At 45.1% G+C, this 60948-nt stretch overlaps 3 long non-coding RNA genes across 5 annotated transcripts; all 3 read right to left on the reverse strand.

Moving 5' to 3' along the window:
- Positions 1-16476: 16476 nt before the first annotated feature.
- LOC132071420 (uncharacterized) lies at positions 16477-17641 on the reverse strand. Its single transcript, XR_009418109.1, has 2 exons — positions 17033-17641; positions 16477-16898 (listed from the first exon to the last, which is right to left on the reverse strand). It is a non-coding gene; the product is annotated as an uncharacterized LOC132071420 (long non-coding RNA).
- Positions 17642-35726: 18085 nt separating this feature from the next.
- Positions 35727-49593, reverse strand: LOC132071416 (uncharacterized). 3 transcript variants are annotated; one of them, XR_009418105.1, is made up of 7 exons: positions 49411-49593; positions 48818-48882; positions 39221-39284; positions 38453-38528; positions 38027-38335; positions 37569-37686; positions 35727-36974 (listed from the first exon to the last, which is right to left on the reverse strand). It is a non-coding gene; the product is annotated as an uncharacterized LOC132071416 (long non-coding RNA). The 3 variants fall into 3 exon arrangements; XR_009418104.1 differs by lacking the exons at positions 48818-48882; positions 49411-49593 and adding exons at positions 39903-39967; positions 40771-41001; XR_009418103.1 differs by lacking the exons at positions 48818-48882; positions 49411-49593 and adding an exon at positions 39903-40142.
- Positions 47009-48172, reverse strand: LOC132071419 (uncharacterized). Its single transcript, XR_009418108.1, has 3 exons — positions 48133-48172; positions 47365-47440; positions 47009-47247 (listed from the first exon to the last, which is right to left on the reverse strand). It is a non-coding gene; the product is annotated as an uncharacterized LOC132071419 (long non-coding RNA).
- Positions 49594-60948: the final 11355 nt, after the last annotated feature.

Consider the following 60948-nt stretch of genomic DNA (forward strand, 5'->3'; position numbering starts at 1 on the left):
CCCGGCGGCGCCCCGGCCCCGCGCCCGGAGCGGACGGAGCGGCCGGCACCGCCCGGGCCGGCGCAGCAGCGCCCGCGCCGCCTCCGCCGCCCTCGGCCGGCCCGGCCCGGCTCCCCTCGGCTCGCACCGGCGCGGCTCCGCCACCGCCGCCCTCGGCCGGCCCGGCCGCGCCGAATCCCCCGTGCGCCCCGGCAGCCGCCCGGGCCGTGCCGGCAGCGCTCCCGAGCGGGAACGTTCCGGGCCGGGCCGCGGGCACGACGAGCGCCCTCCGATGCAGCGGCACAGCCCCATTGCAGCCCTGCAAACGCTGCCGGAGCTGCGGCTCCCCGCAACGCAACCCCGAAACCGACGCCGCAGGCGGGGCGCACCTCACTCCAACAAGGGCAAAGAAATGTGTTCTCCCCTCCAATTTCACCCCCTACGACAGCAGAAAAGAAGGGGCGCTCCTCAAATGAAAGCCTTCGACTGATGGCAAAGGGCGATTTCGACCTCCATTCAAACCCTTCAAAAGGAGGGACACAAGGGCTGGCCCCTCCATTTAAACCCGAGGGTGATGAAAATGTGGTGGCTGCCTTCAAATCAAACCCAGAATACCACAAGAATACTTTCCCCATTCCCCTTAGAATAGAACGCAGGGATTCCCTGTCACCCCAGGGATACCCCTAACAGCCTGGAAAAGGCAGCTTTTCCCGCAATCAACACCCTTAAAACCACAAGTCAAGAGGGATCACCTCAGTTCAAACGCAGACAAAAAGAGAAGAGGAGCTGCTTCCTTCTCCTTAATCCCTTTTGTCTTCATAAGCTCCATTTTTGTTCCTGGGGATCCGGGGAGGGACCGGCAAGATGAAATTGCAAAGGGGAAGGAGAAAATTCCCCGCTCCAAACCCACACGGGCTCACCTGTTCGGCTGCTGCTCCCCGGCACAAAGATTCGTCCCTCGGCGCCTCCTTTAAGCGATGCTCCGCGGATCCAGGCGCGGATCCAGGTGTCCCCCCGACCCTGTGAGAAGCTCCCGCAGCCCTTCCACGAGACAGCGCCGGCAGCGCCCCATAAACCCCTCCACTGAGCAGCTCCGTGCAAAAGGGAGCCGAGGCAAAGCCTCCCCCTAAAGCAGCCTGGCCCCGGCAGGAGCCGGCCCCTCCTCATCCTCGCACTCACACCTGGGCTGCTCCGAGCCCCCATCATCCTCGCACTCACACCTGGGCTGCTCCGAGCCCCCATCATATATTTTTCATATTTATATTCGCATTTATATTTAGAATTTATATTACTGTATAATAAGCATTGTATTATATATTGCATCTCTTCATGTTACTTACATAGATTTCTATTTCTATTCATAGTTTGGCATTATATCTTTTTATCTCTATATATTTATTATATATTTCTGTATGTCGATTTACATTTCTATAGTACTTATATTATTTAAAATAAAACGAAATAAAAAGCAAAGACACCCCTTTATTTAAAACACATTTAAAATTTTAAAAATAATTTTGTCATAATTCTATTCACATCTAGATTTGTAATTTTCATTTGTTATATTTGTAGATATTATATATATTGGAGAGAATACCTTTTTATAGAATAACAGATATATTCTTTTGACACAATATATTTCTTTTACTTATATTTATATATATTAAATATTTATTGATATCGACATATATACGATATATTTGGATTTCTATTTCTATATTTTTTATTAAATCTCCAGCCTATACCCCAATAAAAGCCAAACAATCCCCAATGTATTTAAAGTATATTTAAACATAAATCCTGTCACAGCTGCATTGCACAGCAGTGCCCCAAGCTAATCTGACACTTGTTCATCTCCTGGACCTGAATCTGAACCCGCTCACCTTGATCGCACCTGGCAGAACCATTTTCGTACCTTTTTCTGGCATTTCTTGTTTTTGTTTTTGTTTTTTTTTTCTTGAGTTTTTGTGGCCTTTATTGCCTCTCTTTCTTGCCTTGTTTCTTGGGGCTTTTACTCCCTTTTTCCTTGATTTTTTTCTGGCATTTGTTGGGGTTTTTTCTTCATTTCTTCTTGCCCATCTTGGTGTTTTTTCTGGTTTTATCTTGCCCCCTTGGGTTTTTTTTCTGTTTTTCTGGATTTTTCTTTGCCATTTTCTTTTGTTTCTTTTTTTTTTTTTTTCTTGGATTTTTTCTTCCCCATCTTGGTTTTTTGTTCTGATTTTATTTCTTGCCCATCTTGGGGTTTTTCCCTGGTCTGTTTTCAGGGATTTTTCTTGCCCATTTTGGGTTCTTTTCTGTTGTTTTTTTTTCTGGGTTTTTCTTAGGGTTTTTTTCCGTTTTTTTTTCTGGGATTTTTCTCGCCCATCTTGGGGTTCTATTCTGGGCTTTTTCTTGCCCATCTTGGGGTTTTCTTCTGCGTTTTTTTCTTGCCCATCTTGTTGTTGTTGTTGTTTGGGGTTTTTTGTTTGTTTTTGGTTTTGGTTTTTTTTTTCCTATTTTTTTTTTCCTGTGGTATTTCTGGGATTTTTCTTGCCCATCTTGGGGTTTTTTTTTGGGGGGGGGGGCGGTTTTCTCGCCCATCTCAAGTTTTTTTTCTGTGGGTTTGTTTTTTGTTGTTTTTTTTTTTTTTTTTTTATGTCTTCCTTCCTTCCTCCCTGCCTGTCCTTCCTTCTTTCTTCCTTTCAGTTCCTTTCCTTATTATCTTTTTTTCTTTTTCTTCCTTTCTTTCCCTGTATTTCTAATCTTGGTTTTCCTTTCTAGCTTTAGAATAAAAAAGCAGCAGTAGTAACTTTCAGGCTACCTGGGAGTAAAAAAACTCCAAAACGAAAATGATTGAAAGAAAACTATTTATTCCCTGGGAGCCTGAAATTTTCTACTGCTGCACGTGACACAGAGCTTTTTATTCCTTCTTATAGATAGTTGATATTTGATACTCACTTTATACAGCGCCCCCTGCCGTCTGCACCGGCGCACTGCGGGCAGAGCGCTGCGGCGTCGTTCGGTTCTGTTTAAATAAACTCGGCTAAATTAGGCTTGGTTCGGCTTAGGTCTAAAATCGTTTCGGTTCGGCTTTTCGTCTAAATTCGGCTTTTCCGGCTCTTCGGCTGAACTCGGCCCGGTTGGGCTAAAGTCGGTCATATTCGGCTCTTTGTCTAAATGCGGCCAATGTCGGCTACACTCGGCTATCATCGGCTCTTCGTCTCAAGTCGGCTGCGTTCGGCTACACTCGGCTCTTCGTCTCAAGTCGGCTGCGTTCGCCTACACTCGGCTCTTCGGCTCTTCGGAACTATTCGCCCCGGCTCGGCTCCCTCAGGGCGGGAAGGCGGACGTGACAGGACCCCGGCACAGCGAGGCGTTTAACCCACATGCCTGTCACAAACCCGCCGAAATACGCCCGCCCGCGGCGCCGCTGAGACCACAGCATGTGTCGGGTACACTTGAAACGCCACAGAAAATACCACCGGGGCCGCGCCGGGGTCGGTATTCCATGCAGGCAGTCCACTGACACCCACCCCGGTCCTCCACTTCCCCGCCCTTTTCGCCGCCCTGTTGAGAAGGTCAATTGAAAGTCCGCGACATCCGCGACGCGCCACTCCCAAGGTGGCGGCCTCTCGGCGCAGGGCTGCAGTACCGCGCTCTGCCCACAAGGCGGCAGCACTGCCGCCCGCCCCAGCCGGGGCCGCAGCGCGCCTCGGGGCTGCGGGCAGCGAAGGCGGCAAAAAACAACAGGGGCGACCCCCGCCGAAAACTGCTCTGAAATAAATGCCCCAAAACAACCGGGAAGAGGGAAAAAAAACTTCTGCCTCTAATCTAATAGGATAATACAAAACAAAACCCCAACAATTTCTTTAAAAAAAAAAAAAATTAAATATTAAAAAAAAAAAATTTTCATATTAATATTCACATTTCTATTTAATAATGTATATTGATGTACACTGTCCATTTATACATTTGTTTTTATGAATACATTTCTATTCCATATTGCATATATCCCTAAAACTTAAATTTATTTTTATATGTTTATACATATTTTTACATAGTAAGTATATATTTCTGTTAGGATTTTTACTTCTGTAACACTCACAGTACTCAAAATAAAACCCCTGCCTCTACCCCATACATGGCAAATAAAACCCCCTTTCATCTCAACTGTATTTAATTTTTTTAAAAAAACATTTTTCAAATTTATATTTAAAATGTTTACTGATGTATGATCGATTTTGCATTTATATTTAGCGATTTATTTATAAATTTATATTCTATGTTACATGTGTTCCTATTACTTATATTTTTATATACTTTTATTCATATCTTTATATATTTATTATATCTTTCTGTGTTAGGATTTTTACATCTGTAACACTTACATTATTTAAAATAAAACCCCTGCCTCTACCCACATTAAAGCCAAAAAGAACCTCAGTCTTCTCAACTGTATTTAAATATTTTTTAAAATTCTGTTTTTCAGGTTCATATTCACTTTTACATTTAAAATGTACACTAATGTATACTCTTATTTGTATTCTCCATTACATCTCTTCCTATTATTTATATTTACTTAAATTTTGTGTTTATATATATATATTTATATCTTGATTTTATATCTCAATATTTAGAAATATATAACAATAATATCTACATTCATATTATTTAAAATAAAAACCCTGCCTCTAACCCAATAATAAAAAAGACCCCAACCCTTTCTTTTTAAAAATATTTAAATATGTTTTATCCTTATGTCTGATTTTTATATTCATATTTGTATTTATAATGTATATTAATGTCTATTGCTTACTTATACATTTATCTTTACCAATGTCAAGTTATAAATAAATTTATATTCTATATTACATCTGATGCGAGTAGATATTTATATATTTTTATACATATTTTTATGCATTGATTAAATATTTCTGCGTCAAGATTTTTACTTCTCTAACACTTATAATATTCAAAATAAAACCCCTGCCTCTACTTAAATAAAAGCCAAAACATTCCCTTTCTTTTAAACTATATTTACATATTTTTATATTTATATTCCCATATAATGTTATTTATATTCTATACTACAACTCTTCCTATTACTTACATATATTTATATATAAATTTATATTCATACTTTAGCAATTTCTCTTTATATATTTATTATATATTTCTATCTTAAGATCCACATTTCTATATTACTTATATTATTTAAAATAAAACTCCTGCCTCTAACCAAATAAAAACCAAGGACACCCCTTTATTTGAACCAGATTTAAAATTTAGAAAGTAAATTTATTTTTCAAAATTTAATGATATTTATATGGATATTTTTATTTATTTTATTCATAGATATTATATATATTAGAGAGAATACCTTCTAATATAATAATAGATATATATTTTCTGTATCATATTTTTTTACTTATATTTATTTAAATTAAATAAATATATACAAATATATATATACAAAAAAAACCTGATAAGAGACTAAGAACTTTTTCAACAGATAACCACAGTACTAATTTCAGACTTAGAACAATATTTAGGCATAATCACTACCACAAAATTAACCCAAATTAGAAAAATTACCAGAAAACCAACAAAACAAGCTAAACTCATTTCTGAGCACCATAGTCCTTCCTCACTCACAATATGCAATTAATTCTCTCCTGCCATTTACATCCCCAGCATCATCCCATACTGAGCATTCCTGGCACCAGAAGTCACTTGGAGCCAATTAACATCCAACTTTCCCTTCCTCAGGACTGTGTGCTTTCTGTGTCTTTATGCACACAAGGAGCAGCTGTCAGACCCACCTCTCAGCAGCCTAACAAGCACTCAGATGTTCTCTCCAGGTTCAGGGGTTGCTCACTGTGAGGCAGCTTTCAATCCAGTGAGGATTGCCTCGCTTCTTCCCTGGCAGTAGCCTTGCACAATTACCTCAGCTGGAAGTCAGACCCCACTCCCTGAATTCTCATCTCTGCCTTTAAGTAATGCGTTGTGTGGAAGACTGTGCAGCAGTTTCTGAAAGAAAGTGATTTCAGGAGAAATGGGAAATTCATGGTCTCCAGTTTCTCAGTTAGTTGGTGAGTGTCAGGGGTCATCTAATAACAGCACCATCAACAGTTTCAGCACTACCTCTGTGCAACCAACACTTGTTAGAACATGAAGTGCAGTGCTGTCATGGCTAAAGTGAAGAGAAGTGCTGTCATGGCTAAACGCTTTCAGGGATCAGGGAAATGGGGAGGAAGCAGGAAGGCAGGAGATCAGGAGTTTCACAGTGCCTCTCACCATAGCTCTGTGCCAAGTACTTGACACTGGCAGGGGTCTGTGCACAAATCACAAACAGGGCAGGGCTGCTGGGAACTGCCTTGAGCCGTTTGATTTTCCAGCATCAGCCTCATTCCATGGTTACGGCAATGGGAAGATGCCACCAGCTCACATCCCAGGCAGCAGACCAAGAACTCAATGTCACAACTCACTTTATCAGTTTTTTGCCCAATCACACAAAGCAAAAGCACATTGACAGTAGCTCTATCCAACCACTGTAAGCACAGGTACCTTTGGTTAAACAATGCTTGCTTATTTCAAATACAATACCTGCTTGTGAGCCTTAAACACAATGCACAGAGCTCCAGTATTAAGCCTAGAACTTCCTAATATCTTGCTAGATAAACTTTCTGTAGCTTAGGGAGTCATTCTAGGCAAGTGTTAATACACAGACCATTGTTCTATTTGTCCTTGCTTTTCCACAGTTTAAATAGTTTTTCTGCTGACCAATCTCATGGCTGCTGCTCAGCTCTGATCACAGTTCTGCTGTCTCTGAGGCCTGCCTTTTGCAGCTTTCCCAAACCCCTCTGATTTTACACATTCCCACAGTACTCAGTGCTGGATGAACCCTAGTGCAGAAACAGAGGAAGCAGGATTTAGTGAGTCTACTCACCCAAAGTACTGGGAAAGAAACTCCCTATCAGATGAGTTCTGCAGATCACAGACAGGAGGAAATGTAGTTACAATGGGTTACGCATGAGAACTGTGCTCACATGCAGTTTCCCGGGGGGTTTTTGGCCCTGCTAGCAAACGTCACCCTTGGAAGCACATGAGCAGAAACAGATGGGTCCCCCAGTGAGCGCCTTGCTAAGATAACCCTCACAAAAAAACCATTCCATCCCCTGTGGTAAATTATAACTGCTGAACTGCCAGCTGATGGCATTGCTGCCCCAGGGCTCTGTGTTTGTAACTCTGCACACGTTGGGAGCGAGAGCAGCTGAGCTGACACCTTTCTATGGGGAAGAGCCTTCAGTTTGCACGTCCTTTTCAACCATTTCAAGCAAAGACACCGGCCCAGGGTTACAAGGAATAACAGCTGTGGAACTTCTCCTTGAAAATGCTACAGCTGAAATAAAGCTGCCAAGGTGTGCTGATATGGGCCATTCTTGTTTCTCACACAGAACCTGTCACAAAACTAAATGCTGCAACAGGAGCAGACAGCATGCCAAGCAGGCACTGCTGATCTGAAATGCATCCAAAATAACTAAACCTCCTGAGCCTGGAAATCCTGGCTTGAAATTCCATTACAATAAACTTTCCAGCACTGGCACTCTGGGATTTGGAAAGTAGAGTCTGTTCTCTCGGTCTTGTTAATTCCTTGATTTATCCTCACTTTTGTGTTCAGCCCCAAATAAGTCAGATTCTACTCAATTACAGTCTGAACTGGACAATATTTCCCTACTCAGCTGAGTGGTGTTCCATCACAGTGAAATAAAAAAAAGGCTACAAAGATGCAGCACAGGTCTTTTCTTTCTTTAGCTTGCTATGCCTACTTTTTTATTACTACTCCATTTTCCTAGAAACCTACTTAGACTGGGAGAATACTACCAGTTACCTGCCTATCTGTGAAAGTTATCACAAAAACCAGAAGAAATAATCCAGATTAGGACCAAAAACAGCCCCCCCAAAAATTGCCACATCTGCAGAAAAGAATTCCACCAATAAGCCTGTTCTGGTGCAGATATAGCAGGCAGAATTTTTTTCCAAGCAAAATACAGCTGGACCTTGACTAATCCTTCACATTGAAATGAAGTTGTATTTTTGTACCTGGGAAAATCACTGCCAGTCTCAGTCACAGGTGCATTGACAGAATCCTAAAAGATGCTGAGGACCAGTCCTAAATTCATTTATGAGTTCAGTTCTGTTATCAGAAGGATAGCATCAGTTTTCTTTGTCCCTATCTAGTTTTCTTCCTCGATTTTCAATTTCCCAGAAGGGAAGCCCCAGACTCCCGCATTTGTCCTTTCCTTACTGGAAGCCTCCTCAGGGAAGATGAGGCATTATCAGATGTCATTTCTTCCCTTGTCCTGGGGACCCTCAAACACCACCACAGTCTGATTACTTGTTTAGAGACAAAACCATTTGAATTAGTGCTAGGAACCTTGTCCCACCTCTATTGGACCTCTATTTCTGCTTCTCTTGTATTTTTATTTCACCAGACTGCAACTTGTTCAGATTTGTTTGTCAGCAAACCTGGCATGTCAAAAAATTGTTCAACTGAGAAGCTCCATCTCAAAGTGCTTAGGCTATCAGATAACCCAGGCAATGTTTTACTCACACCCTGATAGTTAAAACTATTAAACTTGCATCCCACCTAGCATGTTGACACAGCATTACCAGGAAACAAAGTTCATTTTGTCTACACATGCAAAAATCATGAGGTGGCAGAGCATTTTGACTGATACAGCAAAGTTCTTACAACATAAAGTAGTGTGTGTGGTTTTCCTGGTTGGGTTTTTTTTTTGTTTTTGTTGTTGCTGTATCTTTATTTTTTTTAATAATACACAAAGTTCAGTCATTTGAGAAAATCATCAAAGAGTAATTGCCACACCAGCGCTATTTAGCATGTTCCTTTTTCCTTTTTTCCCTGACTGAAACCCACATCAAGTAATTACATGCAATTAAACATATTCTTTCCAATGCTTTTGCCTGTTTTCTTTTTTCATTTCACTACAATTACTGTGAATTCTCTTTTACTCATCAACTTGCACTTTTCAAGCAAATTTTCATGCATTTTATGCATCAAAAGGGCCAATACCTCAAAGAGGAGGATCTTTGTAGCCTGCCCTGATGGAGGGCCATTTCATCCAAATCTCATCATTTTCATCCAAATCTGTTCTGCGCCTCATCAAGGCTCTGATAATGGGCTCTACACATCAGAAATAGTCAAATTGCAGTTTGAACCAGAGAAATTTTTTTTATTTGCTGCAAAGTAGCAATTACACGAATCTTCAGCTACACAAGGGAACCTCTCAAACAACAGTGCTGTAAATCAAGCAGTTTGTTCACTTGAGATAGGAACCGAATAAGAGAAAAATAGTCTCCAAAAGAATTCATCCCATCATTGAATTTTTAGGCTGTTTGAGATACAGACTGTGTCTGGATGCCTAAGGGGGTCTTAAGAGCTACACAGGCAGTGGTATGGTGCAAATAACAAACATGTGTGAGTCAGCACTGACAGACAGAAAGGGTAGGATCCCTGTCCTTTATCAAATCACTATGGACAGGATCTTCCTTGTCTCAAATATTTTAGGAGCACAAACACTCTTCAGCCTCCATTAAATAACATGGTATTGACTCCTCTCTATGCCAAGGATTGAAGAAACATGCTACAGCCTCACCTAGAGGAGTTATAACAACTCCCAGTCCTATGCACAGGTGACCTGTCCAATTACTAACTAAAACAGATTAATAACAGAAATATAGTCAGAGACCAACAGAACTAATAAACCTTCTTCTACAGAACATCATACTTGTTTCTCATCCTCTCCACGAACCAGTCGCCACCAAAAACATATTGGGAAACCAGAGAGCCTGAAGGAAACCATTCCTCCATGCACTCCATGTTCTTAGCACTCAAAGCTCCAGGGAATTTTCCTTGAGCAGGTAAGGATATGGTGACAATGCACTTTGAGACTATTACTGCATGATGCTCCCAGGCAATCCATTCAAACAGACTGATTCACCTCAGCCCAGCTGAGCACACCACAGGAGCAGAATAACTCTGCTAGAGCTGGTTTCTGTATGGAACAGGCTGATGAGCTCCAGCCACTGTGCTGTGCCCAGTGACTCCAGCTCACCTCTCTGAATTTCTGCTGAAATGGGAGGGCAGGTTGCCAACACAGGCTGGGATTAGACAGAAGGCAGCACTGGAATCAGCTGGGGGCTCAGGACTCTGGAGCTCCCCACCTGAGAGCTCACACGTGTTTTGTTCTGCTGAAAATCCAATTTTGTCACTGGTCTGGAAAGAGGAGTGTTCTTGAATCATTTTCATCTGAGAAGCAGTTGAAAATATGTATATAAATATATAGTATTCATAGAAATATATCTTATATAGAATATATACTTTATAGATAATATTATATCTATTGTTATATATAATTATATATTTTATATATTATATATTATTATTATATATTATATCTAATTCTATATATCTAGAGCTATATCTAGAGCTATATCTAGAGCTATGTGTTAAACCATCCATTTTTGCCTGAACATCAGTTCCCTGTCTGAAGTTAAAATTATGAACAGTGAACATGTTATGGACAGTGGAAGCTGAAAGCCAAACTAATTTACAGATGGATCCTGGAAACTCAGCAGAGTTAGACTACTGAAGTCAAAAGGCTCCAATATTTTATTTTCTATTTTAACCTAAAAAGGATAGTCTGGTGACATTTCAGGTTCAAATTGAGGTTGGGACAACAATTACAATTGAAGAAGTAAAATCCCACAAGTTCTGTACATGACTGGAATCAACTTAGTCCACACAGCTATGAAGGGGGTGATACCAGCAGTAATCAATTCCTAATGTTATTTCCTGTGAGTACAATGAATTGTATAAACATAAATGCTCAAGAGTTAAGTTTATGTTTGGATTCTTCTAAAGAACAAACTTTTAGGGATTATAAAAACGCCTGGCTTTTCCTTCTTCCTCAGAGAATTCTCACCTGGTATTTTGCTTTGACAATTTATGCTTCTATTCTGAATCTGAAAATAATCAACAGTAACTGAAACGGGCATAGGAAAATACATTATTTTTTCCCAGTCAACCCATGATACCACTGCACAATTTTGTGAGGGAAAGTTTCATTTGCCTTCCAGCCATCAGGCACTGGCCAGCATTCAAGCAAGCACATCCATTCAGATGAAGGACCAGCTTGTTGCATGACTGAGCAGCCAAATTCAATTCATACTTGGAGTGAAACCAATTAATATTTGTAAATAGAATATATACTTTATATATTGTATTATATAGATTATATAGAATTATATATTGTATGTATTATATATTATTAATATATATTATACATAATTCTATATAACATAGAGCCATACCTAGAATCATATCCGGAAGCATACTTAATACATATCTAGTACATATACAGAACATAACATTCTGGAACGTACCTAGAACTGTACCTAGAACGGAACCCAGAACATACCTAGAACACAATCTACAACGATTCGTAGAGTCTAGAACATGTCTAGAATGCACCTAGAACGCAAATCTAGAGGCCAATACAAAGCAATCTAGAACGCAATTTAGAGTCTAGAACGTGCCTAGAACGCAACCTAGCGCTCACCTAGAACGCAATCTAGAACACACCTAGACCGCAATCTAGAACATGCCTAGAACGCAATCTAGAACACACCTAGAACGCAATCTAGAACGTACCTAGAACACGCTCTAGGACAAACTTAGAGCGTAACCCAGAACATGCCTAGAACGCAGTCTAGAACGCAGTCTAGAACGCAGTCTAGAATGCACCTATAACGTAATCTAGACCACACCCAGACCATATTCAGTGTACGGAACTACATCTAGAACGTACCTAGAACGCACCTAGAACTAGACCTAGAACTGTATCTAGAACCTACCTAGGGCCTTTTACGACAGTCGCGCTTTACGACCGATTTTACGACAGTCGCGCTTTACGGCCGATTTTACGACAGTCGCGCTTTACGGCACCTTTTACGACAGTCGCGCTTTACGGCACCTTTTACGACAGTCGCGCTTTACGGCACCTTTTACGACAGTCGCGCTTTACGGCCGTCTTTACGACAGTCGCGCTTTACGGCCGATTTTACGACAGTCGCGCTTTACGACCGATTTTACGACAGTCGCGCTTTACGGCACCTTTTACGACAGTCGCGCTTTACGGCCGTCTTTACGACAGTCGCGCTTTACGGCACCTTTTACGACAGTCGCGCTTTACGGCACTTTTTACGACAGTCGCGCTTTACGGCCGATTTTACGACAGTCGCGCTTTACGGCCGTCTTTACGACAGTCGCGCTTTACGGCACCTTTTACGACAGTCGCGCTTTACGGCACCTTTTACGACAGTCGCGCTTTACGGCCGATTTTACGACAGTCGCGCTTTACGGCACCTTTTACGACAGTCGCGCTTTACGGCACCTTTTACGACAGTCGCGCTTTACGGCCGGTTTTACGACAGTCGCGCTTTACGGCACCTTTTACGACAGTCGCGCTTTACGGCACCTTTTACGACAGGCGCGCTTTACGGCACCTTTTACGACAGTCGCGCTTTACGGTACCTTTTACGACAGTCGCGCTTTACGGCACCTTTTACGACAGTCGCGCTTTACGGCCGGTTTTACGACAGTCGCGCTTTACGGCACCTTTTACGACAGTCGCGCTTTACGGCACCTTTTACGACAGTCGCGCTTTACGGCCGGTTTTACGACAGTCGCGCTTTACGGCCGTCTTTACGACAGTCGCGCTTTACGGCACCTTTTACGACAGTCGCGCTTTACGGCACCTTTTACGACAGTCGCGCTTTACGGCCGATTTTACGACAGTCGCGCTTTACGGCACCTTTTACGACAGTCGCGGTTTACGGCACCTTTTACGACAGTCGCGCTTTACGGCCGGTTTTACGACAGTCGCGCTTTACGGCACCTTTTACGACAGTCGCGCTTTACGGCACCTTTTACGACAGTCGCGCTTTACGGCACCTTTTACGACAGTCGCGCTTTACGGCCGGTTTTACGACAGTCGCGCTTTACGGCACCTTTTACGACAGTCGCGCTTTACGGCACCTTTTACGACAGTCGCGCTTTACGGCCGGTTTTACGACAGTCGCGCTTTACGGCACCTTTTACGACAGTCGCGCTTTACGGCCGTCTTTACGACAGTCGCGCTTTACGGCACCTTTTACGACAGTCGCGCTTTACGGCACCTTTTACGACAGTCGCGCTTTACGGCCGATTTTACGACAGTCGCGCTTTACGGCACCTTTTACGACAGTCGCGCTTTACGGCTGTCTTTACGACAGTCGCGCTTTACGGCCGGTTTTACGACAGTCGCGCTTTACGGCACCTTTTACGACAGTCGCGCTTTACGGCACCTTTTACGACAGTCGCGCTTTACGGCACCTTTTACGACAGTCGCGCTTTACGGCCGTCTTTACGACAGTCGCGCTTTACGGCCGTCTTTACGACAGTCGCGCTTTACGGCACCTTTTACGACAGTCGCGCTTTACGGCACCTTTTACGACAGTCGCGCTTTACGGCCGGTTTTACGACAGTCGCGCTTTACGGCACCTTTTACGACAGTCGCGCTTTACGGCTGTCTTTACGACAGTCGCGCTTTACGGCACCTTTTACGACAGTCGCGCTTTACGGCCGGTTTTACGACAGTCGCGCTTTACGGCACCTTTTACGGCAGTCGCGCTTTACGGCTGTCTTTACGACAGTCGCGCTTTACGGCACCTTTTACGACAGTCGCGCTTTACGGCCGATTTTACGACAGTCGCGCTTTACGGCACCTTTTACGACAGTCGCGCTTTACGGCACCTTTTACGACAGTCGCGCTTTACGGCACCTTTTACGACAGTCGCGCTTTACGGCCGATTTTACGACAGTCGCGCTTTACGGCACCTTTTACGACAGTCGCGCTTTACGGCACCTTTTACGACAGTCGCGCTTTACGGCAACTTTTACGACAGTCGCGCTTTACGGCACCTTTTACGACAGTCGCGCTTTACGGCCGGTTTTACGACAGTCGCGCTTTACGGCACCTTTTACGACAGTCGCGCTTTACGGCACCTTTTACGACAGTCGCGCTTTACGGCACCTTTTACGACAGTCGCGCTTTACGGCCGATTTTACGACAGTCGCGCTTTACGGCACCTTTTACGACAGTCGCGCTTTACGGCCGATTTTACGACAGTCGCGCTTTACGGCACCTTTTACGACAGTCGCGCTTTACGGCACCTTTTACGACAGTCGCGCTTTACGGCAACTTTTACGACAGTCGCGCTTTACGGCACCTTTTACGACAGTCGCGCTTTACGGCACCTTTTACGACAGTCGCGCTTTACGGCACCTTTTACGACAGTCGCGCTTTACGGCTGTCTTTACGACAGTCGCGCTTTACGGCACCTTTTACGACAGTCGCGCTTTACGGCACCTTTTACGACAGTCGCGCTTTACGGCACCTTTTACGACAGTCGCGCTTTACGGCACCTTTTACGACAGTCGCGCTTTACGGCACCTTTTACGACAGTCGCGCTTTACGACCGTCTTTACGACAGTCGCGCTTTACGGCCGGTTTTACGACAGTCGCGCTTTACGGCCGTCTTTACGACAGTCGCGCTTTACGGCACCTTTTACGACAGTCGCGCTTTACGGCACCTTTTACGACAGTCGCGCTTTACGGCTGTCTTTACGACAGTCGCGCTTTACGGCACCTTTTACGACAGTCGCGCTTTACGGCACCTTTTACGACAGTCGCGCTTTACGGCACCTTTTACGACAGTCGCGCTTTACGGCACCTTTTACGACAGTCGCGCTTTACGACCGTCTTTACGACAGTCGCGCTTTACGGCCGGTTTTACGACAGTCGCGCTTTACGGCCGTCTTTACGACAGTCGCGCTTTACGGCACCTTTTACGACAGTCGCGCTTTACGGCACCTTTTACGACAGTCGCGCTTTACGGCCGGTTTTACGACAGTCGCGCTTTACGGCCGATTTTACGACAGTCGCGCTTTACGGCCGGTTTTACGACAGTCGCGCTTTACGGCACCTTTTACGACAGTCGCGCTTTACGGCAACTTTTACGACAGTCGCGCTTTACGGCACCTTTTACGACAGTCGCGCTTTACGGCCGATTTTACGACAGTCGCGCTTTACGGCACCTTTTACGACAGTCGCGCTTTACGGCACCTTTTACGACAGTCGCGCTTTACGGCAACTTTTACGACAGTCGCGCTTTACGGCACCTTTTACGACAGTCGCGCTTTACGGCACCTTTTACGACAGTCGCGCTTTACGGCACCTTTTACGACAGTCGCGCTTTACGGCACCTTTTACGACAGTCGCGCTTTACGGCACCTTTTACGACAGTCGCGCTTTACGGCACCTTTTACGACAGTCGCGCTTTACGGCACCTTTTACGACAGTCGCGCTTTACGACCGTCTTTACGACAGTCGCGCTTTACGGCCGGTTTTACGACAGTCGCGCTTTACGGCCGTCTTTACGACAGTCGCGCTTTACGGCACCTTTTACGACAGTCGCGCTTTACGGCACCTTTTACGACAGTCGCGCTTTACGGCTGTCTTTACGACAGTCGCGCTTTACGACCGTCTTTACGACAGTCGCGCTTTACGGCCGGTTTTACGACAGTCGCGCTTTACGGCCGTCTTTACGACAGTCGCGCTTTACGGCACCTTTTACGACAGTCGCGCTTTACGGCAACTTTTACGACAGTCGCGCTTTACGGCACCTTTTACGACAGTCGCGCTTTACGGCACCTTTTACGACAGTCGCGCTTTACGGCACCTTTTACGACAGTCGCGCTTTACGGCTGTCTTTACGACAGTCGCGCTTTACGGCACCTTTTACGACAGTCGCGCTTTACGGCACCTTTTACGACAGTCGCGCTTTACGGCACCTTTTACGACAGTCGCGCTTTACGGCACCTTTTACGACAGTCGCGCTTTACGGCACCTTTTACGACAGTCGCGCTTTACGACCGTCTTTACGACAGTCGCGCTTTACGGCCGGTTTTACGACAGTCGCGCTTTACGGCCGTCTTTACGACAGTCGCGCTTTACGGCCGGTTTTACGACAGTCGCGCTTTGCGGCCGGTTTTACGTCAGTTTTTTCTTGCCCATCTTGGCGTTTTTTCTTGCCAGTCTTGGGGTGTTTGTTCCAGATTTCTTCTTGCCCATCTTGGGGGTTTTTTTTGTGTTTTTTTCTTGTTTTTTCTTGCCCAGCTTGCGGATTTTTTCTGAGGTTTTTTCTGGAGTATTCTTGCCTATCCTTGGGTTTTTTTCCGTTTTTTTTTTTTTTTCCTTGGTTTTTTAAGGGTTTTTTCTGGTCCATCTTGGTTTTTTTTCCTGGGAGTTTTCTCACCCATCTTGGGGTTTTTTCCTTGGTTGTCTGTGGGTGTTTTCTGGCTTTTTTCTTGCCCTTCTTGGGGGTTTTTCTGTGATTTTTCTGGGTTTTTTGTGGATCTTCTCCTTGCCCATCTTGTAGTTTTTTTTGGGGGGGTTTTTTTCCTTGCCCATCTTGGGATTTTTTTCCCTTTTTTTTCCGGATTTTTTTCCGGTTTTTCCTGGGTTTTTTCTGGTCCATGTAGCATTGTTTTTCTGGGATTCTTCTTGCCCATCCTGGGGTTTTTTTCTTGGTTTTCTGTGGGTGTTTTCTGCATTTTTTTCTTGCCCATCTTGGGGGTTTTTTTCTCGGTATTCTCACCCATATTGGGTTTTTTTCCTTGGTTTTTTGGTTCTTTTCTAGCCTATCTTGTGGTATTTTTCTGGGTTTTTACTTGGCCAGGACCAAAAAAAAAAATCAGCCAGGGTGGAAGGCAGCTGGGGATTTTTTATTCTAAATTTAACAAGGAGTTGCAAAACCTGGAAAGCAAAAGTCACACACACAAGGTTAAATCCAGTCAGCATGCGCTCACACACATAGAGACGAGCAGACAGACACAGCCACGTGCTCTCACACATACTCCTTCCACTTACATGCTCACTGTGGCCCTTACCTGAAATGATGAAGAAGGTGCTTTGACACATCTTCTGGCTGCCGCTCCTTGAGGTAAATGGCAGATCCTGGGGAAAACAGCAGCCATGAGGACCTGTGAGACAACAGGAAGGGTCAACAGGTGGCTGACAGCTAGGACTTGTCCCCACTCTGGACTGATAAATTTTCTACCCAAAATCCCAAAAAAGACAGATGAACAGTAAAGTTGTTATAACTGTTCTACCTAACTGTGACTACGTGCCAGGGCAGGGCAGCTGCGATCATTAGTGGTACAGTGTAAGTACACAAAATATAAGCTGATGCATACAGTGCAAGTCCACATAGAGTGTAAGTACACACAATATAAGGCGACATGCTTACATACATGCCAATTTTTAAATCTGTCCCAGGGATTCCCAACCTGCTACTCTCCCATCTCCAGGCCGTGGCCCCCGACTTATCTTTTGGATGATAGGTGATGGGAATCCATGTTGCACCAGCAATGAGTCTGCCTCGGAGGGCCCCATGATCACCTGTTAGCCTCTGGTCAGCTACAATAAAGAAAACCAAAACCAAAGTGTGAGTCCAGAGTTATGTGGGCCAAATCCCTGCAAGGCAGCTACTTGCCCTCTCCTGAGTGTGCCTGGCTCCTTCAGGCTCCAGCTTCATCCTGATTCCAAGGCTGTGGCCTTCCTTAGGAGTGGCACCTGGCTTAGAGAAAGGCAAAGTTAAATGGCATTGCTGTGAGTGCAGTGGATCACCTTGTGTGCTCTAAGACATGGCAATGCCTCTGCTAGGCTTCTGAACAGCCTTGGGGGGGGGCCCTCAAATAAACAAATAAACACCCTTACTCACCCTGCTGCCTGCAAACCCCCTCCCAAGAACTCCTAACTGGATACCTGATCACCCTCCCTCTCCCAGTCACAATCCTCAACTCACCTGAAGCCTCAATCTCAAACATCATCTTGGACAATGGGCAGATCCCTCTTGCGACATGATGAATCTGCTGAAAAATTGTTGTGCTTGAGGGCTGAGCAATAACAACCACTTCTCCCCGCTGCTCACCTTGACTGCTGACATCCAGATTGACTTTCTAAAAGAAAGACAAAGACCAGAGCTGTAACACCGTCACCATACACACTTCTGCTGCAGAGACAAATGGGGCCTCACCTGCTCGGGGGAATACCCTCACCCAGGATGGGGCCCTCTGGCACAGATTTAATCCATCTCAATCTGAAAAAAAAGTGAGGACAACAGTCACACTGTTGCAGGATAACTGAAGAGCTCCAGATATCTCGTGTCCATCTACAAATCCCATCTAGAGTCCAACTACACCCCACATTACAAATTCCAAGTCTCCAAGACTTCTCCTGACGCACCAGGCTGTGCAGCACGGCAGAGCAGCCCCGTCCCAAATGTGTGCAGACACCCGTGACACAGGACAGGACGTGACAAACAATGGGCACAAGACACAGACAGAAATCTCTTGGCAAGGAAAATGGCTGCAAGGACTGAGAGAATGCAAAAGGAGATGACCGAGCTGAGACCGATGGTGAGCTGATGAGGCTCAGAGAACCCTGGAAGAAGAAGATGATAACTGAATGATTAATTCCAAGGACAGCAAAGATGGATGCCTAGGAATCCTACGGTCAGAATGCTGCACCTAACCTCATATTATTGCAAGTCCTAATCCACCATAATGGATCCAGGTGGGGCACAGCTGTCCATACAGCTCACAAGAAGACCTGACAAGACACCTGACTGGATGCTTCCAAAGAGAGAAGAGAGTCTGATGCCTGTCTGAGCTCCCGAGTCAAAAATTCTGTGGCCCGTGTGCCAGACCAGGGAATGCAGAGATCACTGATGCTAACGATGATGCCAGGGGTACTGACAGGGCCCTCAAAGTCCTAAGGTAAAAGACAGGAGAAACACAAACAACACATAATGCACAACAGACAAGTGACACGAGACACACCGGGACTGCTCTGCCCTGCTGCACACCTCAGCACTGTGAGGAAAAGTGAGACTTGGCTTTTGTGGGGCCTAAGGGGCCACTTCATGAACACACCCCCACCTCCAAACTGGACTCAAAAACCCTTCCCAGTAATTCCCAAACCAGCACCATGCCTTCATCCCCTCTGTGGGTCACAGCCGTCTACTTATCTCGCAGACATCTGGGGATGCTGGTCCCTGTCAGGAGCAAAGAAAGGCCCCTCGTCAGCTGGGAAGGTCCTGCTGGCACCGGGCTGGTGTCTCTCAGACAGCTAGAGTAAAGAGAACCAAACATCAGTGCCTGATCTTGGCACCGCATCGGCCAAAACCCCACCACTCTGCTACTCACCGCGCTCCTAAGAAGGCCCGGCACCTCCTAACCCTGACCCTCTGCCACAAATGGAATGCATCTGCACCTGAAAGAAAGTTAGAACATATGCCAAACACCACCAGGGTAACTCACAAGCTGCAAACACCTGATGTCAATCTAGGAACAGCATCTAGAGCCCAAGTACAGCCCACATTACAAATTTCAACTCCCCAAGGCTTGTCCTATTGCAGCAGGCCATGCAGCAGGGCAGAACAGCTCCGGCAAAAAATGTGTGCACACACCCGTGACACAGAACGTGGCAAACAGGGGGACATGAAACACGACACAGCATGCTTGTGGTGAGGGTCTCGAGGGGAGAAGGCAAAAGGGACCCCAAAGACACACCAGGTAACATGGCACACGAGACAACACCAGACAGACCGGAGCTGTTCTGCACTGCCCGCCTCAAAGCTGCCATCAAAAGTAGAGCCTCTCCCTTTAGCTGTCCTAAGAGGCCCTTGCAGAAGATTGCTTTTCCCACTGCCAATTTTTACACCTGGCGCAAGAACGCCCAACCTGATACTCCACCATCTCCAGGCCAAGGGCCCCCGACTTATCTTTTGGATGATCGGTGAGAGGAATCCACATTGCACCTGAAATGAGTCTGCCTCAGAGGGCCTCGTGATGGCCTGGGAGCCTCTCGGTCAGCTGCAATAAAGAAAACCAAAACCAAAGTGTGAGTCCAGAGTTATGTGGGCCAAATTCCACCAAGGCAGCTACTTGCCCTCCCCTGAGTGTGCCTGGCTCCTTCAGGCTCCAGCTTCATCCTGATTCCAAGGCTGTGGCCTTCATTAGGAGTGGCACCTGGCTTAGAGAAAGGCAAAGTTAAATGGCATTCCTGTGAGTGCAGTGGATCACCTTGTGTGCTCTAAGACATGGCAATGCCTCTGCTAGGCTTCTGAACAGCCTTGGGGGGGGGGGCCCTCAAATAAACAAATAAACACCCTTACTCACCCTGCTGCCTGCAAACCCCCTCCTAAGAACTCCTAACTGGATACCTGCTCACCCTCCCTCTCCCAGTCACAATCCTCAACTCACCTGAAGCCTCAATCTCAAACATCATCCTTGACACTGGGCAGATCCCTCTTGTGACACGATAAATCTGCTGAAAAATTGTTGTGCTTGAGAGATGAGCAATAACAACCACTTCTCCCCGCTGCTCACCTTGACTGCTGACATCCAGATTTACTTTCTAAAAGAAAGACAAAGACCAGAGCTGTAACACCGTCACCATACACACTTCTGCTGCAGAGACAAATGGGGCCTCACCTGCTCGGGGGAATACCCTCACCCAGGATGGGGCCCTCTGGCACAGATTTAATCCATCTCAATCTGAAAAAAAAGTGAGGACAACAGTCACACTGTTGCAGGATAACTGAAGAGCTCCAGATATCCTGTGTCCATCTACAAATCCCATCTAGAGTCCATCTACACCCCACATTACAAATTCCAAGTCTCCAAGACTTCTCCTGACGCACCAGGCTGTGCAGCACGGCAGAGCAGCCCCGTCCCAAATGTGTGCAGACACCCGTGACACAGGACAGGACGTGACAAACAATGGGCACAAGACACAGACAGAAATCTCTTGGCAAGGAAAATGGCTGCAAGGACTGAGAGAATGCAAAAGGAGATGACCGAGCTGAGACCGATGGTGAGCTGATGAGGCTCAGAGAACCCTGGAAGAAGAAGATGATAACTGAATGATTAATTCCAAGGACAGCAAAGATGGATGCCTAGGAATCCTACGGTCAGAATGCTGCACCTAACCTCATATTATTGCAAGTCCTAATCCACCATAATGGATCCAGGTGGGGCACAGCTGTCCATACAGCTCACAAGAAGACCTGACAAGACACCTGACTGGATGCTTCCAAAGAGAGAAGAGAGTCTGATGCCTGTCTGAGCTCCCGAGTCAAAAATTCTGTGGCCCGTGTGCCAGACCAGGGAATGCAGAGATCACTGATGCTAACGATGATGCCAGGGGTACTGACAGGGCCCTCAAAGTCCTAAGGTAAAAGACAGGAGAAACACAAACAACACATAATGCACAACAGACAAGTGACACGAGACACACCGGGACTGCTCTGCCCTGCTGCACACCTCAGCACTGTGAGGAAAAGTGAGACTTGGCTTTTGTGGGGCCTAAGGGGCCACTTCATGAACACACCCCCACCTCCAAACTGGACTCAAAAACCCTTCCCAGTAATTCCCAAACCAGCACCATGCCTTCATCCCCTCTGTGGGTCACAGCCGTCTACTTATCTCGCAGACATCTGGGGATGCTGGTCCCTGTCAGGAGCAAAGAAAGGCCCCTCGTCAGCTGGGAAGGTCCTGCTGGCACCGGGCTGGTGTCTCTCAGACAGCTAGAGTAAAGAGAACCAAACATCAGTGCCTGATCTTGGCACCGCATCGGCCAAAACCCCACCACTCTGCTACTCACCGCGCTCCTAAGAAGGCCCGGCACCTCCTAACCCTGACCCTCTGCCACAAATGGAATGCATCTGCACCTGAAAGAAAGTTAGAACATATGTCAAACACCACCAGGATAACTCACAAGCTGCAAACACCTGATGTCAATCTAGGAACAGCATCTAGAGCCCAAGTACAGCCCACATTACAAATTTCAACTCCCCAAGGCTTGTCCTATTGCAGCAGGCCATGCAGCAGGGCAGAACAGCTCCGGCAAAAAATGTGTGCACACACCCGTGACACAGAACGTGGCAAACAGGGGGACATGAAACACGACACAGCATGCTTGTGGTGAGGGTCTCGAGGGGAGAAGGCAAAAGGGACCCCAAAGACACACCAGGTAACATGGCACACGAGACAACACCAGACAGACCGGAGCTGTTCTGCACTGCCCGCCTCAAAGCTGCCATCAAAAGTAGAGCCTCTCCCTTTAGCTGTCCTAAGAGGCCCTTGCAGAAGATTGCTTTTCCCACTGCCAATTTTTACACCTGGCGCAAGAACGCCCAACCTGATACTCCACCATCTCCAGGCCAAGGGCCCCCGACTTATCTTTTGGATGATCGGTGAGAGGAATCCACATTGCACCTGAAATGAGTCTGCCTCAGAGGGCCTCGTGATGGCCTGGGAGCCTCTCGGTCAGCTGCAATAAAGAAAACCAAAACCAAAGTGTGAGTCCAGAGTTATGTGGGCCAAATCCCTGCAAGGCAGCTACTTGCCCTCTCCTGAGTGTGCCTGGCTCCTTCAGGCTCCAGCTTCATCCTGATTCCAAGGCTGTGGCCTTCATTAGGAGTGGCACCTGGCTTAGAGAAAGGCAAAGTTAAATGGCATTCCTGTGAGTGCAGTGGATCACCTTGTGTGCTCTAAGACATGGCAATGCCTCTGCTAGGCTTCTGAACAGCCTTGGGGGGGGGCCCTCAAATAAACAAATAAACACCCTTACTCACCCTGCTGCCTGCAAACCCCCTCCTAAGAACTCCTAACTGGATACCTGCTCACCCTCCCTCTCCCAGTCACAATCCTCAACTCACCTGAAGCCTCAATCTCAAACATCATCCTTGACACTGGGCAGATCCCTCTTGTGACACGATAAATCTGCTGAAAAATTGTTGTGCTTGAGAGATGAGCAATAACAACCACTTCTCCCCGCTGCTCACCTTGACTGCTGACATCCAGATTTACTTTCTAAAAGAAAGACAAAGACCAGAGCTGTAACACCGTCACCATACACACTTCTGCTGCAGAGACAAATGGGGCCTCACCTGCTCGGGGGAATACCCTCACCCAGGATGGGGCCCTCTGGCACAGATTTAATCCATCTCAATCTGAAAAAAAAGTGAGGACAACAGTCACACTGTTGCAGGATAACTGAAGAGCTCCAGATATCCTGTGTCCATCTACAAATCCCATCTAGAGTCCATCTACACCCCACATTACAAATTCCAAGTCTCCAAGACTTCTCCTGACGCACCAGGCTGTGCAGCACGGCAGAGCAGCCCCGTCCCAAATGTGTGCAGACACCCGTGACACAGGACAGGACGTGACAAACAATGGGCACAAGACACAGACAGAAATCTCTTGGCAAGGAAAATGGCTGCAAGGACTGAGAGAATGCAAAAGGAGATGACCGAGCTGAGACCGATGGTGAGCTGATGAGGCTCAGAGAACCCTGGAAGAAGAAGAAGATAACTGAATGATTAATTCCAAGGACAGCAAAGATGGATGCCTAGGAATCCTACGGTCAGAATGCTGCACCTAACCTCATATTATTGCAAGTCCTAATCCACCATAATGGATCCAGGTGGGGCACAGCTGTCCATACAGCTCACAAGAAGACCTGACAAGACACCTGACTGGATGCTTCCAAAGAGAGAAGAGAGTCTGATGCCTGTCTGAGCTCCCGAGTCAAAAATTCTGTGGCCCGTGTGCCAGACCAGGGAATGCAGAGATCACTGATGCTAACGATGATGCCAGGGGTACTGACAGGGCCCTCAAAGTCCTAAGGTAAAAGACAGGAGAAACACAAACAACACATAATGCACAACAGACAAGTGACACGAGACACACCGGGACTGCTCTGCCCTGCTGCACACCTCAGCACTGTGAGGAAAAGTGAGACTTGGCTTTTGTGGGGCCTAAGGGGCCACTTCATGAACACACCCCCACCTCCAAACTGGACTCAAAAACCCTTCCCAGTAATTCCCAAACCAGCACCATGCCTTCATCCCCTCTGTGGGTCACAGCCGTCTACTTATCTCGCAGACATCTGGGGATGCTGGTCCCTGTCAGGAGCAAAGAAAGGCCCCTCGTCAGCTGGGAAGGTCCTGCTGGCACCGGGCTGGTGTCTCTCAGAGAGCTAGAGTAAAGAGAACCAAACATCAGTGCCTGATCTTGGCACCGCATCGGCCAAAACCCCACCACTCTGCTACTCACCGCGCTCCTAAGAAGGCCCGGCACCTCCTAACCCTGACCCTCTGCCACAAATGGAATGCATCTGCACCTGAAAGAAAGTTAGAACATATGCCAAACACCACCAGGGTAACTCACAAGCTGCAAACACCTGATGTCAATCTAGGAACAGCATCTAGAGCCCAAGTACAGCCCACATTACAAATTTCAACTCCCCAAGGCTTGTCCTATTGCAGCAGGCCATGCAGCAGGGCAGAACAGCTCCGGCAAAAAATGTGTGCACACACCCGTGACACAGAACGTGGCAAACAGGGGGACATGAAACACGACACAGCATGCTTGTGGTGAGGGTCTCGAGGGGAGAAGGGAAAAGGGACCCCAAAGACACACCAGGTAACATGGCACACGAGACAACACCAGACAGACCGGAGCTGTTCTGCACTGCCCGCCTCAAAGCTGCCATCAAAAGTAGAGCCTCTCCCTTTAGCTGTCCTAAGAGGCCCTTGCAGAAGATTGCTTTTCCCACTGCCAATTTTTACACCTGGCGCAAGAACGCCCAACCTGATACTCCACCATCTCCAGGCCAAGGGCCCCCGACTTATCTTTTGGATGATCGGTGAGAGGAATCCACATTGCACCTGAAATGAGTCTGCCTCAGAGGGCCTCGTGATGGCCTGGGAGCCTCTCGGTCAGCTGCAATAAAGAAAACCAAAACCAAAGTGTGAGTCCAGAGTTATGTGGGCCAAATCCCTGCAAGGCAGCTACTTGCCCTCTCCTGAGTGTGCCTGGCTCCTTCAGGCTCCAGCTTCATCCTGATTCCAAGGCTGTGGCCTTCATTAGGAGTGGCACCTGGCTTAGAGAAAGGCAAAGTTAAATGGCATTCCTGTGAGTGCAGTGGATCACCTTGTGTGCTCTAAGACATGGCAATGCCTCTGCTAGGCTTCTGAACAGCCTTGGGGGGGGGCCCTCAAATAAACAAATAAACACCCTTACTCACCCTGCTGCCTGCAAACCCCCTCCTAAGAACTCCTAACTGGATACCTGCTCACCCTCCCTCTCCCAGTCACAATCCTCAACTCACCTGAAGCCTCAATCTCAAACATCATCCGTGACACTGGGCAGATCCCTCTTGTGACACGATAAATCTGCTGAAAAATTGTTGTGCTTGAGAGATGAGCAATAACAACCACTTCTCCCCGCTGCTCACCTTGACTGCTGACATCCAGATTGACTTTCTAAAAGAAAGACAAAGACCAGAGCTGTAACACCGTCACCATACACACTTCTGCTGCAGAGACAAATGGGGCCTCACCTGCTCGGGGGAATACCCTCACCCAGGATGGGGCCCTCTGGCACAGATTTAATCCATCTCAATCTGAAAAAAAAGTGAGGACAACAGTCACACTGTTGCAGGATAACTGAAGAGCTCCAGATATCCTGTGTCCATCTACAAATCCCATCTAGAGTCCATCTACACCCCACATTACAAATTCCAAGTCTCCAAGACTTCTCCTGACGCACCAGGCTGTGCAGCACGGCAGAGCAGCCCCGTCCCAAATGTGTGCAGACACCCGTGACACAGGACAGGACGTGACAAACAATGGGCACAAGACACAGACAGAAATCTCTTGGCAAGGAAAATGGCTGCAAGGACTGAGAGAATGCAAAAGGAGATGACCGAGCTGAGACCGATGGTGAGCTGATGAGGCTCAGAGAACCCTGGAAGAAGAAGAAGATAACTGAATGATTAATTCCAAGGACAGCAAAGATGGATGCCTAGGAATCCTACGGTCAGAATGCTGCACCTAACCTCATATTATTGCAAGTCCTAATCCACCATAATGGATCCAGGTGGGGCACAGCTGTCCATACAGCTCACAAGAAGACCTGACAAGACACCTGACTGGATGCTTCCAAAGAGAGAAGAGAGTCTGATGCCTGTCTGAGCTCCCGAGTCAAAAATTCTGTGGCCCGTGTGCCAGACCAGGGAATGCAGAGATCACTGATGCTAACGATGATGCCAGGGGTACTGACAGGGCCCTCAAAGTCCTAAGGTAAAAGACAGGAGAAACACAAACAACACATAATGCACAACAGACAAGTGACACGAGACACACCGGGACTGCTCTGCCCTGCTGCACACCTCAGCACTGTGAGGAAAAGTGAGACTTGGCTTTTGTGGGGCCTAAGGGGCCACTTCATGAACACACCCCCACCTCCAAACTGGACTCAAAAACCCTTCCCAGTAATTCCCAAACCAGCACCATGCCTTCATCCCCTCTGTGGGTCACAGCCGTCTACTTATCTCGCAGACATCTGGGGATGCTGGTCCCTGTCAGGAGCAAAGAAAGGCCCCTCGTCAGCTGGGAAGGTCCTGCTGGCACCGGGCTGGTGTCTCTCAGAGAGCTAGAGTAAAGAGAACCAAACATCAGTGCCTGATCTTGGCACCGCATCGGCCAAAACCCCACCACTCTGCTACTCACCGCGCTCCTAAGAAGGCCCGGCACCTCCTAACCCTGACCCTCTGCCACAAATGGAATGCATCTGCACCTGAAAGAAAGTTAGAACATATGCCAAACACCACCAGGGTAACTCACAAGCTGCAAACACCTGATGTCAATCTAGGAACAGCATCTAGAGCCCAAGTACAGCCCACATTACAAATTTCAACTCCCCAAGGCTTGTCCTATTGCAGCAGGCCATGCAGCAGGGCAGAACAGCTCCGGCAAAAAATGTGTGCACACACCCGTGACACAGAACGTGGCAAACAGGGGGACATGAAACACGACACAGCATGCTTGTGGTGAGGGTCTCGAGGGGAGAAGGGAAAAGGGACCCCAAAGACACACCAGGTAACATGGCACACGAGACAACACCAGACAGACCGGAGCTGTTCTGCACTGCCCGCCTCAAAGCTGCCATCAAAAGTAGAGCCTCTCCCTTTAGCTGTCCTAAGAGGCCCTTGCAGAAGATTGCTTTTCCCACTGCCAATTTTTACACCTGGCGCAAGAACGCCCAACCTGATACTCCACCATCTCCAGGCCAAGGGCCCCCGACTTATCTTTTGGATGATCGGTGAGAGGAATCCACATTGCACCTGAAATGAGTCTGCCTCAGAGGGCCTCGTGATGGCCTGGGAGCCTCTCGGTCAGCTGCAATAAAGAAAACCAAAACCAAAGTGTGAGTCCAGAGTTATGTGGGCCAAATCCCTGCAAGGCAGCTACTTGCCCTCTCCTGAGTGTGCCTGGCTCCTTCAGGCTCCAGCTTCATCCTGATTCCAAGGCTGTGGCCTTCATTAGGAGTGGCACCTGGCTTAGAGAAAGGCAAAGTTAAATGGCATTCCTGTGAGTGCAGTGGATCACCTTGTGTGCTCTAAGACATGGCAATGCCTCTGCTAGGCTTCTGAACAGCCTTGGGGGGGGGCCCTCAAATAAACAAATAAACACCCTTACTCACCCTGCTGCCTGCAAACCCCCTCCTAAGAACTCCTAACTGGATACCTGCTCACCCTCCCTCTCCCAGTCACAATCCTCAACTCACCTGAAGCCTCAATCTCAAACATCATCCTTGACACTGGGCAGATCCCTCTTGTGACACGATAAATCTGCTGAAAAATTGTTGTGCTTGAGAGATGAGCAATAACAACCACTTCTCCCCGCTGCTCACCTTGACTGCTGACATCCAGATTTACTTTCTAAAAGAAAGACAAAGACCAGAGCTGTAACACCGTCACCATACACACTTCTGCTGCAGAGACAAATGGGGCCTCACCTGCTCGGGGGAATACCCTCACCCAGGATGGGGCCCTCTGGCACAGATTTAATCCATCTCAATCTGAAAAAAAAGTGAGGACAACAGTCACACTGTTGCAGGATAACTGAAGAGCTCCAGATATCCTGTGTCCATCTACAAATCCCATCTAGAGTCCATCTACACCCCACATTACAAATTCCAAGTCTCCAAGACTTCTCCTGACGCACCAGGCTGTGCAGCACGGCAGAGCAGCCCCGTCCCAAATGTGTGCAGACACCCGTGACACAGGACAGGACGTGACAAACAATGGGCACAAGACACAGACAGAAATCTCTTGGCAAGGAAAATGGCTGCAAGGACTGAGAGAATGCAAAAGGAGATGACCGAGCTGAGACCGATGGTGAGCTGATGAGGCTCAGAGAACCCTGGAAGAAGAAGATGATAACTGAATGATTAATTCCAAGGACAGCAAAGATGGATGCCTAGGAATCCTACGGTCAGAATGCTGCACCTAACCTCATATTATTGCAAGTCCTAATCCACCATAATGGATCCAGGTGGGGCACAGCTGTCCATACAGCTCACAAGAAGACCTGACAAGACACCTGACTGGATGCTTCCAAAGAGAGAAGAGAGTCTGATGCCTGTCTGAGCTCCCGAGTCAAAAATTCTGTGGCCCGTGTGCCAGACCAGGGAATGCAGAGATCACTGATGCTAACGATGATGCCAGGGGTACTGACAGGGCCCTCAAAGTCCTAAGGTAAAAGACAGGAGAAACACAAACAACACATAATGCACAACAGACAAGTGACACGAGACACACCGGGACTGCTCTGCCCTGCTGCACACCTCAGCACTGTGAGGAAAAGTGAGACTTGGCTTTTGTGGGGCCTAAGGGGCCACTTCATGAACACACCCCCACCTCCAAACTGGACTCAAAAACCCTTCCCAGTAATTCCCAAACCAGCACCATGCCTTCATCCCCTCTGTGGGTCACAGCCGTCTACTTATCTCGCAGACATCTGGGGATGCTGGTCCCTGTCAGGAGCAAAGAAAGGCCCCTCGTCAGCTGGGAAGGTCCTGCTGGCACCGGGCTGGTGTCTCTCAGACAGCTAGAGTAAAGAGAACCAAACATCAGTGCCTGATCTTGGCACCGCATCGGCCAAAACCCCACCACTCTGCTACTCACCGCGCTCCTAAGAAGGCCCGGCACCTCCTAACCCTGACCCTCTGCCACAAATGGAATGCATCTGCACCTGAAAGAAAGTTAGAACATATGCCAAACACCACCAGGGTAACTCACAAGCTGCAAACACCTGATGTCAATCTAGGAACAGCATCTAGAGCCCAAGTACAGCCCACATTACAAATTTCAACTCCCCAAGGCTTGTCCTATTGCAGCAGGCCATGCAGCAGGGCAGAACAGCTCCGGCAAAAAATGTGTGCACACACCCGTGACACAGAACGTGGCAAACAGGGGGACATGAAACACGACACAGCATGCTTGTGGTGAGGGTCTCGAGGGGAGAAGGCAAAAGGGACCCCAAAGACACACCAGGTAACATGGCACACGAGACAACACCAGACAGACCGGAGCTGTTCTGCACTGCCCGCCTCAAAGCTGCCATCAAAAGTAGAGCCTCTCCCTTTAGCTGTCCTAAGAGGCCCTTGCAGAAGATTGCTTTTCCCACTGCCAATTTTTACACCTGGCGCAAGAACGCCCAACCTGATACTCCACCATCTCCAGGCCAAGGGCCCCCGACTTATCTTTTGGATGATCGGTGAGAGGAATCCACATTGCACCTGAAATGAGTCTGCCTCAGAGGGCCTCGTGATGGCCTGGGAGCCTCTCGGTCAGCTGCAATAAAGAAAACCAAAACCAAAGTGTGAGTCCAGAGTTATGTGGGCCAAATTCCACCAAGGCAGCTACTTGCCCTCCCCTGAGTGTGCCTGGCTCCTTCAGGCTCCAGCTTCATCCTGATTCCAAGGCTGTGGCCTTCCTTAGGAGTGGCACCTGGCTTAGAGAAAGGCAAAGTTAAATGGCATTCCTGTGAGTGCAGTGGATCACCTTGTGTGCTCTAAGACATGGCAATGCCTCTGCTAGGCTTCTGAACAGCCTTGGGGGGGGGCCCTCAAATAAACAAATAAACACCCTTACTCACCCTGCTGCCTGCAAACCCCCTCCTAAGAACTCCTAACTGGATACCTGCTCACCCTCCCTCTCCCAGTCACAATCCTCAACTCACCTGAAGCCTCAATCTCAAACATCATCCGTGACACTAGGCAGATCCCTCTTGTGACACGATAAATCTGCTGAAAAATTGTTGTGCTTGAGAGATGAGCAATAACAACCACTTCTCCCCGCTGCTCACCTTGACTGCTGACATCCAGATTTACTTTCTAAAAGAAAGACAAAGACCAGAGCTGTAACACCGTCACCATACACACTTCTGCTGCAGAGACAAATGGGGCCTCACCTGCTCGGGGGAATACCCTCACCCAGGATGGGGCCCTCTGGCACAGATTGAATCCATCTCAATCTGAAAAAAAAAGTTAGGACAACAGTCACACTGTTGCAGGATAACTGAAGAGCTCCAGATATCCTGTGTCCATCTACAAATCCCATCTAGAGTCCATCTACACCCCACATTACAAATTCCAAGTCTCCAAGACTTCTCCTATCGCACCAGGCTGTGCGGCAGGGCAGAGCAGCCCCGTCCCAAATGTGTGCTGACACCCGTGACACAGGACAGGACGTGACAAACAATGGGCACAAGACACAGACAGAAATCTCTTGGCAAGGAAAATGGCTGCAAGGACTGAGAGAATGCAAAAGGAGATGACCGAGCTGAGACCGATGGTGAGCTGATGAGGCTCAGAGAACCCTGGAAGAAGAAGATGATAACTGAATGATTAATTCCAAGGACAGCAAAGATGGATGCCTAGGAATCCTACGGTCAGAATGCTGCACCTAACCTCATATTATTGCAAGTCCTAATCCACCATAATGGATCCAGGTGGGGCACAGCTGTCCATACAGCTCACAAGAAGACCTGACAAGACACCTGACTGGATGCTTCCAAAGAGAGAAGAGAGTCTGATGCCTGTCTGAGCTCCCGAGTCAAAAATTCTGTGGCCCGTGTGCCAGACCAGGGAATGCAGAGATCACTGATGCTAACGATGATGCCAGGGGTACTGACAGGGCCCTCAAAGTCCTAAGGTAAAAGACAGGAGAAACACAAACAACACATAATGCACAACAGACAAGTGACACGAGACACACCGGGACTGCTCTGCCCTGCTGCACACCTCAGCACTGTGAGGAAAAGTGAGACTTGGCTTTTGTGGGGCCTAAGGGGCCACTTCATGAACACACCCCCACCTCCAAACTGGACTCAAAAACCCTTCCCAGTAATTCCCAAACCAGCACCATGCCTTCATCCCCTCTGTGGGTCACAGCCGTCTACTTATCTCGCAGACATCTGGGGATGCTGGTCCCTGTCAGGAGCAAAGAAAGGCCCCTCGTCAGCTGGGAAGGTCCTGCTGGCACCGGGCTGGTGTCTCTCAGACAGCTAGAGTAAAGAGAACCAAACATCAGTGCCTGATCTTGGCACCGCATCGGCCAAAACCCCACTACTCTGCTACTCACCGCGCTCCTAAGAAGGCCCGGCACCTCCTAACCCTGACCCTCTGCCACAAATGGAATGCATCTGCACCTGAAAGAAAGTTAGAACATATGCCAAACACCACCAGGGTAACTCACAAGCTGCAAACACCTGATGTCAATCTAGGAACAGCATCTAGAGCCCAAGTACAGCCCACATTACAAATTTCAACTCCCCAAGGCTTGTCCTATTGCAGCAGGCCATGCAGCAGGGCAGAACAGCTCCGGCAAAAAATGTGTGCACACACCCGTGACACAGAACGTGGCAAACAGGGGGACATGAAACACGACACAGCATGCTTGTGGTGAGGGTCTCGAGGGGAGAAGGCAAAAGGGACCCCAAAGACACACCAGGTAACATGGCACACGAGACAACACCAGACAGACCGGAGCTGTTCTGCACTGCCCGCCTCAAAGCTGCCATCAAAAGTAGAGCCTCTCCCTTTAGCTGTCCTAAGAGGCCCTTGGAGAAGATTGCTTTTCCTGCTGCAAATTTTCAAATCTACCCCAAGGACTCCCAACCCACTATTCTCTCATCTCCAGGCCAAGGCCCCTGACTTATCTTTTGGATGATCAGTGAGGAGAATCCACGTTGCACCTGAAATGAGTCTGCCTCGGAGGGCCTCGTGATGGCCTGGGAGCCTCTCGGTCAGCTGCAATAAAGAAAACGAAAACCAAAGTGTGAGTCCAGAGTTATGTGGGCCAAACCCCTGCAAGTCAGCTACTTGCCCTCTCCTGAGTGTGCCTGGCTCCCTCAGGCTCCAGCTTCATCCTGATTCCAAGGCGGTGGCCTTCATTAGGAGTGGCACCTGGCTTAGAGAAAGGCAAAGTTAAATGGCATTCCCCTGAGTGCAGTGGATGACCTTGTGTGCTCTAAGACATGGCAATGCCTCTGCTAGGCTTCTGAACAGCCTTGGGGGGGGGCCCTCAAATAAACAAATAAACACCCTTACTCACCCTGCTGCCTGCAAACCCCCTCCTAAGAACTCCTAACTGGATACCTGATCACCCTCCCTCTCCCAGTCACCATCCTCAACTCACCTGAAGCCTCAATCTCAAACATCATCTTGGACACTGGGCAGATCCCTCTTTTGATATGATAAATCTGCTGAGGGAAATATTGTGCTTGACACAGCTTGGAATTTCAGGGAGTTGTACTCCTCAATTAAAAAAAAAAAAATCCCAAAAACAAACTATGAAAAAAAAAATGGGCAAAAAAAACCCCACAAAAACAATAAAACCCTAAACAACTAACTCCCCACAGAAACAAAAAAAAACCACAGAAAACATCAAAAAATCCAAAAAACCCACGAAAACCAACCAAAAACCCCCCAAAAAACCCCAAAAATTCTACCAAAAGAAATCCAACCAAAAAAACAACCAAAGGAAAACTAAAAATTACAAAAGCACCTTACCACTCCTAAACACAAAACCCAAAATCACAAACCTAAATACTCTCTGTATTCCATGCTGTTTTCTTCACAGAATCTTCCGAGCCTCTGTGCTTTAGATGCCCAGAAACACCTGCTGAAAAGAAGCTGAGATGGGCTGAAAAAGCCTCTTCACTGAAATGAGGAGAGCTCTTAACCCAGCACATCCCAGAGAGGGAATGAAGCCCCTCAGCCACGGCTGGGGTTAATATACCCCTGATTGTGCCCGCCTCTCGTTCCCATGCCACCCAGGAAAAGGGAGGGGGCGAATCCCACCAAGCCCTCAGAGCAGCTGCAGCTGTTTGGCTCCTCTGACTCACATTCAAGGGCAGTAAAGGGCTTGTTATAGAAGAAAACTTTTCAGAAAAGTAACAGTGCTTTCTTTTTTGCAACAACTACTTGGAGCAGAAGAACAGAAAACTGGTAAGATATAAAACTTTGTGGTAAGGTTACATAGCTAGATCAATTGGGTAATTGGGTAATTTGCTGTTACCTTACATAATTATTCTGTGTTTAATAAAAGCCATCTAATAAATTCACACCCAAAACTCCAGCAGCCCAGCTGGCCCTACCAAATCTCTATGTTTATGCATACAGTAAACAAAACCAAAATCCCAGTAATACCTATCAGAAGTCTGTGAAAGAAACCGATTGAAATTGATCCTACCTCAAATACAAAACAACCCATGCAAAGTTAGCTTGACTCAAAAAACAATTTACACAGAGCTAATAACACCAAGAAATAAAACAACACACCATATACCACCAAATAATATAATAGTGAAGAAAAAAGAAACCACTTTTTTTTTTTTTTTTTATTTAAACTAACTTCTTTTATTAGCTAGAACAAAAGCTTTTGCCAGGACTGCAACAACTTCTTCTCCTCCTGAAATGTCCCTTCTCCTTCCCAAATTCCTTACAACTTCTGAGTTTACATCCAAGCAAAAAGCAAAATTCGTGCACTTGTGCGTTCGATGCTCCTGCCAGATTCTCTGTTTCCCTCCACATCTTCTTACGCTTTCAGTCTTCACTCTGTCCTGCCGTGACGAGTTTGACGGACGAATTGCTAACGTTAAGAGAGGATTTCCCTGCCTCCCTCCCCAGAGCTGGTTTCCTTAGTGCATTTCACTCAATCCCAGGCCGGCAACGATGCACGCTCACCTCAAGCGTGCAAGGCTCACAGCTGCTCGGCTAAATGCGGCTGTAATCGGCTAAACTCGGCCATTGTCATCTGCATTCGGCTGGACTCGACCCTTCGGCACGGATCGCCTCGCTTCGGCCGAACTCGGAGCCGCTCTCTGCGCTCGGCGCGGCTCGGCTCGCTTCGGCCCAACTCGGCGCGGCTCGGCTCTCTTCGGCCGAACTCGGAGCCGCTCTCTGCGCTCGGCGCGGCCCGGCTCGCTTCGGCCGAACTCGGAGCCGATCAGTGCGCTCGGCGCGGCCCGGCTCGCTTCGGCCGAACTCGGAGCCGATCAGTGCGCTCGGCGCGGCTCGGCTCGCTTCGGCCGAACTCGGAGCCGCTCTCTGCGCTCGGCGCGGCCCGGCTCGCTTCGGCCGAACTCGGAGCCGATCAGTGCGCTCGGCGCGGCTCGGCTCGCTTCGGCCGAACTCGGAGCCGCTCTGTGCGCTCGGCGCGGCTCGGCTCGCTTCGGCCGAACTCGGAGCCGGTCTCTGCGCTCGGCGCGCCTCGGCTCGCTTCGGCCGAACTCGGAGCCGCTCTCTGCGCTCGGCGCGCCTCGGCTCGCTTCGGCCGAACTCGGAGCCGATCAGTGCGCCCGGCGCGCCTCGGCTCTCTTCGGCCGAACTCGGAGCCGGTCTCTGCCCTCGGCGCGGCTCGGCTCGCTTCGGCCCAACTCGGAGCCGCTCTCTCCGCGTTCGGCTGAGCTCGCCTCGGCTCGGCTCCCTGAGGGCGGGCAAGCGGCGCCGCCTCACGTTAAACTCGCCCGCCTCGGGGCTCTCCTCCTGCCGCGTCCCGCGGGCGGCCCGGCCATCGCACGGACACGACCGGGAGCGCGGGGTGGCACAGGAGCTCATTGGGCAGTGACCGCACTCGCGCTAATTAGCGCGCACGAGAGCAGCGGGCTCGGTTCGGCTGAGCTCGGCTCCGTTCAGGCAGCCTCGCAAGCCTGGCCTCGGTTCGCTCGAGGCCGTCAGGTTCCGCCGGTCTCGCCTTGGTTCGGCTGAGCTCGTTCCATTCGGCCGAAGGAGGCGTCGTTCGTGTTTTTACAAATATCTTTCTATATTGACTGTATATTTCTATATTTAGTTTTATACTTCTATAATACTTCCATTATTCCAAATAAAAACCCCGTCTCTAACCAAATAAATAAAAAAACCCCTTCTTTTAAAGGATATTGAAATGTTTTTTATTTATACTTTGTATAATTATACATTCATATTTTAATTTATCGTTTCTTTGGATGTATTACATTAATAATGATATATATATAAAATTTTAAAATAGATTTAAATCATTATTTAAATTATGTATAATATCTACTGCTACAACTAATTTTTTCTGATATTTTAAATTTTTATATTTATCTGTATGTATTTATTATATATTTCTAAACTTAGATTTCTACCTTTATATTATTTGCATTTATAATTTTTACAATCAAAACACTGCCTATTGACCAATAAAGAAAACCCGCTTTATTTAAGTATTTTAAAAATATTTTCATGTTTATAATTTTCATATTTATATTTATAATTTGTTCAATATTACATGAGAACACACCTGCTCCTGCACCGCAGTGGGGCCCCCTCTCCTGGGGACCTTGGGGTGCCCCAACGGCATCAGAGCCCCGAGTCTTCACCCCCTTCTCCTCTATTTAGAAACTACACTGGAACTTTTTTCTGGAAATAAAGACATTACCTAAATCCTCTCCCCGTGTCCTAGACAGATGGATATTCAGTTATTAGTTGGCTGGGCAGCAGTTTCTTAAATAGAATGATAAACAAGATGTGAACATTTCAGCTACAAGCAAATAGGCAAATCTGAACAAGGTACTGGTGGCCAACACCAACCACCGAAGTTATTTTGAAGCAATTTTTTAGACAATAAAATACTGATACCACAAAAATTAAGCAAAAAGCTAACTACTGGCTAAGAAAGAAGGAAAAATTAACTTTTGACAGCAACAACATTCCAACCACACAGGCTTTTTCCCGATGTCATACCTTATAACTACCTCTCTTGGGAATTCTCATCATGTATCCCAAAAGGAATAAATACCTTAGAGCGTCCTAAAGCAAAAAGTAGCACACATGAGCTCCTCACACTCCCAGGAGGCCAGCACAGCGTGCACTGAGTCTGCAACAAATTCTGCTCACTGAGGGTCTGCAAACAAAGGTTCAACTGATGGACTGAACTGATTGTAAAGGGAGGTTTTCTAAGCACAGAAGCACAACAAAGAACAAGCAGAAACAATTCTTAAATAAACCTGCAAGTTTTATTTAGCATATATGCGACTGATTTCCACGCTGTGGATTCTGACTTGGATTCGTCTGTAGGTTCAGGAAGATGACAATGCACACTCTGCCCTCCCTGAGCCCCCCACAGCAGCTGAGCGCTGCTCCGTGCGCTCAGATCATCAGGAGCTGGATTACACGTGCCTGCATGGACTGGAACTGCTCTGCTGCAGATTCAGGAGCTGATGGCAGAGAGGGGCTGGGCGAGGCGTCGTCCCAATTCCATTTCTGTGTGACGAGAAGCGGTTTGTTCCCAACGGGTGCAACAATCCCCAGCTCGCTTCCGTGGTGAGTACCGATGGCACGCAAATGGCAGCCCGAGGAAATCGTGTTCTGGGCTCTAAGTGGTCGGGACAGGGTCTGATGTTTTGTTTTGTAATTGTATGATGATCAGTACAACAGGGCTCTGATGGATGACATGGCAACACAGAATTAAAAACCCCTCGATAGGATTACATCGACTTCTAGGAAAAGACAAAAGCTTAGGACCCTTCTGAAATCTACTTTTAATCCAAAGCACGGGGCTTGTCAGCATGCTGCACCTTCCAGCTTTTCAAAGCAGCTTACCTCTGAAGACCAGGAAACACTGATTTCTACATAAACAACGGGCAACCCCCAGGCTAACCTCAGCACCACTGTTTAATAGGGGACCTGCCAGCGTGCCAGTCCAGCTTCAAGTGTGCTTTACTTCAGTCTAACATCCCCACAAAATTCTTCTCACATCTTCCAACCCTGAAATCTTATTTTCCCCTAAAGCTTCTCTTCATTAGCAATTTCCAAGTAACATGGGATTTTTACAACATTCAAAAATGTCATGCTGGACTGTGCTACAGAGTAATCTGCAAATATAAGCTTAGCAAAGTTTGAATTGACTTGTCCAGAGAAAAAACCTACAAGTGAACACCTACACCCGCCTACAAAGAGCTAACAAGCCCCTGGCAGCTGCCAGCATCAAAGCACAGCGGATGTTTCTAATACAGGGTAAGGATAACAATATCACCTTCTGTTCTCTCCAGCTTCTTTTCCCTGCAGTCGTATTTTGCTTCTTATGATGTTTTTAGTCTCTGCATCTTCTTGGACAGCACCGAGCCCGACGGCAAGGAGACGAGAGTCTTTCCCTGCCGTGCGGAGAGAACCAGGAAAACAGTTAGAATAAGAACAGGGCAGTTTGAAATTCATACTTGCAACGAGAAGCAGCGCCTAACCAACAGAACAAAGGTAAACAAAGCATGATACCTGCCTGGGGACAGAAGACATATAAACTCTCCAGGATTTACAATTCCAGCGACCAACCCCTTCAGGACAGCAGCCAAGTGTCCCATGGGGTGGTGCTGCACCAAAGAACCATCTGAGAGGTTCCAAAGAGTGAAATGCACAATATTTTGCAAAGACAAAAAATCTTGCAAAATAACAAAAATGCAATAGATGTAAACTACAGGGCAAGAGTACAAGTGTTACCTTTGGGAGCTGGAACCGTCCAGGTGAGCACCTGATAACTGCATCCTCACCAGAGTTTGAACCCTTCAGGACACAGAAGGGTTTTCCCCAGGAATTTCACAGACTGAGTTTGGATAGAAGCGCGCTCGCCGGATCCTCAGAAACGTCGCCCATTCTCCAGGTGTCTGGAGAGAACTGCAAATGGCTCTCACGCAGTTTGAGCTAGTTCTGTAAGGTCTCGGGGGAATTTCACCAGATGCAACCAAATTGGGCAACTCCCAGTGGGACAGAAGGAACCCAAAGCTTGGGTGAGCAGAGCTGCAGCAAATACTGAGGAAACAAACAAAACAGCATCAAAAATAATAAACCATCCTTCTTTTTTCTCTTGCTTTTGTTTTTTTCTTATTCATATCAGCACAGCAATTAAAGAGAAGGCGAAAAACTCACCATTACTGAACATTTCATCACCTGTAAGCTGAGCATCCTTAGCAGAGAGGACTCCAAAGTTAAAATTCACCCATCCCTGGGAAAGAAAACCAAATATCGTATGATAAACAGTCAAACAGCAGACATAAAAATTTGTTTCCTCTAAGGACTTTCAGGTACGTATGTATCTTTGCATTACACATGAGAACATACACTTTAGACCACCACCTAATACATAATAATTTACCTTTAAATTTTGATAGTATAGCATGAATTTTTAACTTAAACTGGTGATCTATTATTATTCAGTTGGTGCCTAAAGTTATTTCTGCTGTCACGTTCAAAAAAACATGAATTTTTTTTTAACTGTAATGAGCAATTGATTTCAAAGTCATCACAAGCCCACCAAAACACAAAGCTCTGTTCAGTGGACGGCTCTGTGAGCTAGAAGTAGTTAGGCTTCTACTTCCCTCTTGTTCTTCCAGAACCAATAAATCCTGTCAACAAAACCAGGATCTATAGCCCACTGCTGTGAAAGATTCTACAAGGATGATGGTTGGATTTGTGTTTAGAAGTTTTCATTTGAAATGGCCAGTACAATGGATAAAGACAGTTCAAGTAGTATTACATTACTATTATTATTATTTCTATTATTATTTTTACTATTACTACTACTATTATTATCACCTGCTACTGGAAGAAACAAACCAGTAGTACCTATACTTAATTACTTTTACCTCCAGAAAATAATAAAGAAAAAGAACCAAACCAAAAACAGTCACTTCCTACCTTTTATATCAAGGGATGAAAACTTTCTCTTGGGCTCTTCTCCAATTTATCAAGACTCACAGCACTGAAAGGCAAACAAAACAGTGCTTTATAGAAGGGCAAGTGCACATTTCAAGGCTGAGCCACCAACTGATTGCAGTGACAGCAGTTACAACACGAATCGTTCCCAGAGCCTCTGTTCCATGGAATGTTCTGTGGAACTGCCATTTCTTTCCCAAAACACTAACTTCCAACACTTCCTAAACGTATTTGGTATTTTAAAACAACAGAAGTTAGTGAGACTCTGTGTGGAGGTCAGGTTTAAATTTATTTCCTTCTAAAGCGCAGAGCTCTGTTCCATCACCCTTCACTTCGGCTCTACACTGAATCGTGGTGAGCATTTGAGAAGGGCTCAAGAACCAATTCTATTTCTCTCTTTTTCTACTTCTCTCTATTCTTAAATCATTCCAGACAAGTCCAATGAAAAATGACAAGTTCAGCATCAAAGTCACACTTTTTCCCTTTGTCTGCTCAAGAACAGGCTCTAAATCCACTTCTTGCTGCCTTCAACGATTAGGACTTGCAAAACCATTTTTACATGTTTTACAGCTTTATCATAAAACCCACAGAACGCAAGCTCTCAATTACAAGAAAAGGTACACAGGCAAATATCTAAAGGGATCACTTATTAGTAAATACATACCTTGGTAGAGATCGCACTGAGAACCTTTCTGAGGGACTCTAAGGGACGCATGTTTTCTGAGCACCCTGGAAACAAGAAAAGCTAGGATATATTACAGGACATCCCCACTTTTTCTACATATTCAAATAGGATTTTTAATAAAAACTATTCAGTTACAAAAGAAGGAAGAAAACCAAGCTAATTTTACTCAGCTGTATTTACTGCCGATTTAGAGAAAAATGCCGGGCCGCGTCGGCCGCTGCGTCACAGGCCGCGCCGGCAGCAGGGCCTGCCGGGAGTTGTAGTCTCGGCCCGCCAGCCACTCATGTGCCGCGATAGCCGCTGCGTCACACGCCGCGCCGGCAGCAGGGCCTGCCGGGAGTTGTAGTCTCGGTATGACAGCCACGGCGCCGTCCCGCGCCACCGGGAGCTGCAGTCCCTCCCGGGCATCAAACGGCTCCTTCGCCCCAGGGCGGGGAAGGACCCGAGGCAGCACCGCTCCTCCCGGATGCCCTCTCTTTTCCCCTCCAACTCTTTTTCTTTTTTTTAACTCTGTTTTTCACTCTTTTCCTTTTCCCTTTCCTTTCCTTTCCTTTCCTTTCCTTTCCTCTCCTCTCCTCTCCTCTCCTCTCCTCTCCTTTTTTCCATTTTTTTCCTTTTTTTTCTTTCCCTTTCCTTTTCTTGTATTTCTAATCTTGGTTTGCCTTTCTAGCTCTAGAATAAAAAAGCAGCAGTAGTAACTTTCAGGCTACCTGGGAGTAAAAAAACCCCAAAACTAAAAAGATTTAAAGAAAACTATTTATTCCCTGGGAGCCTGAAATTTTCTACTGCTGCACATGACACAGAGCTTTTTATTCCTTCGCATATATAGTTGATATTTGATACTCACTTTATACACCGCCCGCTGCCGTCTGCACCGTTGCTCTGCAGGCAGAGCGCTGCGGCGTCGTTCGGTTCTGTTTAATTAAACTCGGCTAAATTAGGCTTGGTTCGGCTTAGGTCTAAAATCGTTTCGGTTCGGCTTTTCGTCTAAATTCGGCTTTTCCGGCTCTTCGGCTGAACTCGGCCCGGTTGGGCTAAAGTCGGTCATATTCGGCTCTTTGTCTAAATGCGGCCAATGTCGGCTACACTCGGCTATCATCGGCTCTTCGTCTCAAGTCGGCTGTGTTCGGCTACACTCGGCTCTTCGTCTCAAGTCGGCTGTGTTCGCCTACACTCGGCTCTTCGGCTCTTCGGAACTATTCGCCCCGGCTCGGCTCCCTCAGGGCGGGAAGGCGGACGTGACAGGACCCCGGCACAGCGAGGCGTTTAACCCACATGCCTGTCACAAACCCGCCGAAATACGCCCGCCCGCGGCGCCGCTGAGACCACAGCATGTGTCGGGTACACTTGAAACGCCACAGAAAATACCACCGGGGCCGCGCCGGCTTCGGTATTCCATGCAGGCAGTCCACTGACACCCACCCCGGTCCTCCACTTCCCCGCCCTTTTCGCCGCCCTGTTGAGAAGGTCAATTAAAAGTCCGCGACATCCGCGACGCGCCACTCCCAACGTGGCGGCCTCTCGGCGCAGGGCTGCAGTACCGCGCTCTGCCCACAAGGCGGCAGCACTGCCGCCCGCCCCAGCCGGGGCCGCAGCGCGCCTCGGGGCTGCGGGCAGCGAAGGCGGCAAAAAACAACAGGGGCGACCCCCGCCGAAAACTGCTCTGAAATAAATGCCCCAAAACAACCGGGAAGAGGAAAAAAAAACTTCTGCCTCTAATCTAATAGGATAAAACAAAGCAAAACCCCAACAATTTCTTAAAAAAAAAAAAAAAATTAAATCTTTTAAAAAAATTTTTTTTTCATATTAATATTCACATTTCTATTTAATAAGGTATATTGATGTACACTGTCCATTTACACATTTGTTTTTATGAATACATTTCTATTTCATATTGCATATATCCCTAAAACTTAAATTTATTTTTATATTTTTATACATATTTTTACATAGTAAGTATATATTTCTGTTAGGATTTTTACTTCTGTAACACTCACAGTACTCAAAATAAAACCCCTGCCTCTACCCCATACATGGCAAAAAAAAACCCCTTTCATTTCAACTGTATTTGAATTAAAAAAAAAAAAATTCAAATTTATATTTAAAATGTTTACTGATGTATGATCGATTTTGCATTCATATTTAGCGATTTATTTATAAATTTATATTCTATGTTACATGTGTTCCTATTACTTATATTTTTATATACTTTTACTCATATCTTTATATATTTATTATATCTTTCTGTGTTAGGATTTTTACATCTGTAACACTTACATTATTTAAAATAAAAACCCTGCCTCTACCCACATTAAAGCCAAAAAGAACCTCAGTCTTCTCAACTGTATTTAAATATTTTTTAAAATTCAATTTTCCAGGTTGATATTCACTTTTACATTTAAAATGTATACTAATGTATACTCTTATTTGTATTCTCCATTACATCTCTTCCTATTATTTATATTTACTTATATTTTGTGTTTATATATATATATATATTTCTATCTCGATTTAATATCTCAATATTAAGAAATATGTAACAATAATATCTACATTCATATTATTTAAAATGAAAACCCTGCCTCTAACCCAATAATAAAAAAGACCCCAACCCTTTCTTTTAAAAAATATTTAAATAGGTTTTATCCTTATGTCTGATTTTTATATTCGTATTTCTATTTATAATAATGTATATTAATGTCTATTGCTTACTTATACATTTATCTTTACCAATGTCAAGTTATAAATAAATTTACATTCTATACTACATCTGATGCGAGTAGTTATTTATATATTTTTATACATTGATTAAATATTTCTGCGTCAAGATTTTTACTTCTCTAACACTTATAATATTCAAAATCAAACCCCTGCCTCCACTTCAATAAAAGCCAAAACATTCCCTTTCTTTTAAACTATATTTACATATTTTTATATTTATATTCCCGTATAATGTTATTTATATTCTGTACTACAACTCTTCATATTACTTACATATATTTATATATACATTTATATTCATGCTTTAGCAATTTCTCTTTATATATTTATTATATATTTCTATCTTCAGATCCACATTTCTATATTACTTATATTATTTAAAATAAAACTCCTGCCTCTAACCAAATAAAAACCAACGACACCCCTTTATTTGAACCAGATTTAAAATTTAGGAAGTAAATTTATTTTTCAAAATTAGAATGATATTTATATGGATATTTTTATTTATTTTATTCATAGATATTATATATATTAGAGAGAATACCTTCTAATAGAATCATAGATATATATTTTCTGTATTATATATATTTTTTTACTTCTATTTATTTAAATTAAATATGTATAGATATTTGTATTTCTATATATATTTGTATATCTGAATTTATATTTTATTTCTATCATTTATTTAAAAACCCCAGCCTATAACCTAATAAAACCCCCAATTTACTTTTACTCTATTTAAATATTTTTATTTTTACAATCTATATTTATGTATCTTTGTATATATATATATACATAAAAAATAGACTATCATTTACCGATATGATAATATGTTCCAATTATATACCATGTATTATAGTTTTATGTATGTATCTGTTATCTATATTTATGTTTACCACTCTAATTTTAGATTTATTTTTAAATTCATATTTATTGCTATTTTCATCTCTATATTAAACCATACAAGTTCACTAACCCGACACACCGGAGCCACAGCGATACCGTACCTTTGTCAGCGCCGGCACGCAGCACACGCCCGTCCCGTCGCAGCACATCAGAACAAAACCTATTTCTATCACTAACGGAACAAACATCCCACAACGTCACTGAACCCCAATAAAAACTCAAATAAACCTAACTGTAAATCAACTTTAAATCCCACTATAAAGTAGCCCAAAACCTCTGCACATGCTCATCATAAACTTCCTCCTAAACCAGTATCTCAAAAACCCCAAAAAAACTCAAATACACCTTGAAAATGACACAACTGCTAATAAAAACAAACACCCATTAAAAATTAAATCAAACCAACTCACGAGACTCAAAACTGTACAACTGACCCTGAACATTACTAAAAAAAGTCCCCAAAGCTCTACCTTTATGCTCATGCACAAATAACAACCTATCATCTATACAAGCTATTTGAAAAAATTAAAAAAAATAATTAAAACCATGAAAATAAAAAATCTAAACTATTAAAATACTAAAAAATATCACTGCCTAAATTAAAAAACGTATTGTCTATAAAAACCCACCATATAAATGCCCCTGTCCCAAAAAATAAAAACAAAAAAAACTATCGAACCAGAAAGAAATCACAACTTAGGAACACCAAAACCAGAGCGTTCAAGAAGTCACACCACATCCCTTATCATACACCAACTACAAACAACAGAAAACAATACAAGGAATTCTTAAAAACCACCTTAAGACCACTACATTGAAAAACATTTCAAAAATTAAAAACTGCATCTAACAAAAGCCATCTAATAAATTCACACCCAAAACTCCAGCAGCCCAGCTGGCCCTACCAAAGCTCTATGTTTATGCATACAACAAACAAAACCAAAATCCCAGTAATACCCATCAGAAATCTATGAAAGAATCCTATTGAAATTAATCCTGCCTCAAATACAAACCAACCAATCCAGAAAGTCAGCTTCACTCAAAAAACAATTTACACAGAGTTAATAATACCAAGAAATAAAACAACACACCATATACCACCAATGAATATAATAGTGAAGGAAAAAAAAAAAACCACTACATTTTTTTCTTTTTGTTTTTTAAGCTAACTTCTTTTATTAGCTAGAAGAAAAGATTTTGCCAGGACTGCAACAACAACAACAACTTCTTTTTTTCCTTCTCCTTCTAAAATGTCCCTTCTCACTCCCAAATTCCTTTCAACTCCTGAGTTTACATCCAAGCAAAAAGCAAAATTCGTGCACTCGTGCGTCCGATGCTCCTGTCAGGTTCTCTGTTTCCCTCCACATCTTCTTACACTTTCAGTCCTCACGCTGTCCCGCCGTGATGAGTCTGACAGAAGAATTGGCACAAGTTAACAGAGCATTTCCCTCCCTCCCTGCCTCTGCTTTCCTCAGCGCATTTCAATCCATCCCAGGCCTGCAACGATGCCCGCTCACCCCAAAGCTCACAGCAAGCACGCAGCAGCTCAGGCTCGCTCGGCTCCGGGGCTCTGTGCCTTGGATAGCCGAGGAAACTTCTGATGAGCCTCCGTTCCAATAAACTGGAATGCAAACTCACCTCCATCTCAGAGCCTCAGTGACCTCGCCCAGCCCCTTCATGACTTGCAGGCACAAGGATGCAAAGCAGCTTTTTGTCTTTTCTCCGGAGTGCCAACGGGTCAAATATGTCGGCTTTGACATCACTGATTACCCTCTCTTTGAAGTCTCCCAAGGACACTTTTAAAGAAAAGACAGAAGACTGCTGGTACATCCATGTGGGATCAGGAGGAAAGCAGCAAGGATCCGAGGCCAGCGGCGCGGCCGGGCAGTGCCACATCCCTGCCACCCTGTGACAAGGCACACGGCTGCAGAGCCCCAGAGCCCGCAGGCCCTGCAGCTGCCACACGGATGGACCTGGTTCCCTCCCCGGGTGCCCAGGGGGAAACCTGAGGGCAGGCGTCCTCCCCGAGGGTGCACCCGGAGCCCCGGGCAGGGATGGAGTCGCCGGCTGCTCTCTGGGGACGAGACCCTCCCTGCAGGCGACGCTGCCTCGTCCTCTCCCTCCCCGTGGGACAGGGACCTCCAGGCTCTGCCACCAGCCTCCTTCCGTCAGCGTCCCGGTGCTGTGTCACAGCCACAGGGGTCAATTCGTGGTGAGTACCGATGGCACGCAAATGGCAGCCCGAGGAAATCGTCTTCTGGGCTCTAAGTGGTTGGGACAGGGTCTGATTTTCTCTTTTGTATCTGTATGATGATTAGTACAACAGGGCTCTGATGGATGACGTGGCAACACAGATTTATATTAAAAACCCCTCGACAGGATTACATCGACTTCTAGGAAAAGACAAAAGCTTAGGACCCTTCCGAAATCTACTTTTAATCCAAAGCACGGGGCTTGTCAGCACGCTGCACCTTCCAGCTTTTCAAAGCAGCTTACCTCTGAAGACCAGCAAACACTGATTTCTACAGAAACAACGGGCAACCCCCAGGCTAATCTCAGCACTACTGTTTAATAGGGGACCTGCCAGCGTGCCAGTCCAGCTTCAAGTGTGCTTTACTTCAGTCTAACATCCCCACAAAATTCTTCTCACATCTTCCAACCCTGAAATCTTATTTTCCCCTAAAGCTTCTCTTCATTAGCAATTTCCAAGTAACATGGGATTTTTACAACATTCAAAAATGTCATGCTGGACTGTGCTACAGAGTAATCTGCAAATATAAGCTTAGCAAAGTTTGAATTGACTTGTCCAGAGAAAAAACCTACAAGTGAACACCTACACCTGCCTACAAAGAGCTAACAAGCCCCTGGCAGCTGCCAGCATCAAAGCACAGCGGATGTTTCTAATACAGGGTAAGGATAACAATATCACCTCCTGTTCTCTCCAGCTTCTTTTCCCTGCAGTCGTATTTTGCTTCTTAGGATTTTTTTAGTCTCTGCATCTTCTTGGACAGCACCGAGCCCGACGGCAAGGAGACGAGAGTCTTTCCCTGCTGTGCGGAGAGAACCAGGAAAACAGTTAAAGTAAGAACAGGGCAGTTTGAAATTCATACTTGCAACGAGAAGCAGCGCCTAACCAACAGAACAAAAGGAAACAAACCACGATACCTGCCTGGGGACAGAAGACATATAAACTCTCCAGGATTTACAATTCCAGCGACCAACCCCTTCAGGACAGCAGCCAAGTGTCCCATGGGGTGGTGCTGCACCAAAGAACCATCTGAGAGGTTCCAAAGAGTGAAATGCACAATATTTTGCAAAGACAAAAAATCTTGCAAAATAACAAAAATACAATAGATGTAAACTACAGGGCAAGAGTACAAGTGTTACCTTTGGGAGCTGGAACCATCCAGGTGAGCACCTGATAACTGCATCCTCACCAGAGTTTGAGCCCTTCAGGACACAGAAGGGTTTTCCCCAGGAATTTCACAGACTGAGTTTTGACAGAAGCGCGCTCGCCGGATCCTCAGAAACGTCGCCCATTCTCCAGGTGTCTGGAGAGAACTGCAAATGGCTCTCACGCAGTTTGAGCTAGTTCTGTAAGGTCTCAGGGGGAATTTCACCAGATGCAACCAAATTGGGCAACTCCCAGTGGGACAGAAGGAACCCAAAGCTTGGGTTCGCAGAGCTGCAGCAAATACTGAGGAAACAAACAAAACAGCATCAAAAATAATAAACCATCCTTCTTTTTTCTCTTGCTTTTGTTTTTTTCTTATTCAGATCAGCACAGCAATTAAAGAGAAGGTGAAAAACTCACCATTACTGAACATTTCATCACCTGTAAGCTGAGCATCCTTAGCAGAGAGGACTCCAAAGTTAAAATTCACCCATCCCTGGGAAAGAAAACCAAATATCGTATGATAAACAGTCAAACAGCAGACATAAAAATTTGTTTCCTCTAAGGACTTTCAGGTACGTATGTATCTTTGCATTACACATGAGAACATACACTTTATACCATCACCTAATACATAATAATTTACCTTTAAATTTTGATAGTATAGCATGAATTTTTTACTTAAATTGGTGATCTATTATTATTCAGTTGGTGCCTAAAAGTATTTCTGCTGTCACGTTCAAAAAAACATGAATTTTTTTTTTACTGTAAGGAGCAATTGATTTCAAAGTCATCACAAGCCCATCAAAACACAAAGCTCTGTTCACTGGACGGCTCTGTGAGCTAGAAGTAGTTAGGCTTCTACTTCCCTCTTGTTCTTCCAGAACCAATAAATCCTGTCAACAAAACCAGGATCTTTAGCCCACTGCTGTGAAAGATTCTACAAGGATGATGGCTTGATTTGTGTTTAGAAGTTTTGATTTGAAATGGCCAGACCAATGGATAAAGACAGTGTAAGTAGTATTACATTACTATTATTATTATGTCTATTATTATTTTTACTAGTACTACTACTATTATTATCACCTGCTACTGGAAGAAACAAACCAGTAGTACCTATACTTAATTACTTTTATTTCCAGAAAATAATAAAGAAAAAGAACCAAACCAAAACAAGTCACTTCCTACCTTTTATATCAAGGGATGAAAAATTTCTCTTGGGCTCTTCTCCGATTTATCAAGACTCACAGCACTGAAAGGCAAACAAAACAGTGCTTTATAGAAGGCCAAGTGCACGTTGCAAGGCTGAGCCACCAACTGATTGCAGTGACAGCAGTTACAACACGAATCGTTCCCAGAGCCTCTGTTCCATGGAATGTTCTGTGGAACTGCCATTTCTTTCCCAAAATACTAACTTCCAACACTTCCTAAACGTATTTGGTATTTTAAAACAACAGAAGTTAGTGAGACTCTGTGTGGAGGTCAGGTTTAAATTTATTTCCTTCTAAAGCACAGAGCTCTGTTCCATCACCCTTCCCTTCGGCTCTACGCTGCATCACGGTGAGCATTTGAGGAGGGCTCAAGAACCAATTCTATTTCTCTCTTTTTCTAGCTCTCTCTATTCTTAAATCATTCCAGACAAGTCCAATGAAAAATGACAAGTTCAGCATCAAAGTCACACTTTTTCCCTTTGTCTGCTCAAGAACAGGCTCTAAATCCACTTCTTGCTGCCTTCAACGATTAAGACTTGCAAAACCATTTTTACATGTTTTACAGCTTTATCATAAAACCCACAGAACGCAAGCTCTCAATTACAGGAAAAGGTAATTCACAGGCAAATATCTAAAGGGATCACTTACTTGGAAATACATACCTTGATAGAGATCGCACTGAGAACGTTTCTGTGGGACTCTAAGGGAGACATATTTTCTGGGTACCCTGGAAACAAGAAAAGCTAGAATATATTACAGGACATCCCCACTTTTTCTACATATTCAAATAGGATTTTTAATAAAAACAATTCAGTTAATAAAAGAAGGAAGAAAACCAAGGTGATTTTACTCAGCTATATTTACTCCCGATTTAGAGCAAAAAAAAAGTCACGGGTGCTGCAAAGAAAAAAAAAGTGAACCATAAACGCCTACAGTAGAATTTTAAAACAAGTGCTTGGATAAAAGAATCTTATGGAACGTGAAGTAGAAAAAAGTGAAACCACTATCAGACCTGCCACTTTTCTCACCATTGTACAAGAACATCCTAAAAGCAGTATAAAGTCACTGCCTAAAACCGGTCATGGGATGTAACCAAGAACAATTTAGGCATTTGCTAATCTAGACAGAAACCTTTTCTGGATGCTAGTGTCAAATCACAAGTTTTGTCTTTCAGAAGCTCGACAATGCTGGAAAGCATTTTCCCTGGGGCTCGGGAGGGCAGGGGCGGAAGCGGCGATGAGTTTGCAGCTCGCACCTGGGCCATCCGAAGGGTACAGCCCGCCGGCTCCCCGCGCTGGGCATTCTCCCGGCCATCTCGGGCTTTACCGCTCAGCGCCGCTCCGTCCGTTTCCACGGCGCAAAGAGCCACGAGCACTAACGCGGGCAGCAGCCCCGTCACGCCGCCGATGTCGCAGCGCTCCCTGCTCGCAACGCCCGACACGCGGCGGAGCCGCCTCCGCCCGCAGCACCGGCAGCAGCCCGAGGGAGACGGCTGCGGCTCGGGGGCTCCTCCGGCGCCTCCGCCAGCCCGAGGGCGGCCGCCCCACCGGGACCGCGGCAGCGCCCGGCGCCGCTCGCCCGCGGCGGCTCCCGCAGCTCCCGGCCCGCGGCAGCAAAGCACCGCCTCGCCCTCCGCCATCGGCGGGCGGCAGCGCCCCCGCCCCCGGCACCGCTGAGTGAGGCCGACGAACCGGGCGGACGCTCCTTCCGCGCTCCTCAGCTCCACGCGGGCGCCCACACGGAGCCTTCGCCCCTCCAGCGTCGCCGTCCCGCGCGGGAGAGGCGCCGCCAGCTGCCCGCGCACAGCCCCGCGCGGCCGCCTGGCACGCCAGCCACTCACGGGCCGCGTCAGCCGTTGCGTCACACGCCGCGCCGGCAGCACGGCCTGCCGGGACTTGTAGTCTCGGGCTGACAGCCACGGCGCCCTCCCGCGCCACCGGGAGCTGCACTCCCTCCCGGGCATCAAACGGCTCCTTCGCCCCAGGGCGGGGAAGGACCCGAGGCAGCACCGCTCCTCCCGAATGCCCACTCTTTTTCCCTCCAACTCTTTTTTCTTTTTTCACTCTGGTTTTCAACCCTTCCCTTCCCTCTTGCTCTCCTGCTTCCTTTCCTTTCCTTTCCTATCCCTTTCCCTTTCTTGTATTTCTGATCTTGGTTTATCTTTCTAGCTTTAGAATAAAACAGCAGCAGTAGAAACTGTCAGGATACCTGGGAGTAAAAAACAAACTCCAAAACGAAAATGATTTAAAGAAAACTATTTATTCCCTGGGAGCCTGAAATTTTCTACTGCTGCACGTGACATAGAGCTTTTAATCCCTTCTTATAGATAGTTGATATTTGATACTTACTCTATACAGCGCCCCCTGCCGTCTGTCCCGGCGCACTGCAGCCCCAGCGCTCCCTGTCGTCTGTCCCGGCGCACTGCAGGCACAGCGCCTCCTGCCGTCTGCACAGGCGCACTGCAGGCACAGCGCTGCGGCGGCGTTCGGTTCTGTTGAATGAAACTCGGCTGAATTCGGCTTGGTTCGGCTCTTGGTCTAAACTCGTTTCAGTTCGGCTCTTCGGCCGAACTCGGCACGATTGGGCTAAACTCGGTCATATTCGGCACATTGTCTAAAAGCGGCCAGTGTCGGCTACACTCGGCTATCATCGGCTCTTGGTGTAAACTCGGCTGTTTTGGCCACACTCGGCTCTTCGGTGAAACTCGGCTGTTTCCGGCTCCACTGCGCTCCTCGGGGAAACTCGGCTCTTTTCGGCCACACTCGGCTCTTCGGGGAAAGTCGGCTCTTTCCGGCCACACTCGACTCTTCGGTGAAACTCGGCTCTTTCCGGCCACACTCGGCTCTTCGGCTCTTCGGAACTATTCGCCCCGGCTCGGCTCCCTCAGGGCGGGAAAGCGGCCGTGACAGGACCCCGGCACAGAGACCCGTTTACCCACATGCCTGTCACAAACCCGCCGAAATACGCTCGCCCGCGGCGCCGCTGAGACCACAGCGCGTGTCGGGTACAGCTAAAACGCCACAGAAAATCCCACTGGGGCCGCGCCGGCTTCGGTCTTACACGCAGGCAGCCCTGAAGACGGACTGGGGCCTTCAATTTACGCGCCATTTCTGCCCCCATCTCGAGAAGGTCAACCAAAAGTCCGCGACACCCGCGACTCGCCACTCCCAACGTGGCGGCCTCTCGGCGCAGGGCTGCAGTACCGCGCTCTGCCCACAAGGCGGCAGCACTGCCGCCCGCCCCAGCCGGGGCCGCAGCGCGCCTCGGGGCTGCGGGCAGCGAAGGCGGCAAAAAACAACAGGGGCGACCCCCGACAAAAACTGCTCGGAAATAAATGCCAAAAACCCGCCGCTTACCCGACATGACCCAAACAAGCCCCGTTGTTTTAAATTAGATTTAAATACATTTGATATTTCTATTTTTCGTATTTATATTCACATGCATATTTATAGTGGACATGGACGCAGTATGTCATTTATACACTATATTATGTCTATTCCTTATACTATATTATGTCTATTCCTACTAATAATATTTATTTATCTTTTGTGGTTTTATAAATATCTTTATGTATTGATTCTATATTTATATTTTTTAAATTCTATTTCTATAACACTTTTATTATTTAAAATTAAAATCCCTTTCTAACTCAATACATACAAAAAACCCTTTCTTTTACACTATATTGAAATATTTTTATAGTTATAGCTTGCATGACTATATTCAAATTCATATTTATAGTTTATATTGATGCATTACATTAATAACTATATATAATATGCACCTTATTCAAAACTATACGGGAATTATTTTTTAAATTATTTACCATATCTACTGCTACAACTTCTTTTTCCTTATATTTCTAATTTTTATATAAATCTTTACTGTGTTTACTATATATTTCTATACTTATATTTCTACCTTTATATTATTTGTATTTGTCATTTTTATACTAAAACCCCTGCTTTGGCATAGAAAAAGCAAAACCATTCATTATTTTAAACTACCTAAATTTTTTTAATATTTATATTTATCATAATATACAACAAATGATAGATATATATAGATAGATAGATCACATCCATATTTATATCTATTTTATATCCATTTCCTATAATATTTTTAATAAGATATATACAGTATTACTTGTATTATATAATGTATCAATTTATGTTATTTTACATTTACAATTTATTATTAAATTTTTTATATATCTGCATATAGTTGCAATACATTTATATATTTGTATTTTTGTTTGGGTCGTATTTACATTTATATTCTCAATTCATATATCTATAAACAGACACAATACTCTACTATAATTAGAATAACTTATTGAAACATATAATGACTTAAGTTACATGTTAAATTTTAAAAATTGATCGAATATATAAAAATAAAATTGGCTCATTCCCATTGCTACACATCTATTTCTTTTGTTTCAATAGAGTTAGAGTCATAATTGTATATTTAAAATCCAATTCCTAAATGAAATGACAGAACAAACAGCACCAAATTCCCACCAATATCTTCCAAAAACATCAAGGAATCTCCAACAGCCAAACAAGTGTCAGCGAAAAAACAAAGAACACTCTTTACAATAACAATTCTCATCACGACAGAAAAATGGAACCAAAATAAAAGAAAATCCTATAGAAACACACACAGCAAATTACAAAAAGTACTTAAAAAAAGTCAAACCAATCTACTAAACTCAAGACAGTGCCACTCATCCTCAACGTTACTAAAAAAAAACAAAAAAAAAACCAAAATTCTACAAAATTCTACCTCTACACTAACTCAAAGAATAAACAATCCTCTGTAAAAATAACGTTAAAACCTGAACTAATTAACAAAATGGAAAAACATCTCAACCACTAAAAACTAAGAAATTAACTACCCAAATAAAGAAATACTTTAAAAACCCACCATATAAATATCCATGTTCCCAAAAAAAACCCTGATAAACAATACTCAAATACATTAAAAGACAACAACAACAACAAAAGAAAATAAAGAAACCAACAACAAGAATAATACCAAAAAACAGATAAACTTTAATCTGCAACAAAAAAATTATTCCCAACTGAATAAACCCATAGTGCCTCAAGCGATCAAAATAAAAATACCACCTAGAGACAAACACAAAGACTAAAGACATACGTAACCATAAACCATGTCCCCCAAATTACCCGTAACCATAAAACATACACTACAATCGAACAAACCAAACACATAAAAGCCCTGGAAGACGATAAACACACATGCAATTACCGAGATTAAAAACCCGCGGCTACGAACGACACGACGCTACCCCAAGCCCCCCAAAACAAACACTACACACTCACGCTAATAAAAGCCGCCGCAACAGAATTAAAATGCGAACCGCTGCTTCGCGCTACGACCCGTAAAAACCATTGCGCGCCCTTCTAAACATAATACCCAGGAAAAAAAAAAAAAATCCGACTACAAAACCCAATCCAAAACAAACCTTTACCAGCCCTACCGGCACCGAGAACCGTGCCGCTCGGGAAGAACACCGCATCCCTTAGCGTACGCCCGCTGCAAACCGAACCCAGCCACGCAATCAACGCCTCCAAAGCGCCTCCGAGCCGCGGCACCGCCGAGCTTTGAGCGGCCGAACCCCGCGCTCGCTGCCGGCCCCGGACGGAGCGCGGCTCCCGGCAGGGAAGCGGCTCCTGCGGCGGCTGCTCCGGCACGCGGGGCCGGCGCCGTCCCGGGGAGCCCCGCCCGCTGCCCCTGCCCGGCGGGGCCGGCACCGGGCCCGGCGCTCCCGGCGGCGCCCCGGCCCCGCGCCCGGAGCGGACGGAGCGGCCGGCACCGCCCGGGCCGGCGCAGCAGCGCCCGCGCCGCCTCCGCCGCCCTCGGCCGGCCCGGCCCGGCTCCCCTCGGCTCGCACCGGCGCGGCTCCGCCACCGCCGCCCTCGGCCGGCCCGGCCGCGCCGAATCCCCCGTGCGCCCCGGCAGCCGCCCGGGCCGTGCCGGCAGCGCTCCCGAGCGGGAACGTTCCGGGCCGGGCCGCGGGCACGACGAGCGCCCTCCGATGCAGCGGCACAGCCCCATTGCAGCCCTGCAAACGCTGCCGGAGCTGCGGCTCCCCGCAACGCAACCCCGAAACCGACGCCGCAGGCGGGGCGCACCTCACTCCAACAAGGGCAAAGAAATGTGTTCTCCCCTCCAATTTCACCCCCTACGACAGCAGAAAAGAAGGGGCGCTCCTCAAATGAAAGCCTTCGACTGATGGCAAAGGGCGATTTCGACCTCCATTCAAACCCTTCAAAAGGAGGGACACAAGGGCTGGCCCCTCCATTTAAACCCGAGGGTGATGAAAATGTGGTGGCTGCCTTCAAATCAAACCCAGAATACCACAAGAATACTTTCCCCATTCCCCTTAGAATAGAACGCAGGGATTCCCTGTCACCCCAGGGATACCCCTAACAGCCTGGAAAAGGCAGCTTTTCCCGCAATCAACACCCTTAAAACCACAAGTCAAGAGGGATCCCCTCAGTTCAAACGCAGACAAAAAGAGAAGAGGAGCTGCTTCCTTCTCCTTAATCCCTTTTGTCTTCATAAGCTCCATTTTTGTTCCTGGGGATCCGGGGAGGGACCGGCAAGATGAAATTGCAAAGGGGAAGGAGAAAATTCCCCGCTCCAAACCCACACGGGCTCACCTGTTCGGCTGCTGCTCCCCGGCACAAAGATTCGTCCCTCGGCGCCTCCTTTAAGCGCTGCTCCGCGGATCCAGGCGCGGATCCAGGTGTCCCCCCGACCCTGTGAGAAGCTCCCGCAGCCCTTCCACGAGACAGCGCCGGCAGCGCCCCATAAACCCCTCCACTGAGCAGCTCCGTGCAAAAGGGAGCCGAGGCAAAGCCTCCCCCTAAAGCAGCCTGGCCCCGGCAGGAGCCGGCCCCTCCTCATCCTCGCACTCACACCTGGGCTGCTCCGAGCCCCCATCATCCTCGCACTCACACCTGGGCTGCTCCGAGCCCCCATCATATATTTTTCATATTTATATTCGCATTTATATTTAGAATTTATATTACTGTATAATAAGCATTGTATTATATATTGCATCTCTTCATGTTACTTACATAGATTTCTATTTCTATTCATAGTTTGGCATTATATCTTTTTATCTCTATATATTTATTATATATTTCTGTATGTCGATTTACATTTCTATAGTACTTATATTATTTAAAATAAAACGAAATAAAAAGCAAAGACACCCCTTTATTTAAAACACATTTAAAATTTTAAAAATAATTTTGTCATAATTCTATTCACATCTAGATTTGTAATTTTCATTTGTTATATTTGTAGATATTATATATATTGGAGAGAATACCTTTTTATAGAATAATAGATATATTCTTTTGACACAATATATTTCTTTTACTTATATTTATATATATTAAATATTTATTGATATCGACATATATACGATATATTTGGATTTCTATTTCTATATTTTTTATTAAATCTCCAGCCTATACCCCAATAAAAGCCAAACAATCCCCAATGTATTTAAAGTATATTTAAACATAAATCCTGTCACAGCTGCATTGCACAGCAGTGCCCCAAGCTAATCTGACACTTGTTCATCTCCTGGACCTGAATCTGAACCCGCTCACCTTGATTGCACCTGGCAGAACCATTTTCGTACCTTTTTCTGGCATTTCTTGTTTTTGTTTTTTTTTTTTTCTTGAGTTTTTGTGGCCTTTATTGCCTCTCTTTCTTGCCTTGTTTCTTGGGGCTTTTACTCCCTTTTTCCTTGATTTTTTTCTGGCATTTGTTGGGGTTTTTTCTTCGTTTCTTCTTGCCCATCTTGGTGTTTTTTTCTGGTTTTATCTTGCCCCCTTGGTTTTTTTTTCTGTTTTTCTGGATTTTTCTTTGCCATTTTCTTTTGTTTCTTTTTTTTTTTTTTCTTGGATTTTTTCTTCCCCATCTTGGTTTTTTGTTCTGATTTTATTTCTTGCCCATCTTGGGGTTTTTCCCTGGTCTGTTTTCAGGGATTTTTCTTGCCCATTTTGGGTTCTTTTCTGTTGTTTTTTTTCTGGGTTTTTCTTAGGGTTTTTTTCCGTTTTTTTTTCTGGGATTTTTCTCGCCCATCTTGGGGTTCTATTCTGGGCTTTTTCTTGCCCATCTTGGGGTTTTCTTCTGCGTTTTTTTCTTGCCCATCTTGTTGTTGTTGTTGTTTGGGGTTTTTTGTTTGTTTTTGGTTTTGGTTTTTTTTTCCTATTTTTTTTTTTCCTGTGGTATTTCTGGGATTTTTCTTGCCCATCTTGGGGTTTTTTTTTTGGGGGGGGGGGCGGTTTTCTCGCCCATCTCGAGTTTTTTTTCTGTGGGTTTGTTTTTTGTTGGTTTTTTTTTTTTTTTTTTTTATGTCTTCCTTCCTTCCTCCCTGCCTGTCCTTCCTTCTTTCTTCCTTTCAGTTCCTTTCCTTATTATCTTTTTTTCTTTTTCTTCCTTTCTTTCCCTGTATTTCTAATATTGGTTTTCCTTTCTAGCTTTAGAATAAAAAAGCAGCAGTAGTAACTTTCAGGCTACCTGGGAGTAAAAAAACTCCAAAACGAAAATGATTGAAAGAAAACTATTTATTCCCTGGGAGCCTGAAATTTTCTACTGCTGCACGTGACACAGAGCTTTTTATTCCTTCTTATAGATAGTTGATATTTGATACTCACTTTATACAGCGCCCCCTGCCGTCTGCACCGGCGCACTGCGGGCAGAGCGCTGCGGCGTCGTTCAGTTCTGTTTAAATAAACTCGGCTAAATTAGGCTTGGTTCGGCTTAGGTCTAAAATCGTTTCGGTTCGGCTTTTCGTCTAAATTCGGCTTTTCCGGCTCTTCGGCTGAACTCGGCCCGGTTGGGCTAAAGTCGGTCATATTCGGCTCTTTGTCTAAATGCGGCCAATGTCGGCTACACTCGGCTATCATCGGCTCTTCGTCTCAAGTCGGCTGTGTTCGGCTACACTCGGCTCTTCGTCTCAAGTCGGCTGCGTTCGGCTACACTCGGCTCTTCGTCTCAAGTCGGCTGCGTTCGCCTACACTCGGCTCTTCGGCTCTTCGGAACTATTCGCCCCGGCTCGGCTCCCTCAGGGCGGGAAGGCGGACGTGACAGGACCCCGGCACAGCGAGGCGTTTAACCCACATGCCTGTCACAAACCCGCCGAAATACGCCCGCCCGCGGCGCCGCTGAGACCACAGCATGTGTCGGGTACACTTGAAACGCCACAGAAAATACCACCGGGGCCGCGCCGGGGTCGGTATTCCATGCAGGCAGTCCACTGACACCCACCCCGGTCCTCCACTTCCCCGCCCTTTTCGCCGCCCTGTTGAGAAGGTCAATTAAAAGTCCGCGACATCCGCCACGCGCCACTCCCAAGGTGGCGGCCTCTCGGGCGCAGGGCTGCAGTACCGCGCTCTGCCCACAAGGCGGCAGCACTGCCGCCCGCCCCAGCCGGGGCCGCAGCGCGCCTCGGGGCTGCGGGCAGCGAAGGCGGCAAAAAACAACAGGGGCGACCCCCGCCGAAAACTGCTCTGAAATAAATGCCCCAAAACAACCGGGAAGAGGAAAAAAAAACTTCTGCCTCTAGTCTAATAGGATAAAACAAAACAAAACCCCAACAATTTCTTTAAAAAAAAAAAATTAAATCTTTTAAAAATTTTTTTTTCATATTAATATTCACATTTCTATTTAATAAGGTATATTGATGTACACTGTCCATTTATACATTTGTTTTTATGAATACATTTCTATTCCATATTGCATATATCCCTAAAACTTAAATTTATTGTTATATTTTTATACATATTTTTACATAGTAAGTATATATTTCTGTTAGGATTTTTACTTCTGTAACACTCACAGTACTCAAAATAAAACCCCTACCTCTACCCCATACATGGCAAAAAAAAACCCCTTTCATTTCAACTGTATTTAAATTAAAAAAAAAATAAATTCAAATTTATATTTAAAATGTTTACTGATGTATGATCGATTTTGCATTCATATTTAGCGATTTATTTATAAATTTATATTCTATGTTACATGTGTTCCTATTACTTATATTTTTATATACTTTTACTCATATCTTTATATATTTATTATATCTTTCTGTGTTAGGATTTTTACATCTGTAACACTTACATTATTTAAAATAAAAACCCTGCCTCTACCCACATTAAAGCCAAAAAGAACCTCAGTCTTCTCAACTGTATTTAAATATTTTTTAAAATTCAATTTTCCAGGTTGATATTCACTTTTACATTTAAAATGTATACTAATGTATACTCTTATTTGTATTCTCCATTACATCTCTTCCTATTATTTATATTTACTTATATTTTGTGTTTATATATATATTTCTATCTCGATTTAATATCTCAATATTAAGAAATATGTAACAATAATATCTACATTCATATTATTTAAAATGAAAACCCTGCCTCTAACCCAATAATAAAAAAGACCCCAACCCTTTCTTTTAAAAAATATTTAAATAGGTTTTATCCTTATGTCTGATTTTTATATTCGTATTTCTATTTATAATAATGTATATTAATGTCTATTGCTTACTTATACATTTATCTTTACCAATGTCAAGTTATAAATAAATTTACATTCTATACTACATCTGATGCGAGTAGTTATTTATATATTTTTATACATTGATTAAATATTTCTGCGTCAAGATTTTTACTTCTCTAACACTTATAATATTCAAAATCAAACCCCTGCCTCTACTTCAATAAAAGCCAAAACATTCCCTTTCTTTTAAACTATATTTACAGATTTTTATATTTATATTCCCGTATAATGTTATTTATATTCTGTACTACAACTCTTCATATTACATATATTTATATATACATTTATATTCATGCTTTAGCAATTTCTCTTTATATATTTATTATATATTTCTATCTTAAGATCCACATTTCTATATTACTTATATTATTTAAAATAAAACTCCTGCCTCTAACCAAATAAAAACCAACGACACCCCTTTATTTGAACCAGATTTAAAATTTAGGAAGTAAATTTATTTTTCAAAATTAGAATGATATTTATATGGATATTTTTATTTATTTTATTCATAGATATTATATATATTAGAGAGAATACCTTCTAATAGAATCATAGATATATATTTTCTGTATTATATATATTTTTTTACTTATATTTATTTAAATTAAATATGTATAGATATTTGTATTTCTATATATATTTGTATATCTGAATTTATATTTTATTTCTATCATTTATTTAAAAACCCCAGCCTATAACCTAATAAAACCCCCAATTTACTTTTACTCTATTTAAATATTTTTATTTTTACAATCTATATTTATATATCTTTGTATATATATATATATATATATATATAAAAAATAGACTATCATTTACCGATATGATAATATGTTCCAATTATATACCATGTATTATAGTGTTATGTATGTATCTGTTATCTATATTTATGTTTACCACTCTAATTTTAGATTTATTTTTAAATTCATATTTATTGCTATTTTCATCTCTATATTAAACCATACAAGTTCACTAACCCGACACACCGGAGCCACAACGATACCGTACCTTTGTCAGTGCCGGCACGCAGCACACGCCCGTCCCGTCGCAGCACATCAGAACAAAACCTATTTCTATCACTAACGGAACAAACATCCCACAACGTCACTGAACCCCAATAAAAACTCAAATAAACCTAACTGTAAATCAACTTTAAATCCCACTATAAAGTAGCCCAAAACCTCTGCACATGCTCATCATAAACTTCCTCCTAAACCAGTATCTCAAAAACCCCAAAAAAACTCAAATACACCTTGAAAATGACACAACTGCTAATAAAAACAAACACCCATTAAAAATTAAATCAAACCAACTCACGAGACTCAAAACTGTACAACTGACCCTGAACATTACTAAAAAAAGTCCCCAAAGCTCTACCTTTATGCTCATGCACAAATAACAACCTATCATCTATACAAGTTATTTGAAAAAATTAAAAAAAATAATTAAAACCATGAAAATAAAAAATCTAAACTATTAAAATACTAAAAAATATCACTGCCTAAATTAAAAAACGTATTGCCTATAAAAACCCACCATATAAATGCCCCTGTCCCAAAAAATAAAAACAAAAAAAACTATCGAACCAGAAAGAAATCACAACTTAGGAACACTAAAACCATAGCGTTCAAGAAGTCACACCACATCCCTTATCATACACCAACTACAAACAACAGAAAACAATACAAGGAATTCTTAAAAACCACCTTAAGACCACTACATTGAAAAACATTTCAAAAAGTAAAAACTGCATCTAACAAAAGCCATCTAATAAATTCACACCCAAAACTCCAGCAGCCCAGCTGGCCCTACCAAAGCTCTATGTTTATGCATACAACAAACAAAACCAAAATCCCAGTAATACCCATCAGAAATCTATGAAAGAATCCTATTGAAATTAATCCTGCCTCAAATACAAACCAACCAATCCAGAAAGACAGCTTCACTCAGAAAACAATTTACACAGAGTTAATAATACCAAGAAATAAAACAACACACCATATACCACCAATGAATATCATAGTGAAGTAAAAAAAAACACTACATTTTTTCCTTTTTGTTTTTTAAACTAACTTCTTTTATTAGCTAGAACAAAAGCTTTTGCCAGGACTGCAACAACAACAACTTCTTTTTTTCCTTCTCCTTCTAAAATGTCCCTTCTCACTCCCAAATTCCTTTC

The sequence above is a fragment of the Ammospiza nelsoni genome, chromosome 3, assembly GCF_027579445.1.
Source record: "Ammospiza nelsoni isolate bAmmNel1 chromosome 3, bAmmNel1.pri, whole genome shotgun sequence".
Classification (NCBI taxonomy): Eukaryota; Metazoa; Chordata; class Aves; order Passeriformes; family Passerellidae; genus Ammospiza; species Ammospiza nelsoni.